Raw genomic sequence first — 72,089 nt, forward strand, 5'->3', positions numbered from 1 at the left:
AATGTTTTGGGACAGAGATGTTAGCTTGCAAGTTGTTATTTTTTTTTCCTGAGACTATATCCTTGTTTTGAATCCCTGTGTAAGAAGTTGCAACTAAATTTAGTACATAAACAAACCCCAAGCTAACTTTGGAGTATGCTTTTTCTAACAGTCAAGTCTCTGCCAATCACAAGTATACAAATTGCAACTAATCACTTGTAAGCTTTAATGCCAACTAAGACAAAGACTGGATAATCCAATCAAAGTCTTCCTGTCTTATTTGTGGTTTCTTTGGTCTATCTGAATTATAAAACACAGTCAGATGATCTGAAGTTCTAAATGCTTTAAGGTTGATAGATAAATCAATTTTTTTTCAAATAAATTCTGCTAAATCAAAATTGCCAAATTCTTTTAAACAGACATCACTCTTAATTTCCTAGAATTTTGAAAACTTTGCAAAATAAACCTGTATATTAGGAGCACTCTTTCTTTCTTATATAAGGTAAAGAATGGGAATAAAGTTAGGGAATAGAGTACCTACTTAGCATGTAGGAGAACCGAGGTCCTAGACTCCATTCCAAATTCTAAATAATGACAAAACTAAAACCTTCCCAAGTATCTGCATTTCTGTAACAAAAGTTAAGAATGTCTCTAACCCATGTTCACATTTGTGGAAAGCCAGTACGTGCTGCGAGCAATCGTGTGTGCCGCCAGTAATCTCTGAGGAGAGCCGTGTGTGCCGCGAGCAATCGCCATTATAAGATGGCGCGGGCCTCCGCTGTGCCTAACTAGTAAACAAGCCTTGCACGCAGGTGCAAGAGTGAATTCACTCCTAGTCACTCCCATTCTCCGGGTGTAATAGTGGGGTGATGGACAAGCAACGAATCGGGAGCTGTCACGCCATATCAGGTGCTGAAACGTCACGCTGCGGGTTATAAAAGCAGCGCCATTTTCCCTGTTCAGGATCTTCCTGAGAAGCAAGCAATAAAGCTTTTGCCGCGGAAGATTCTGGTTTGTTGCGTCTTTCTTGCCGGTCGAGCGGGACACAATACACATTGAAGGTTCTTTTTAGAATTGCCATGCTTTTCCTGGTTAATTATGCTGTGTTGATATACAAAACCTGGAGCCTCAGGCAGGGGTGAATTTCTCAGAAAAAAATAAATGCAATGAAAATATCCCTGCAGCTTGTGTTTGATGGTGGGAGGAAAGGGATCCTGTGATCACTGCATTCCAAGCTTGGGGTTCTAAAAGGAGGTGTATGTTGCTCAGGGCATTAGTATTTTTAAAGCCCAACATAGCAAGGAAAGATAAGGAGGCATGCAGAGATTAATGCTCAAGTTCTTGTTAAAATGCAAGCATAGTTGTTCTTAGAAAAGAAGAAGAAAATGTCTCTTGTCTAGTAGTCAGCTGGTTTCATTTTCAGACTTACCAGGAGTCTGGCACACATGTGGCAGGAACAAGTAGCCAATGAATTTAAAGAATTCCTTTGCCTCTGCATGGGTCTCAGTTCATCTTCTGCGGCTTATTTGGAACTGATTGCTGTAAGGATTTTGAGATTAACTTGATGAATCAAAAGAACCAATTAAGCAAAAGCTGTTATAAAATATTTAGAAATGAGCTCATTTACTGACATTCATGTTGTTTTTGAGACATTAGCTATGAATTAAAAACAAAACAAAAAGCAACAAAAACCCAAAACAAACAAAAACAAAACAAACAACAACAACAACAAACAAGCAATAAGTAAGAATGGGTGTGGATATCTTCCTGAGTGCTGAATAGATGGTGCATGTCCAAGAGAGTTTTGTATTTTTTGTATCATTTTAAAACAGAGAACAACAGCAACCAGTATTGATAAATTCATTACTTGTTTCAGCTTATATGTCCCTGATTGGGAGTGGGGATTTTGAGAGTGTTGATAATGGATATCTTTTACCCATTAGTAACTAAATGATAGAGTGAGGAACGAAGGAAATTAGGGGGAAAATAATGCAGGAATGAAAGGAAAAAATTGGTGATAGGAGTGAATAAGAAATGAAAGAAGGTAAGTGTGCCAAAAAAATCAAAAAACAAAAAAATCCAAAACAAACAAACAAACAAAAAAAACCTGAGAACAAGATAAAGGAGAACAATGGAATCTGAGAAATGACTGTATTTCATTAAGAAATAGTACTTTATTTGGAGATAACCAAGCAGCACAAAGGGCAGTATTGTACAATTACTAAGCAGAAACAGAAGGATGCTACATTGGTAGAGATTTCACCAGAAACCAAAAGGTTCCCCAGAAGAGACATATAGAAGATACCCGTTTCCCTTTGCTGTCAGTAGATTCTAGAAAAGATAACTTGAGAACTTGAAGTACGTGTAACCTCCTCTCCATTTAATTGGAAAGTTGGAGGTCATCTGCTCTAAATTTAGAAACAGAAGAGAGTTAAGACAAATCATTGAAGCATAATTAATGGCAGTTGTTAAGGAAATATGCAGAACATATTTGGATGAATTATGTGACTAAGAGAATGGATTTCTGATCTTTCTAGATCTTACTGGGGATTTTGCTGAGACTCAAAGCCTTGAATGGGTTTTATTGTCTTATCTTCCTGATGAGTATATTGCACAGCACTGCTTTCCTTAACACTTCCCTGGTAAGAGAGAAGCAGATTCAGGTCATTTAAACATATGTTCTTGGAAAGTTTTTCCCAGTCATTATGTGGTAGTACACAAGTGAAATTCAATGTAATAGCTTCTATTCTGTTTCCATGATAAGGCATCATGATTAAGGGAACTTAGAGCAGAATATGTTAACTTTTGTTTATGATTACACTAGGAGAACAGAAGAGAAGAGAAGAGAAGAGAAGAGGAGAGGAGAGGAGAGGAGAGGAGAGGAGAGGAGAGGAGAGGAGAGGAGAGGAGAGGAGAGGAGAGGACAGGGGAGGGGAGGGGAGGGGAGGGGAGGGGAGGGGAGGGGAGGGGAGGGGGGAGGGGAGGGGAGGGGGGAGGGGAGGGGAGGGGGGAGGGGAGGGGAGGGGAGGGGGGAAGGGGAGGGGAGGGGAGGGGAGGGGGGAAGGGGAGGGGAGAAGAGGCATGTCAGGAGGCAGCAGTTATGGCCCAGTAGGAGCAAAAGACATTCACCCCTGGAGTTGCCAGCATGGAGCAGAGAGAGTGAACTGGAAGTGGTAGGAGAATTTTCACCTCAGATGCCCCCTATCATGTACTTTCTCTAGCAAAGTCATACCTAACTGTTGGGGATTTGATTTGTGTCCACTGCGGGTCCCTGCAAACAGTTGGATTTTTTTAACTAGTTATTAAGAGTCAGAGGTCAATAGCTGGGCAGGAGGACAGAGGGGAGACTTTGAGGATTCCCAGAGAGGAAATGCAGGACTGGGAGAAGGAGAATCACCTGGGCAAAAGGAAGGAAAAATGCTCTGGGAGAGAAGTCGAGCTTCTAAATTAAATCAATCTATACCTGTAATGATTTTGGATTACTAGACCAAGGGCATGCTATTTTGGGAAATACGCTCTGTATTTGTGTTAACAAGAAAGGGAAAGATGTTTTGGACCCTTTACAGAGTGCTATGGTTCAAATATGTCAGGGGGAGACCCCCTAAAGATCTTGGCTACAGAAAAGAAAAATTTGAGAGAAATCAAACAGGACAGGGAACTGGATCTGCTTATTCTTTGAAATGATAATAGCCCTATAACTGGCTTAGAAATGATAATGTCTCTAGCCAAAACTTCAGCTAAAAGTAGACAATAAATCTTGTTGGTTGTGAATCCTTAAGATTCTTCCTGGCATCCTTCTCATGGAATGAATGATTTTATTACAAATGGTTATTGATCAAATTAACTCATAAAAAGATAGTAGCCTTTCACCTGCTTAAATAAAGAGCAAAAATTCATCCTTATCTGATGTGTGAACCTGACACAATCCATACAAATATCTTTATAATGTTAAAATTTTGGCTGTGAGATTCATATATTACAGAATTTACCTCTGAAAAACTCATCCTTGGGATGCAGACATGACCTGCAGTTTCTACCTCCTGAAGCTATTTCCAGATAATCGCATCCAAAACAGCTTTAGAAATATCTGGTGATTCCAAATGGCCTTGCTTCATCCAACTTTTCATATAAATCAAGTCAAAACGTTAGTCAAATTATACAGAGAATTGATAACAGATACTAAAGCTGGCTCTCTTAAGTTGAATCAATTTTTCTAATTTTCCTACCACTCCACACCCCTTTTAAGAATGTTCACCATGCCTATTATGCTGGAAGAAGTTATGAAGAGTTGTCACTGCAATCCCTTAGGTTTGGATGTCTAGTTATGGTTATTTTATAAATTACAGATAAGTTGTCATTCTAAGGGATAATTTGGAAAAGGTCATAACTTTTGAACAGGGAGGAAATAGATGGGATGGATTACTAAAGTTATTTTTGAACAAAACATGGTATAGCCATAACCTTCCATTGGTAAAAATCTTTATAATTGATGCAGAATTAATGTTATAACTTCTTACATTGGTGAAAAAGTCATATATTGATACAGATTATGTTTTCCATTGGAATAAACTTTATATGTTGTTAAAAATTTTGAAATTACTATTGTTACTTTTAGATAGGCATTGTGCCTATAAAACATTTAAAAATACAAGGCTTTTGAAAACTCAGTTCTTCTATAGCCACTATTACAAACTGTTTAGGATGATTAAGTAATGCAAGTTAAAGGTCAAATAGTATACTCATTGTTATACTAGATTCTGTTTAATTATAATAAAGTATTTTCAATATTATTCAAATAGAAATAGCTAACAGTAGTCAAGGTTTAACAGTTCATATACACCTTATCTAGATATATAATCTTCAAAAACATCAGAAATCCATAGAATATGACACTTAATATTAATTCATTACTAATGATATTTGACTAGAGACATGTCTGCTCCTGACAATACTCCTCTCATGGTTTAAAGAAGATCCTGAAAATCTTAACTTCCATATGGAGCTACTCCAGTTATGGCAAGATAGGCACAGGGAAAAAGTTGTCCTAATTCATCTACAGACAAAAATTACTGTCCAAGAAGGACATATAATACAAGATAGTCGGCAGCTTAGTTCTGCCAAGACAGAACTATGAACTAGTCATTCATAGTTCCTGCTTCATTTAAAGTCTGTCAGGTGATCCTGGGCCAGAAATCTAAAGACAAATACTCCAATGTTTTCAGGAATAGGGGACTGTCCAGGTAGTGAGCTGTCTCTACAATTTGGTTAAGTTTTGGAAGTTATGTTTTTTGCTTCCTATATACTCGAGTACCATTTAAATCATTCTTGAATTTCTGACAGGCTTGAAGACTGTTTATAGTCTCGTAATCAACCTTCCTTAAGTTGTTTAGCATTGAGGAAGATGATATTTACTTGGAAGGATGGTTTCAGATGGTAATACAAGTTAAAATAAAAGCATAGTACAAGTATAGAACTGTAAGCTCTTTAAGTTAGGATAGATGTTAAAATAATGTATAAACGTTGACAAAATTGATAAACTGAACAGTATTAGTACATAACATGCCTTATAATCTACATAAATGTTGACTATTTTCAATGTATATATGAGATAAAAGGCCTTTTTAGTGAACACAAAGGGTGAGGTGTTGGGGATTCGATTTGTGCTTAGATGGGAATTTGCACATCCATTGAGGGTTCCTGCCCACAGTTGGTTTTTTTGAATGGTCAATGAAGAGCTAGTGGCCAATGGCTGGACAGATTAACCAAGGTGAGATTTTCAGAATTTCAGGAGAGGAAACACGGGGCAGGGAGAATAAGAATCACCAGGGCAGAAAGAAGAAAGAGGACACAAATAGGAGAATTATAGAAGACAGAGAACGAACCATGTAAGAAGCAAAGAAAAGTGGTTACAAGGGCCACTCCCCCAAATGGGTCTGAGGTAGCAGAGATAAAGTATAGATTTTTAGAAAACAATAACTCAAGAATATTGGAATGGAGTGGGTTAGTCATGTAGAGGTTCAGTAGGGGCCTAACAGTTAAGCTAGCTAAGGCATATTAAAATATAAAGACAACATGTATATGTTTTTCTGTTTGATATCCAGAGCATCTGGAGTGAGCAAGAAGTGCAAAGAGGGGAAGAAGAAAGGTCCACAATGAGGAGGTATGGAATGAATTATACTATCAAGGAGCTAGAAGGTAAGATGGCTGAAATGTATGTGCAAGGGGAAAGCAATGCCATGGGAGATCTTCCCAGAAGGAAAGAGGGCAGCAAAGATAAAGTACAGATTTAGAAAGTGTTAACCAGGAATACCAGAGGGAAGTGTGTGCTAGCAGCAAGATTTGGAAGTACCCAGCCATTTAGTTGAATAAGGCATGTTAAAATATAAAAGTTGCATATGTATTTCTTTCATTCATGAATCCAGAGCTCTTGGGCATGTAGAGAGCTATGTGCATACTCATTGGGAGCATAGAGTGGACTTTAACAATTTTCTGCTATACCTAAACTTTTCCAATGAATGCCACCAACTAGGGACCAAGAATTCAAATCCATGAGTTTATAGGGTACTTTCTCATTCAAACTACCATTCATTCTCCATCATTTAGCTAGACCATAATTTCAGAATAATTTGAGATTTCTCTGAGTTAGAGATGAACTTTATTAAAAAGAGCCATCTTCTGATAGTGGTGATAATTTATATATTGTGTATCTCAAGTGGCTGGGAGACCTTTCATATAATTGAGATTTTATTCCCCTTAATACTGGGGTTTTGCCATTCCACAGCATCTATAATGCTTTCAGTGCCTACCTTAATGTGTGAGCACAGGGAATAGACTCAGTAATGAAGAGGAATGATATGTATTTACAAGCTAGTATGAGGGAAAAATGAAAAGGTTGGTGATTCCTATTCACCAATTTTTCTCCTAATCTGTAGACAGTGTTCTCTGGAGTGAGTGAAATCCTTAATATTCATATTTCTCAGCTGATCCTGATTCTTAATGAGAATGTTCAAACTAATAGATCAGATCAATCTAGAGATAAGAAACATCAAAATGAGATGCTTATACCTATATTGAACTCCAGTTACATAAAGAAAAGCTCTCAAACATTCTGCCATCATAGCCAGTATACAGAGAACATTCAGTTCAGCAATTGAGCCTTATTGCCAGACAAAGGATCTACCAAGCCTTAAATTCAATGTCATTTCAGATTCATTCTTCACTCTGAAGAAGGATACTTCTTATTAAAGTGCCGTATGATGTTTCTTAAGGACAGACATCATGTCCCTTTAAGCCTGTTCCCTTGGTTATTGCTCACAACATTAGACTGAGGTTTCAAAATAGCTTAATTAAAAAGAAGATTAAATAGATAAAATCACATCTAGAAAATCATTAGCTTATTTAAGGAGCTGACTTACAAATGAATAGACTATTGCTAGAAAACCATATATCCACTAGAAGACTGAAGTGAAAGATTCTTATATTTGATGATTAATATGCTCTCCATATTAATCTCCAACATTAGCTTGGCACCTCTTCCATTCAGGGGAGTTGAAGAAGCCACTGTATTTACCACAGATCAAACAATGTTTTTAAAATTTTGACTCGGTTCCCTGTACTCTACTAGGCCATATAATAAAATATGAATGTAATATCGATGTTTGTTACAAGCTTTTATATAGTACATGCAAATGTAGCATTACTTATTTTTTTATTTATTATGTATTTTCCTCAATAACATTTCCAATGCTATCCCAAAAGTCCCCCATACCCTCCCCCCCCCCCACTTCCCTACCCACCCATTCCCATTTTTTTGGCCCTGGCGTTCCCCTGTACTGGGGCATATAAAGTTTGTGTGTCCAATGGGCCTCTCTTTCCAGTGATGGCCTACTAGGCTATCTTTTGATACATATGTAGCTAGCGTCAAGAGCTCTGGGGTACTGGTTAGTTCATAATGTTGTTCCACCTATAGGGTTGCAGATCCCTTTAGCTCCTTGGGTACTTTCTCTAGCTCCTCCATTGGGAGCCCTGTGATCCATCCAATAGCTGACTGTGAGCATCCACTTCTGTGTTTGCTAAGCCCCGGCATAGTCTCACAAGAGACAGCTATATCTGGGTCCTTTCAGCAAAATCTTGCTAGTGTATGCAATGGTGTCAGCGTTTGGAAGCTGATTATGGGGTGAATCCCTGGATATGGCAGTCTCTAGATGGTCCATCCTTTTGTCACAGCTCCAAACTTTGTCTCTGTAACTCCTTCCATGGGTGTTTTGTTCCCAATTCTAAGAAGGGGCACAGTGTCCACAGTTTGGTCTTCATTCTTCTAGAGTTTCATGCGTTTAGCAAATTGTATCTTATATCTTGGGTATCCTAAGTTTTGGGCTAATATCCACTTATCAGTGAGTACATATTGTGTGAGTTCCTTTGTGATTGGGTTACCTCACTCAGGATGATGCCCTCCAGGTTCATCCATTTGCCTAGGAATTTCATAAATTCATTCTTTTTAATAGCTGAGTAGTACTCCATTGTGTAAATGTACCACATTTTCTGTATCCATTCCTCTGTTGAGGGGCATCTGGGTTCTTTCCAACTTCTGGCTATTATAAATAAGGCTGCTATGAACATAGTGGAGCATGTGTCCTTCATCATACCGGTTGGGACATCTTCTTGATATATGCCCAGGAGAGGTATTGCTGGATCCTCCGGTAGTACTATGTCCAATTTTCTAAGGAACTGCCAGACTGATTTCCAGAGTGGTTGTACAAGCTTGCAATCCCACCAACAATGGAGGAGAACATTACTTATTTAATGAATACCTATTGCATGCAGATTCTATGATATTATAAATATGATGGTAGAAGTAACAACCATAACTATAAGCTTAAAAATGATTGGGATGCAGGCAGTTAACATATCATGTCCTATATGATAACCTTCTACAAAATTGCAAAAATGGGGTTAGTCCCTGGATCCAATAAATGATGCTTTGCCACTATGATCATTTTTATCTTGCTTCATAATATCATGGTTTAGACCAAAACTGCTGAAAAGATGAAAGAACTCATTCTGACCGCACAGTTCTTCCAACTTGCTCCAGTCAAACACAACATTAATATTTTGTATTTTCAGCTGGGCGTGGTGGCACACGCCTTTAATCCCAGCACTAGGGAGGCAGAGGCAGGAAGATTTCTGATTTTGAGGCCAGCCTGGTGTACAAAGTGAGTTCCAGGACAGCCAGGGCTATACAGAGAAACCCTGTCTCAAACCTTTCCCCCCGCAAAAAAAATAAATAAATAAATAAAATGTGTTTTCTATGTGATTGTTAATTTGTGGTATCAGTGAGCATAGTATTTCTTAATCTTGGAGCAATCCAATGACTACTTAATGACAAGAGCAATCAGGAGTCAGATCAAAATAACAGTAATTCTAACCAATCTATGTTATATGCTAGGAAATAAAGAAGCATGCTTATTGTAGGGATGGCTATATTTGCCTGATAATGCATCATGACTGGCATACTGAAAGATGCTGGTGAGAAGAAATTCTCTTTATTGCTCATTTGGCAAGCTCATCTGAACTATTTTTCTTTCTTGGGAGCTGTTGCATTTATGAAGTTGAAGTACATGTGTTAGCAGAAGAAAAGAACAGGGAAACTGTGGGTGGTGGGTGATAGAATTTGCACACATCCACCACCATGCACTATGGTGTTAAAGGGAAAGCTTTCCAGAGGGACTTGTAATGCTCATAAAGTGCCTGTAAGTTCCCCCAGCAAAGAGAGAGGAAGGGACTGTTGCCTTCCTTGAGTTTTAGAAGCTAAGCAGCTAAGCAGAAAAGACAAAGCTGGGATCTTATGTCGTGGCTTATCACACTGTCATTTTAGTATCAATCTACAGTGTCTATCAAAATTGAGAGCCTCATTGACTATGTAGGAGCCTTCAGGAGGCACAAAAATGTTGTTTGGAGTCCTGTAGTTTGGAGAACTAAAAGACATTAACAGACATGTCTCCATGACGCAGAGCAGAACCCCTCTAAGATACAGGTTCTGGGGAAGGATGAACTGACTGTTCTAATATTTTATGGCTTGTTCTGGGACAGAGGGATTTCAGGTTGTATGACCTTCTTTGAGGAAGAGGTATAGATATTTGTTTCTTCAGAGTAAAAGAAAGGATAAGGATAGATGGCAAGAGATAGGCAAATAGACCTGAGGATATTTATGAGTCCTTCAATTCATCTTCAGCTTGATGGACTCAACACCCTAAACAGCACACACTGCAATTCCATGTTGAGCTGCAATAGAAACTGTGACATCCTTTAAAAGTTCTGACATTTACTCTGAAAAGTAAAGGCACTTTTTAGAGTTCCATTTCCTTCCTTCCTTCCTTCCTTCCTTCCTTCCTTCCTTCCTTCCTTCCTTCCTTCCTTCCTTCTTTCTTTCTTTCTTTTTCTATTTTTTATTAAATATTTTCTTTATTTAAATTTCAAATGTTATCCCCTTTCCTGGTTTCCCCTCTGAAAATCCCCTGTCCCCTCCCACCTCTCCTTGCTCACCAACCCACCCACTCCCAATTCCTGGCCCTAGCATTCCTCTATACTGGGGCATAAAACGTTCACAGAAACAAGGGCCTCTCCTCCCACTCATCACTGAATAGACCATCCTCTGCTTCATATGCAGTTGGAGCCATGAGTTCTACCCTGTGTTTTCTTATGTTGGTGGTTTAGTCCCTGGGTGCTATTGGTTAGTTCATATTGTTGTTCCTATTATGTGGCTGAAAACCTCTTCACCTCCATGGCTCCTTTCTCTAGCTCCTACATTGGGGACCCTGTGCTCAATCCAATGGATGGCTGTGAGCATCCACTTCAATATTTGTCAGACACAGGCAGACCCTCTCAGGAGACAGCTATATCAGGCTCCTGTCACCAAACACTTGTTGGCATCCACAATAGTGTCTAGGTTTGGTGGTTGTATATGGGATGGATCCCCAGATGGGCAGTCTCTGGATGGTCATTCCTTCAGTCTCTGCTCCACACTTTCTCTCTGTAACTCCTTCCATGGGTATTTAGTTCCCTCTTCTAAGAAGGATCAAAGTATCCACACTTTGATATTCCTTCTTCTTGAGTTTCATATGTTTTGTGAATTGTATCTTGGGTATTCTGAGCTTCTGGGCTAATATCCGGTTATCAGTGAGTGCACATCATGTGTGTTCTTTTGTAATTGGGTTACCTCACTGTGATGTTTGTATACTCTTGCACCAGGGAGTGGCACCATTTGGAGGTGTGGCCTTGTTGGAATAGATGTGACCTGGTTGGAGTATGTGTGTCACTGTGGGGGTGGGCTTAATACTCTCACCCTAGGTGCTTGGAAGTCAGTCTTCCACTAGCAGCCTTTGGATGCAGACTTAGAATTCTCAGCTCCTCCTGCACCATTCCTGGCTGGATGCTGCCATGCTCCCACCTTGATGGTAATGTATTGAACCTCTGAACCTGTAAGCCAGCCCCAATTAAATGTTGTTTTTTATAATACTTGCCTTGGTCATGGTGTCTGTTCACAGCAGTAAAACCCTAACTAAGACACTCACTTAGGATGATATCCTCCAGATCCATCAATTTGCCTAAGATTTTCATAAATTTATTTTTAATAGCTACATAATACTCCATTGTGTAAATGTACTACAGTTTTTGTATCCATTCCTCTATTAAGGGACTTCTGGGTTCTTCTCAGCTTCTGGCTATTATAAATAAGGCTACTGTGAACATAGTGGAGCATGTGTCCTTATTAAATATTGGATTATCTTCTGGGTATATGGTATATTGCTGGGTCCTCTGGTAGTACTATGTCCAATTTTCTGAAGAACCACTAAACTGATTTCCAGAGTGGTTATACTAGCTTACAATACCACCAGCGATGGAGCAGTGTTCCTCTTTTTCCTCAACCTTGCCAGCATCTGCTGTCACCTGAGTTTTTGATCTTAGCCATTCTGACAGGTGTGAGAATCTCAGGGTTGTTTTGATTTGCATTTCCCTGATGACTAAGGATATTGAACATTTTTAAAGTGCTTCTCAGCCATTCAGTATCACTCAGTTGAGAATTCTTTGTTTAGCTCTGTACCCCATTTTTAATAGGGTTATATGGTTCTCTGGAGTCTCAATTCTTGAATTCTTTGTATATATTAGATATTAGCTCTCTATTGGATTTAGGATTGGTAATCTTTCAACAAACCTAAAAGAAGATAGCCACATAAACAGAATCCCAACTCCAACAACAAAAATAACAGGAAGCAACAATTACTTTTCCTTAATATCTTTTAATATCAATGGACTCAATTTCCCAACAAAATGACATAGACTACAGACTGGTTACATAAACAGGACCCAACATTTTTATGCATAAAGGAAACCTACGTCAGTGACAAAGATAGACACTTCCTCTGTCTGGAAAACAGTTTTCCAAGCAAATGGTGCCAAGAAACATGCTGGGACTTCTATTTTCAACTGTCCAAATTTTCTAAAATACCTTTGATCCTTTTCCTTTCTTGATTGATTAGCAACACTACAGTGGCTCCTTCTTCATTGAGACTTGGTCTCCAGCAGATAGTACCATCCCAGTTTCCTATGTTGTTTACTGTCTTTATTTTCCTTGGAGATGAATTTCTTTTGTCTAGTGTTGGATCAGCCTATCATGCCATTAACCATCCCTTGTCTCTCTCTCTCTTCTCTCTCTCTCTCTCTCTCTCTCTCTCTCTCTCTCTCTCTCTCTCTCTTTGTTTGTTTGGTTTTTCAAGACAGGGTTTCTCTAGCGCCCTGGCTGTCCTGGAACTCACTTTGTAGACCAGGCTGGCCTCAAACTCAGAAATCCACCTGCCTCTGCCTCCCAAGTGCTGGGATTAAAGGCATGTGCCACCACGCCCAGCTCCCTTGTCTCTTTATTCTCTCTTCTATTGGTGATCCAATCTCAATAAGCTTGGTTCATTTTTAGTGGTTTTATCATGAATATTTAGGATGATATTATGGAGTTACAACTTGACTTTATAGGGTTCATATTGGGTAGTTAAAACTCAGTGTTGTAAAGCAGAATGACATATCTGTCCTCTTACATAGTTTGTGTGTAACTGTCTATGTTAGAGTCCCTACTGAAGTACATATGATATGATACTTGTAGTCTTCTTGTTAACTTAGTACTTCTAGATTCTTTTCTATTCACATCTCTGAAGTTATAGATCTTTTGAATCATTTTCCTGCCCCAGCTCATAGTAACTACTTTCATTGTCTTATTTCACTAATGTTCTATATGTGGAGCCATAAATTGTTATTTCTAAGCCAAATCCAGCTGTTTCCTTTATTTTTTTCCATTAGATTATTTGAAGCTAAACTCCCAATCTTCCCCCACCTGAATTTATTCTACCTTTGGTCTTCTGTAATTTTTTGGTGGCATCTACATCTTTACCTGTGTTTGGCCCCAAGATGTGATATTATCTTTAATTCATTTTCTTTAATTCTGTAGTCTTAAAAAGTCATAATATTCAAAGTATCAAGGGTCTAGCCATTGTCTACCATCTGTAGACCTTCTGACCATGACTGAGGAACTATAATTTTTAGGGACTTGTTATGGTCAAAGTCTGAGCCCTAATAGCCCTAACAAGCAAGGCTGGACCCTCTGTCCTCTATAGATCAACCATGGAACAGAAATTGAAGGTTCAGTAAGTTGGTCATATTGATGATAGGAACAAAGTCTTAGGAACATAGGAACATGATATCTTCCAGCCCTTCCTTGGCTTTCTTATCTGAGATTTAGGTTTAAATAGAAAGCAAGGGGATAGCTAAGCAATCACAGGTAGGTTGTAGTTGACCCATCATCTTCTTAAATAATATATTTTCCCTTAAGGCAGTCTAGGAAGTTGTAAGATTGTGTAAAATCTTTCTTTGGGAGGCAAGTTCCTCATCTTCCTGTTACATAAGCTTCAGCCTTTTTCTTCTTCCGCTGTGGCTGATTGGATAAGGCATGTCACCCATGGCTTTTGAATATTTTCTTCCCAATTAATAATGCTGTTTGGGGAGGAGATGCCACTCTACTGGAAGAAGTACATTACTAGAGATGATTTTGAGAATTCATAGCACTGCTCTGCCTCCAGTTCACTCTCTCCTGTTTTTGTATTTGGAGATATGATGTCTTAGCTTATGTACAGGCACTCTACTACCATGCCTCTCATGCCATTATGGACTCTCCGTGTGGAACTAGAAGACAAAATAAAGTTTTCTATAAGTTGCTGGTTTTATCACAGAGATCACAGCGACAGAAAAGACACTAATACAGAACTTGGTATCAGCAAGTGGGCTGTGTGTGTGTGTGTGTGTGTGTGTGTGTGTGTGTAAAAAAAACTCAGCATTTTGTTTTATGGAGGATTATGGAATGCTTTGAAACTTGGTACAAGAAAAGTGATTAAATGTAAACAAAACTCCATGGGCCATTTCAGTAGGTTTATGAAAAAGAATAGTGAAGAGAAAAATGTGGAAGATGAAAAACTGGCACAAGAGGTTTCAAAGGGTATCAAGGAATTTAACATTAAGCTAGAGGTCGTCCATGTGATATTTGGGCAAATAACCTGGCTGATTTCTATCCGTGTGTTAAGAACTTGGTTGATGTTAAATTAAAAAGTAAAGGACTGAAATATTTGGCAATGGAAATTTCAAGAGAACATGATAGTGAATATGCAGCATAATTAGTAGTAGTAATACATATGTGTACGTTGCTGTCAATGAAAAGAGGAAGCAAAGCAGAAAAATGCAAAATGAAGTATTGAGAGGAAAAAGCACTAGGAAGATTTATTCTACAGCCAGGGCACTAGCTGAAACAGAGGCTATTGCTAAGGATGTTAGCAATATTAAAGAGAGGCTGGCTGTGCATTGGAATGATAATTACTTAGATCTGACACAGGCACACTTCTAATTTGTATAAGAGAAACTTGGGGGGGGGCAGTATTATTTTTAAAAAGAAATTGCTTCAACACAAAAGGTAATGGTAATGTGGTGGAAGGGAGGAAGAGATTTCATCCCAAGCTATGGCAGCAGAATTTGCCAATGCCATCCACATGATATTTACTTTAAATGAAAAGTGCAAGAATGAGGAATTATGGATTATACCTCCACCTTATGGATTAATGTTGAGCCCAGGCAATGTGAGGCAAGGTAGTTCCTGAGGGAAGAATGTCCTGAGAGAACAAGAGGCCCTGAGCAGCCCTTGTGTGGAAGTGTAAAACTGAAGTCTGTTGGGATGGAGAGTATCAACCAGTAGATGCTAGATCCAAGAGATTTTGATAATGAGAGCTTTGTACATGGAATAGAATGAGTCCAATATCTATCTAAAAATACAATTCAAGAAGTAAAAACATTTGTATATGAATAAATACACTTAAGGCAATCTCTCAAACATTTTGTTTAAAAATTTTGTTTCATCAATTCTTCATATCCAGATATCCCCAATTATTTGCATACACATTGTTTTCTAAATAGTATAATAAAAGCAATCAGTTGCTCACATCTGCATACCAACAAAAAACTGCTATATTTTGTTCTGATTGACTGAATCATGATAGAACTCTGAAATATTTACAAAGGAAAGGTAAAATCAATACAGTTTTTAAATGTGCACTTCAGCCTTCAGAGATTTATCTCATCCCAATTTAATGAATTACAAAAAATAAAAATGGTGAAAAAATTAATTTGATTTCTCCCTTATTGAATATTTAAAAACCATCGAAATAGGATTTGTTAGTAACTAAGCAATGACTACTTATTTCCTCCACTCTCATGTGATAGCTTTGTGACAAGAAGCAGATCTTAGCTACTGAAAAGAATCAAGTATGAGGTTCAGTAAAGAAATTCTGTATCATTTAATTTATGTTGATTATTAGAAACATCTTATATTTAATTTGTCTTCACTTCATATCTCTAGGTACATACATGTGCAAAGATGTGGAATACAGAAAGAAGATAACCTCTGGTGCTATCTTCAGAAAGGCCATCGACCTCCTTTAAGACAGAATCTTTCATTGCTCTGAAGTTGCTAACTAGATATGGTTGACTTGCCAGTGAACCCCAGGGATCTATTTGTTGGGCATTCCCAGTGCTGGAATTACAAGAACAGGCTCTTATGCCTAGTATTATTACATAAGTTCTAAATAGTGAATTCAGGTCCAAATGTTTGTGAATCAACCATTTTATCAACTGTGCTATATCCTCAGTCTCTTAACTTTTACAGTAGAAAATTATAACTGATTATAATGACATAAAATTATAAACAATAAATTTGTAGTATTTGTATCATATTATATATAGTTTATATTGTGTGTCTTATATATAATATTTTGATTATATATTTTAATGTCTTATACTTGCATATCTCCTAAGTATACATTTTTACTTAAAATGTTTTTATTATAATTTCAAATATGCTCCCCAAATTTATTTTTAGAAATAGCCAATCTCACAGGATTTTTTTTCTAACGATGAAAACTTTTAGGAGGTTGTGTAAGGATATGGGAAACAAAAATGCTTTATATGTACCTTTTAAATAATTTAATTAAGTAATAATATTATTCCTCATCTGTACTAAGCTAAGATTCTCCAGAAATCAAAACACTGGATAAAACTCAAGACATAGCTGTATTCTTGTTTGTGTGATTTTAGGAGTAAAGAGACCCTAAGTCTGCAAATATACTTTCTGTTAACACCTACCTAAAAACAGGTTTAAAAAGAAAGGTTTGGTTCTTTGCCTGTTTTTTTCTTATTCTCCTATCAAGTCCATCTAGCTTGCTATGGAGAGATTATATTTCTATTGGGACTACAATATAGATGATAGATCATTTGAGTTATCCAGCCTTGTGGATTGAATGACTACCAGATTCTTAACCTTTCTATTGAATAACAGACACTACTTGATTAGCCAGATTGTAGCCTATAAGCCAACTAAAATTTTTCATATATATATTATATAAATATATAATCATATCATATATCATATATTACAATGTATTCTAAAATGCATATATATTATGACATGTTATATATTATATTATGCATAATATAATATAACATAATCATAATATGGCCATATGATTACAACTTTCTTTATTACTTAGCTGTCTCTAGATGAGATTGGATATGTGTGTGTGAGTATAAAACATATATTAATAATTAATATGTGTATTTGATTTTTCCTCTATGGATAAAGAGAGCTCTTGAGGCCAGGAGTGTGTCAAGGGATTTTCTCTATATAGTCCTGAGAGGACATTATGGGAAACTATGAAAGAAAAGCTTGGAATGTTCTGGTGACCCGAAGATGTTGAAGATACCAAATTCATGAGATATATGCTAAGGATATGCACAGAAAGGGAGTAAAACCAGCCCAAGGGAGAAAAAATGTGTTGAAGGCAGCAAACTCAAAAGGGTGCAGTGATCTAAGACCTGTGGCACGAAGTATGAGCTACAGGATTTGAAGCTTGTTTTACTGTTTTCAGCTTACTCGGGCTCAGTATTTTCTCCCTGTATTTCCATTCCTCACTTTCAGAATGGTAATATATATTCTGTGTCACTGAATGCTGAAATTTTGTAATTTTTGCTTTTGATTTCACAGGCTTTTAAAATTAAGAGCCTGTTTTGGAATTTCAAACAGAATTGAAACTATACAAGACTATGAGGACTCTTTAAGTTGGACTATTCTAATTTTCATTATAATATGGCCATAAGTCTATAGAGCTAGAGAGCAGAATGTGTGGTATAAATGAGAATGTTCCCTACAGAATCATATGTTGGATACTTGATCCCTAGTTGTTGGAATTATTTGGGAAGGATTATGTACTATGGCCTTGTTAGAAGAGGTATGTTACCTGAGGAGGTCTTTGAGGTTTCAAAAGACTCACATCATTGCCAGTGTCTCTCTCTGACTTCTACTTGCAGATCAAGATGTGAACTATTTTTGCCAACCAAGCCCTTGTCTTGCCATTATTGAGTCTACACCTCTAGCTCTGAACACTAAAGTTAGATGCTTTTTTTTTCTATATGATGCCTTGGTCATGCTCTTTTAATACAGCAATAGAAAATTAAACACACACACACACACACACACACACACACACACACACACACACACACACACACACACACCAGCACACACAGGGGAAGAAAGGGATAGAAAAGGGACTGCTATGACAGGAGTCATTAGGAACCTTCCAGTAAATGCAGTGGCTATCTTGACCTCGACCCTCCCCTGAGAAGTTGTTTCAGCTGTATCTCAGTACCATATTCTGAGTATACAAAAAAAAGAAGAGCTTGCTCCTGGATCCACTACAGGCATTATCTTTTGCTGGCTTCAGCATCTTGTCCTCCATTCCTTAGGTGAATATTAAAACCCTACAAATAAGGTGAAAAAGGCCATAAGAGGTGACACTCTGTCATGTCACATCTTCATGGAGCTATAACCCTCTCAACAGTGAAACAACTAAGATTCTTGACAGCAGTAAGGGTGCTGAGAAACTCACTAAACACAGTCACTATGCTAATGGTTGCTTGTTCTCCCAAATATCTTTGGTCCCATACTGCTAAATGAGATCATTTAGCCATATCTTAAAGTATGGCTCAATATTCTAATCCTCCTTCCATATTTAGGAATTAGGAACCAGGAATCACAATGAACTAGATTTCTACATCAGAAATGATGGACGAAAAGTGAAATCCCATGATCACTATTCCTGTTTCATTATTTCATCAATTCTCAACCTCCAGTGCTCTGGTGGGAAAAAATCTTAAGTTTCTGATGTTTTCCTTTTGTGCATGATAGAAATTACTTAAGACCCTTAAACTAAGACTTGGGAATTGTTGATGACTTTTAAATTGCTTTGCCTGTAACATAAGAAAGTCAAGAGAAAGATTCTAAAGATCACCATGTCAGCCTCTCTTTCAAAACCATTTTTTTTTTCTTTTAACAGTGCTGGCTTATCGCTTTGGTATCTCTGTAGACTATTTTGTCGGTTAATGTTGTGAGGCGAAGGAGTCTCCCTTCATTACCTGATTCATTCTGCTTGGTTGGATTTTGTAGTTACAAACAAGCTAGAAAAAAAAGAAAGAAAGAAAGAAAGAAAGAAAGAAAGAAAGAAAGAAAGAAAGAAAGGAATTGAAATTAGTAAAACAATTATGTAAGGAAAAGGGACATGGAAGTTCTCATTTTAGGATTTTAAGACTTTTGAGTTTTAGTGCTTAAAACATTGTGGTCTTCATGAAAGGATGAACATAGAGGAATGGAAGAGAATAGAAAACACATTCGATCAACACAAACTTATTGTCAGTCCTATTTCTGTAGTAAAATATAAGATGTAGTCTACTTAAAAGCAACAAACATTTATTCGGTTATCAATAGTCTTATCTAGTAACAGACTTGTACGCTACAGTACAACTTCATAGGCAAGATATCCTCATTGGTACAGTGGTGAAATGATGATTGTAGGGGACAAACAACTATTATGTAAATAAAGCCCAGAGACCACTCAGCACAATGACCAAAGTTCAAATGGAGGGCCTAATTTAAGCAGTCCAAGGACTTCCTGAAAAGAAGCACTTTTCATAGAGCACCCCTGATCCCTACCCACCCACCTACCCAGACGCCCTACATCACCTTTCTCTGGGGCATCAAGTCTCTACAGGATTAGGCGTATCCTTTCCCACTGAGGCCCGACAAGGAATTCCTTTTTTTGTTTTTTTTTTGTTTGTTTGTTTGTTTTTGTTTTGTTTTGTTTTGTTTTGTTTTGTTTTAGTTTTTCAAGACAAGGTTTCTCTGTAAAGCCCTGGTTGTCCCGGAACTCACTTTGTAGACCAGGCTGGACTTGAACTCAGAAATCTGCCTGCCTCTGCCTCCCCAGGGCTGGGATTAAAGGCGTGCCTGGCTCCGACAAGGAATTCCTAAAGAAAGAAAACTAAAAGCTGAAAGGTAAAAAGGCCAACCAACTAACATATAAAGGCAAGCCTATCAGAATTACACCAGACTTCTCAAGGGATTTGATAAAAGCTAGAAGATCTTGGACAGATGTCATGCAGACCATAAGAGACCACAGGTGCCAGCCTAGGCTACTATACCCAGCCAAATTCTATCACTATAGATTACAGGGGATTTTTTTAAAGACAAAGAACACAGAAAAAAAAAAAAAAAACAGCCCTGAATCCTCATTGGTAGCTGCAGTGGGAAGCAAATGAGCAATTTAAAAAGAGCCAAGAAAATGCAGTTAGAACATTTTTGACCCTGACTTTATAAAATAGGATTGGGTGATTTCCCATAGGATGTTTTTGTGGCAGCATGTAGAAACCAAAGATGGCTTCAGGTGAGAAAAGATGGAGAAACCTTTATTCTGTAACACCAACTACTAAGTGATTGGTTTGAGGCCTGTCCCACAGGAAAGAAGTCATGACAGACACTGTAAACCTGGTCAAAAGCTCATGACTGCAGAAGTCCAGAACCCAAGGACATACCTATTACTGTTGTTTTGCTAAATGGATATGATGTCAAACTGCCTTTGAAGCATTTGTGTTGATATACATAGATTAGGGCAGCTCTCACCCTTGGTCAGGGAAGCTTCCTGTGCAGTGGGTAGCAGCCAATGCAAAGATGGGTCAAAGATCTAAGAACAAGCAATTACTAAATATGCAGTTGCAAGGTCAGAAGATAGCAGAAGAGGGATTTGAAAGAAGGTAGGAGTCACAGAGTTTAGAAGAAGGCTGTGATAACTGCTCTTCTGTGCGTGGATTTTGCTCTCAGGAACTCATAGTTGTTTTTGCCCCCACAAGGCCCACACATGATCACTTCTGTCAAAAATTCCAACATGAACTGGGGAGGGGCTCATGAGGCTCTACTCCTAGCTGAGGAACTGTTAACAATTAATGGTGGTTACTGGAGGGACGCTTACTCTTCTTCAAGATTTTGCCCATGACCTAATAAATAACCCTTGACTATGAACCCATAAGGAGCCTGTATTAAACCCAGTGACTGGTGATGGGGAGTATGGGGGACTTTTGGGATAGCATTTGAAATGTAAATGAAGAAAATACCTAATTAAAAAAAAGACTTGAAACTCTTTGCAGAGTTTGATCAGCCATACTCACATTGGTTATAAGGACAACTTAGAACACTGTTCAGAATCACAATTCACTGTGTCACCTTTAAACAGAAATCACTCCCTACCTATGCACAACAGCTACGCATGACCACCCAGTATGAGATATAGGATAAGTTCATGGTGCATAACACATTAGATAGGAATGGCATTTTGGATGCAAAAACAGTAGCATTTTTAAAACCTGAGAACTAGAAGTGAGAGATTTTAAATTTCATTGGCAATTTCTTGAGACAGCAGTCTCCCTGCAGTGAAGTCCAGAAAAAGGTAAGCATCTGTTGTTAATATATAATTTTAATGTTCCAACCAGATGACTGAAATCTAGAAGCAGGGAATACTAATCAAGTGTCCTTTCAAAAAGAAATAAACTCCTGAGTCTTTTACCAAAATTTAATAACTAGCTTCATAATTTCTAATTTTCTTTGGTGATTATGTTTTTTGCTACCATTTTCAGGTAGAGAAGAAAATTTCTGAAATCTCTGATATACATCAGCTTTAATTTTATATTATTTCAGTTAATATACTGAGTTTAGTGGCAACCACTAGAAATGCTGCCAGCCATTGCCCTGGATATGTAAGTAACTGTGGTCAAAGGGGTTCCTCCAGTCTAAGGGGTATCTGTCATCTGTCTAAAGCTGCAGAGAGTTGTGACTTTTTCTCCATAAAGAGAACCCAGCATTTATTCACAGAAGCTTCAGCACTGTATTTCCCAAACCTTAGCCTAGTTCTCTTTATTTTTCAAGCTCCAAGTTCTTTTGTTTATTTGTTTCTTTCTTTCTTTTTTGTTTCTTTTTGGTTTATATTTAGTATAGAGTTTATTCAGGGCATGAGGAGGGAAGTTGAGAGGGTAGTAGAGACAGAGACAAGCAGAGAGAGAGTAGAGAAGTAGACACTAGTCATGAGCACTCAGAGAGATGGAGGGGAGGGGAATGGGGAGAAAGAGGATAAGGGACAAGAGGACAGAGCAGAAGCAAGAAGGCAAGAGAGCCTCCATGTTTCCACACTTCCCTTCCCTGTGGAGTTTATTGAAAGGGAACATAATCTTTGCTATTATCCACTGACTTGGGCTCCTCTTCCTAGACTGAAATGTAAATATAATCTTAGATCTGACAGACATTATCACATCCAATCTGGGCAGATTACATCTCTGTTCATCATCTGTAGAAAATTTTAATTGACTTTGTCCTCAAATTTCTTTATACGAATCATATGAAAATATTTTCTGGATGAAGACACAGTAAGCAGTCAGTTCTTCAAGCTTTCTTTTATTAAGATACAAGAGTCAACATGTATGGGGCAGGTGGGAACAGAGTCTCACATTCTGCTTCCTGATTTAGGATGCTGTCTGTTCTCCAGTGTGACACAGTGTTCTGACCTCATAAAGTCTTTTAGAGACTGTTCCACAAGTTCTTTCAATTCTAAATTTTAAGCTTTAGTAAATTTGTTTCTTGTATTTCTAGAGCACACAATCAGATAACTTGTATCATGTGAACTTTACACATGGATTGTACTTGAACTTGTTCCAGATACTTAGAATATAGGGTCTATTAGTAAGTATCTTCTCCTATAATACCTGGTATTAAAGGGAAGAGAAACATGGAACAGGAGCTGGTAACCATTGTGGGATGGTAAACTGTGTGGGGAAACTTGGTAGGTAGAGCAAGTCTAAGTACCCAGAAACTCAGGGTATACATCTAAACAGTAGGAGACTCCCTGCTCCCTGCTAGATTTCTGGCCTGGAACACTTGCCACACTTCCCACATAAAGAAATGTGATCTGTTGTCATATAGGGCCAGAACAGAGTTCTCTATGTTAATGAAGTACATAGAGGTCCTGAGGGTTTAGCCAATAAGCCACCCTTTCTAGATATTTCTCTCTTCAAAAGGTATGTAATCTTGGGTCTACTCTGAGAAGTCTGTATGTATCCACTTTCCACAATGAACAACGAATAAATAGTTTGGAATCAAGGATTGTCTCATTTATCTACCACCATCATGGGGAACATGGAGAAGGTCTTCGACTATAGAGCTGGATCTTAATTCTCCCATAGAAGTCCTCTCTGTACTCCCAGCTATAACCACTGCCAAGCTAAAGGCAATCACTGTTGAGCTAAGCTGGAGCTCCCTGTTTCCCCCAGCCCCAGGCTAGATGCCTTCCTTAGCCTGCAGGCCTCCAATTCTCCTCCCAACTCCTCAGTGATAACTAGATGTCCAGGAGTTTGGAAGTGCCCCATCCCGACCTTGTTGTAGGCCTGTGGACACCCCTACCCCCAATCCCCGCTTTATCACTGTCTCCTCTGTGAGGCATCATAGGAATGACTGGAATCTGCCCAGGGTTCTGAAAAACCCAACTTCTGCTTCCTGCATCTTAGGCTACATTTTCCCAAGCACAGAAGAGTGTCTTGTTGCTTCCCTGAAAACCAGCACCCAACTATGACAACAAATAAGCACAGTCAACCTCCCCATGTTTCTGCTCCCCCAACATCAGAGTGAAACATAGACCCACAAAGCATGGCCAGATACTTTATGGCAAAGAGAGGCAAAACCCATGAGAATGATTGACTTTCTAGTAAGTTTGTCTCCAGTAAGTCGAGTGACAAACATGTGATGGCTCCTGAGTCTGAGATTTATTACCTTTGCTGCAAATCTCTATTAATGGAGGACAGTTCAAACTCAAAAGGTCAAGGGCAATCTGAGAAATCTAATAAGGAGTTACATCATCATTATCATCATCATCATCATCATCAACAACAACAAAGATAGAAAATCCAAATTTTCAGGCTGACCCCCATACGTCAGGATTGACTCTCAGACAAAATATAAAAGGAATACATCAGTATACCGTAGAGAACTTGACACTAGGTAAGGAAAATAAATGGAGGACATTTTAAAACAAATGTTCTCAACCCACAAAGCACTTCCATTTAGTCCATCCATATTAGTTGATTGGTTCATAACAGAACGTGTTTACACTGAAGTCATTAATGCCTGGGTGGACATATTGTCAATAAAGACAAAAGAAAATTAAGTTCGAATCCTGAGGAAGACTATTAGCCATGCTGCCCTTCAGGAGCCCAATCTGAACAGGGCTGCCTGTTGTTCTAGTCAGTTAGTTATGCAGATATTGACTTAGTGTCAAGCAGAGTTAGAAACACTTTACATACATTATGTTTCTTTTGCGCTGAGAGTTATACACATTTCTACATTTTAACAACTTCTGTAATTGAAGAATCCTGCATGGGCAATGACATCTGATAATTTAAGCAGCCGTGTCTTTCTTGTGTTAGTGTGCAAAATCAAGCTGTGCCTTTTAAATGATGTTGGTTTTGGATTGATAAAATGCTTTAGGATGCACAGCACACCTATGCAAAATCTACATTTTAGAGAAGTGGAGGCAATTGCTGTGTGAGCATAAGCAGAGAGTGAGAGATGGGGATGTGAGGCACACACAACACACACGCACACTCACAGAGGTATGCAAACTTTCTCTCTCTCTCTCTCTCTCTCTCTCTCTCTCTCTCTCTCTCTCTCTCTCTCTCTCGCTCTCGCTCTCTCTCACACACACACACACACACACACACACACACACACACACATTAAGCTTTAGAATTAACATTTATTCACATGGAATGTGGATTCTAATTTTTTCCACCTGAACTCTGTCTGCAATTTCTTTCCAATTACACTGAAGTGGGGGAAAGGCAGCAATAGCATTGCAGGTTATAAATGAGCCTTCTTATTGCCTGCAAGCCCACTTACCTCTTACTGAAAGAAACTCCAAGCACCTTGTTCCTGCTCCTTTGTGTTCATTGATGGAAACAACCCAAGGCCCCTTTTTGGTAGGTGACCTCTGCCACTGAGCTTCATCAACAGCCAGCCCTTTTGGTTCTGCTCTTTATTTTTTTCTTTGTTTCCCAGGCTGACCTTGAACTTGCTCTATCTCCCAAGCAGATCATGAACATGCAATCCCCCTGCCTTACCTCCCTGTGTAGTTGAGATCACAGGCCCTTATTATCACACTCAGTGGTGTTTGTGTCAATTTTTAATACAAAACATATCTAATTGTTGTCCATAGAGAAAGCAATGTTTTGCTATATGATGATGAAGATGGCCACAAAAGAAACTTCTAAGCAATAACTCAGACTATATGCTTTCTAGAAGTTATAGAACATTTCTATAAGTTTCTAACCTAGTTTCCATATCAGAAGATGTGGGCACCCAGCACAAAGCACCCAGTGGACATGTTGTCCAAGAGAAATTCTAGAAGTGATGAAAGTTGTGGGTTTCCCTCATCTGTGCACCTGAAACTCTGTGGGAAAATTTCCATCATAGGTGCTGTCCTTTGTTCCTACCTCTGCCTGGAGTAATTATGTATCCTCACCAAATAATAAGCAAAATTGTCTCTAGATATTACCAAATGTGCTCTAAGAGATAAAAAATTGCCTGCAGCTGCAAACCTCTGATTGAAAGTCTCTTCTTTCATTTGAACTACTCTACAGCACATAGAAGACAGCTAGGGTGTGCATCCTTCATTAATGAGAAATGGGCAGGATATGAATGCACTTGGCATTAATGATAGGAGGACAGGATAGAGTAATGAATATAAGGAAGATTCTCTCACCCTGAGGGAAGAAAAGAGGAAATTAAGGAGAAGGGGAACATTCATCCATGCTATTGGGATTACAAACTTGTATAGCCACTATGGAAATCAGGACAGCCATTCCTCAGGAAGGTAGAAGTCTATCTAACTCATGTTTATCTATACCATTCTTGGAAATACTGTCAAAAGATATTTCAACCTACTGTAGAGACACTTTTAAAAATATGCTCATTGATACTCTGTTCATAATAGCCAGAACCCTATGGAATAGGAGGCAGAAAGACGTGTAAGGGCACATGGAAAAGAAGGAAACAAGGCCTTCAAGCACAGAAGAAGTGTTGCACATATGACTTTACAGACTGCTGCAGCATGTACAGCACCAGCCTGGGTCTGTCAAGATGTGGTCCCAGCACTGGGAAGGGAAGTAGGTACAAGCCTCTATCCCTAATGAGAAGCTATCTCCAATTAATAACAATTCGCAAATTAAAAAAAAATAGTTTTCTCTAGTAGAGTCTAACTGGGAATACAAACCACTCTTAAGGTAAGGCTTCATGGCCAGAAATAGATGGCTGTTACTGCTCTAGAGGCAGCGTGACCTGAGAGAGTGGGGCTGATAAAAGAGGTAGACAAAAGTTTCAAGCAATCACCAACTTTTTTCAGAGTCCGAGACAATTTATACTTTGGGGTTTGAAAGGGACACCAGAGTGAAGTTCTCATGAGTTCAAACTGTCTACAAACACAAGTACAAGCCACATATGGATAAAAAATATATTTTTCCCAAGAGGCATATAAAGGATAGTGTATTCATGTAATTGAATGCAACATCAAGTAATAGTGATTAATCTGAAGTAAACTAACTCCCATCAACTACACCTGGGTGGATCATAAAAACACACCGTTTTGACAAAACTGAGATCACAAACCTGCTGTCTTGTTTTCTTTGCACGTTCTCAGTTCTCACAAGTATTCAGAATTTTCTCCACAGGACTCCATTTCTGGATGGTGTTCCAACAGATTCACAACACAAAAAGAATTCAATGACTTGTTTGCAGGTTCTTTGTCTCAGTGTTTGCAACATGAAATGAGTTTTCTTTTTTGTAGTTTATTTTTCATCTTTTTCTAATTTTCTTTTTTTGAAAGTATATTATTTCATACATTAAATTCTGATTACAATTTTCCCTCCCTAAACTCCTCTGAGATCCTCTGTAATGAAAAACTCACTGCATGCAGTAAACTTATGTTGGCAAACTTTAATATGTTTGTTGTAGAAAATATTTAAATGAAATATCAAGCATAGGAATAAAAACTAATGATTCTCTATGAGTGCAATACTTGTAGATCTGACTTCCTTATTTACATTAAGAGTTTATGTAAAGAACTAATAAACAGTATAATTGAAAGATATGTGCTAATTTTATTGAAATAAAACCACAGTTGAGTTAAGAAACAACCCTGTAAATGATGAGACTAAAGCTCAGGTAGGTCTTGCATGAGCCAAGGAACAGAACTTCTCAGCAGTCACATACCATCACTGTGGTGCCTATTGGTGTTAGCATTCTATTTTCTATTGTGTCAATGAGATATTAATATACTTCCTATATTGTCTGTTCTTATGGAAAATTTTAAATGTATTGAAATGAACAGATCTTTGCTAACAGCATAAACAATCATGTTTCAAATGTTTCTACCCACTCTATAAATGTTTATTCAACACCAAACTAAAAATTCTGGCAAATTATTTTTCTTTTTAAATATATCCATAGAAATAAAAAATCTAGGAATAGCTTAAACTACTTAAACCAATTAACATATTTTAATGCCATTTTTATATTCCTGTTATCAATAGTCCTAAGAGATGGAATATGAAATAAAGATTTAATCTATTTTCACAAGTATTATGATATCTATGTCTCAAGATGCTTCATCCTTAGTTATCATAAAGCTCAGAACATGAGGTCCTATTGTAGAGACCACCTATTCTATCTACCTGCCTCTGTTTCCTGATCCTTAAAACTACTATAAGAGATAAGGCACATTTTTATCATTGTTATTATTTGTTATTTTTTTCTATATTAAAGATCAACAAATAGCAATCTAAAAGAGATTAAATAACCAAACCTGGAAATATTACATGTTTACCTAATAAGAAAAAATAAGATTTTTATCCAAGCAGTGAGCTCCAGGATAGCTTGGGTGATAGAGCCATTTAGGGCATTCTGGGCTACAGAATGAGAATCTATATAAAAAGTTACTATATCAATATTTTAGTTTTTGAAAATGAATGATTTCATTAGATCATAATCCTTGGGTTCAAGGAAATTCTTTATAATTCAGATAAATTAAGAATAATTAGAAGATTCTTGAGGGAAAAATCTATTTTGAAATGTAAGGGAAAAGCAGAACTATACCAACTGTGTGAATTTGCTCCAAGTTTCCTTGCCACGGGGCCTTCCATAAAGCTATATTTATTCTCAGCAGTCTAACTTGAATTAGAGACCATCATATTTCCTTTCTTTTGTTATTGTAATGAAACATATTTTCAAATATTTACCTTTTTTTAGTATTGATTTTATGTCAAACTCATTTAAAGTATTATTGTAAAGATGTTAATATGTTTCTTTTCTATATGTTAGAATTTCTTAGCCTAGGGAGAAGCAATATTTAATCAGTGTAGGTATGAGTCCAAACTCATAATGCATTATGGTAATGAGAATGGAGTTTCTTCAGGAAACTGAGGGTTGATCCTCCATAAGATTTAGAGATACTACAAATATCTCTATAGTAAGATATAATAAGATCTTTACAACTTACTGTGGAGATATTTCCTCCGCCTTGTTCACTACTGCTATGTTCCTAATCGACAGAAACTGAAAACAGTCTAGATAACCATCAACTGATGAGTGGATAAAGAAAATATCATATATTTACACCTTGGAATATTATACGGCTGTTAAGAAAAATGAAATTTGTGGGAATAAACGAAGTTAGAAAAAAATCATCCTGCGTTAATGTAACTCAGACCCAAAGATATTGTGTTTCCTATTATATATGGATGCTAGCTTTTAAGCTTTTAATATGAGTGCTATAATTTGAATAACCACAAATGCCAGTTAACATAATAAGGGCCAAGAGGGGAGGAGAGGCTCACCCAAGGAAAGGCAAACAAAATAAGTAATATGAAGTGATAAAAGGGAAACTAGGAGTATGAGATAGGGAGGAGGATAAAAGTGTGGGGTAAATGTAGGAATATAGAAATGTGGGAAGTACAACCAACCCTGTAGGACTTTTGAAAAACCATATGGCATCCTGTGGCATGAAATAAAATTCAAAGCCAGGAAGTGGTTGAATCTTGCTGAATGATTTATTGGCCAGAGGGGTTGTGTGGAACCTTTCAAATAACACAGGCTATTTCCAAGGCTATGCTCATTCCTGCAACATGATGGCAAGGCTCTAATGCTGAAGAAAAGACTGATATGTCATGGAGCACAAAGGGAATAAAACTGGTGCCTAACTAGAGACTGCTAGTCCTCCTATAGGATCTCCTGCCTCCTCCGCTGCTTCCAGCTTTCTCCTAATTCAAGCACAGGGGTCAGCAGCTTCTCTCCATTGGTTCAGTGCAATTATCTAAATCTGACTCTTTAAGCTGCCTGTTGGATCTTTCAGAGAGCAGTCATGCTAGGTTCCTTTTTGTGAGCACTCCATAGCCTCAGTAATAGTGTCAGGTCTTAGGGTCTCCTCTTGAGCTGAATCCCGCTTAGGATCTTTCCAGCTTCATGAGGTCCCATTTATCAATTTTTTAAAAAAAATTATTAGACATTTTCTTCATTTACATTTCAAATGCTATCCCGAAAGTCCCCTATACCCTCCCCCCACCCTGCTCCCCAGCCCACCCACTCCTGCTTCCTGGCCCTGGCATTCCCCTGTACCTGGGTATATAATCTTCAAAAGACCAAGGGCCTCTCCTCCCAGTGATGCCTGAGTAGGCCATCTTCTCCTACATATGCAGCTAGAGACACGAGCTCTGGGGGTACTGGTTAGTTCATATTGTTCTTACAGCCTGAGCCACTGGAGTTCTGCTTAGAAAACTTCCCCTGTGCTAATGAGTTCAAGGGTCTTTCCCACTTTCTCTTCTATTAGATTTAGTGTATCTGATTTAATGTTGAGGTCCTTGATCATCCTGGCCTTGAGCTTTGTGCAAGCTGACAAATATGGGTCTATTTTCATTTTTCTACATACAGACAGCCAGTTAGACCAGCACAAGATTTTGAAGATGCTTTCTTTTTCTATTGTATATATTGGCTTCTTTGTCAAAGTTCAAGTGCTCATAAGTGTGTGATTTTATTTCTGTGTCTTCAAATCTATTCCATTGATCAATGTGTCTGCCTGTGTACCAATGAAATGCAGTTTTTATCACTATTGCCCTGTAGTAAAGCTTGAGGTAAAGGATGGTGATTTCCCCCAGTCGTTCTTTAACTGTTAAGTAGTGTTTTCGCTATTCTTGTTTTTTTAAATTTGTTTTGTTTTGTTTTGTTTTGTCTTCTTTTCTTTTCCTTTGTTTTCTTTTCTTTTCTTTTCTTTTCTTTTCTTTTCTTTTCTTTTCTTTACTTTACTTTACTTTTCCTTTGCTTTTCCAGATGAATTTGAGGATTGCTGTTTCCATGTCTCTGAAGAATTGTGTTGGAATTTGGTTGGGGATTACATTGAATCTATAGATTGCATTTGGTATAATGGACATTTTTACTATGTTAATTCTGCCAATCTATGAGCATGGGAGATCTCTCCATTTTTCTGAGATATTCTTCGATTTCTTTCTTAAGAGACTTGAAGTTATTTTTGTACAGATCTTTCACTTGTTTGGTTAGAGTTATCCCAAGATATTTTATATTATTTGTGGCTATTGTAGTTGTTTCCTTAATTTCTTACTCAGTCTATTTACAACCTGTAAAAGGAAGGCTGCTGATTTATTTGAGATAATTTTGTATCCAGCAACTTTGCTGAAGTTGTTTATCAGCTGGAAAAGTTCTCTGGTAGAGTTTTTGAGGTTGCTTATGTATACTATCATAGCATCTGCAAATAGAGATACCTTTATTTCTTCTTTGCCAATTTGTATCTCCTGGCTATCTTTTTGTTGTCTTACTGTTCTAGCAAGCACTTTGAGTACTATATTGAATAGATATCTGGAAAATGAGCATCCTTGTCTGGTCCCCAATTTTAGTGGGATTGATTCAAGTAAGTATCTCTCCATTTAATTTAATTTTGGCTGTTTGTTTGCTGTATAATGTCTTTACTGTGTTTAGGTACAGGCCTTGAATTCATGATCTCTCCAATACTTTTAACGTGAAGAGATATTGTAATTTGTGAAGTATTTTTTCTGCATCTAAGAAGATTATCATGTGATTTTTTTTCTTTGAGTTCATTTATATAGTGGGTTACATTAATGGATTTTTGTGTACTGAACTGACCTTGCATCCCTGGGATGAAGACTACTTGATCAAAGTGAATGCTGGCTTTGATGTGTTCTTGGATTCATTTTGCAAGAATTTTATTGTGTATTTCTGCACTGATATTCATAAGCAAGATTGGTCTGAAGTTCTCTTTTTTGGTTGGGTCATTGTGTGGTTTAGGTATCAGAGTAATTGTAGCTTCATAGAATAAATTAGGTAGTATTCTTTCAGTTTCTATTTCATGGACTAGTTTGAGGTATATTGGTATCAGGTCTTCTTTGAAGGTCTGGTAGAATTCTGCAGTAAATCCATCTGGCCCTGTACTTTTTGTTTTTTTGGTTGGGAGGTTTGTAATGACTTCTTCTATTCCCTTGTGTGATATGGGCCTGTTTAGATAGTTTACCTGCTCTTGATTTAACTTTGGTATGTGGCATCTGTCTAGAAAACTATCCATGTCATCTAAATTTTTCAGTTTTGTTAAATATAGACTTTAATAGTAGGATCTGATGATTTTTTTTTAATTTCCTCCATTTCTGTTGTTATGTCTCCCTTTTCATTTCTGTTTTTGTTACTTTGGATACTTCCTCTTGGCCCTTTAGTTTGTTTGCTAGGGTTTTACCTATCTTGTTGATTCTCTCAAAGACCCATGTTTTGGTTTCTCTGACTTTTTGTATTGTTTTCTTTGTTTCTATATGGTTGATCTTGGCCCTGAGTTTGACTATTTCCTGCCTTCCACTCTTCTTGGGTGAGTTTGCTTTTTTTTTCTCTAGAGTTCTCAGGTGTGCTGTTAAATAGCTAGTGTAAGATCTCTTCAGTTTCTTTACTGAGGCACTTAGTGCTATGAGTTTTCCTCATAGCACTGATTTCATTGTGTCCCATAAGTTTGGGTGTGATATGTCAACATTTTCATTAAATTTCAGGAAGTCTTTAATTTCTTTCCTTATTTCTTCCCTGACCAAGTTATCATTGATTAGAGAGTCGTTCAGTTTCCACATGTATCTGGGCTTTCTTTTGTTTTTGCTGTTATTGAAGACCAGCCTTTGGCCATGGTCATCTGATAGAATGCATGGAATTATTTCTATTTTCTTATATAGTCTGAGGGTTGATCTGTGACCAGTGACATAGTTAATTTTGGAAAGGGTACCATGAGGTGCTGAGAAAAAGGTGGTATTCTTTTGTGTTAGGTGAAATGTTTCTGTCGATATCTGTTAAATTCATTTGGTTTATGATCTCTATTAGTTTTACTATGTCTCTGTTTAGTTTCTGTTTCAGTGTTGTGTCCATTGGTGAGAGTCGGGTGTTGAAGTCTCCCACTATTATTGTGTGGGGTTCAATGTATGTTTTTAGAATTAGTAAAGTTCCTTTTATGAATGTGGGATTTGGGGCAGAGATGTTCATAATTGAGACTTTCTCCTGGTAGATTTTCCCTTTCATGAATATGAAGTATCCTTCGTCATCATGCTTGATACATTTTGGTTGAAATTCTATTTTATTGGATATTATGATGACAACTCCAGCTTGTTCCATGGGAATATTTGCTTGGAAGACCTTTTTCCATCATTTTACTCTGAGATAATGACTGTCATTGTTATTGAGGTATGTTTCTTGTATACAGCAAAATGCTGGATATATATATATATAATCATATCCAGTCTGTTAGTTTATGTCTTTTTATGGGTGAGTTAAGTTCATTAATATGAGAAATATTAAAGACAGATGACTGTTGGTTCCTGATATGTTTGTTTTTGTAGTTAGCTTTATGTGCTTGTGGTTCTCTCTTTTTGACTTTGTTGTGAGATGCTTAATATCTTGTCTTTTCTTTGGTGAGGGTATCTTCCTTATGTTGGAGTTTTCCTTCTAGGATCCTCTGTATGGCTAGTTTGATAGATAGATACTGCTTGAATTTGGTTTTGTCCTGGAATTATTTTGTTTTCTCCATCTAAGCTGATTGAGAGTTTTGCTAGGTATAGTAGCCTGAGCTGGCATTTGTATTCTCTTAGAGTTTGCATGACCTCTGATCAGGCTCTTCTGGGTTTGATAATCTCTGTTGAGAAGTCTGGTGTAATTCTGATAGGTCTACCTTTGTATGTTACTTGGGTTTTTTCCCTTTCAGCTTTTAATATTCTTTCTTTCTTCTGAGTGTTTAGTGTTTGGTTTCTATGTGACTAGAGAATTTACTTTTCTAGTTCCATTTATTTTGTGTTCCATAGACTTCTTGTACCTTGATGGCCATCTCTTTCTTTATGTTGGGGAAGTTTTCTTCTATGATTTTGTTGAAGACATTTTCAGGTCCTTTGAGTTGGACATCTTTATTCTATTCTATTCTCATTATTCCTAGATTTGGTCTTCTTATTGTGTCCTGAATTTTCTGGATGCTTTGGGTTAGCAATTTTTTATGTTTTGAATTTTCTTTGATAGTTATGTCAATCTCTTCTAGGGTATCACCTGTGATTCTCTTTTCTATCTCTTATATTCTGTGGTGATACTTGCATCTGTAATTTCTGACCTCTTTCCTAGGTTTTCCATTTCCAGATTTGTGTTTTCTTTATTGATTCTACTTCCACTTCTAGTTCTTGGATCGCTTTATTCAATTCCTTCATAAGATTACCTTTGTTTTCTTGAGTTTCTTTAAGGGATTTATTTGTTTCTTTTTAAGGGCTTCTGCCTGTTTACCTGTGTTTTCCTGTATTTCTTTCAGTGAGTTATTTATATTCTCCTAAAAGAACTCTATTATCTTCATGAGATAGGATTTTATGTCAGCTTCCTGATTTCCAGATGTGTTGGTGTATTCAGGTTTTCTGTGGTTGGAGAACTGGGTTCTGATGATGCCCATGTATATTGACTTCTGTTGATTTTTGTCTTGTGCTTGCCTCTTGCCATCTGGTTGTCCCTGGTGTTTGTTGCTCTGGTAGGCTCTGTCTGGAGTCTGCTTCTTTTGTCTTTGGGTTGTTTCAGGTCTCCTTGTAGGCCTTTGGCCCTGGCTGTACCAGACCAACTATGGGGCCTTCCAACTGGGGGCTCTTCAGAGGGGCAGAGAAGCTGCTAATCTGTTTGCCTGGCTGTAGTAGATCTCCTGGGGAGCCTTCAGACTGTTGAGTCTTCAGAGGAGCTGTCAACCTCTTTTCTTGTGTGAAGATGTTCTCCAAGGGGCATCTACAGACTATGGTTTCTGTTTCCCTGTGTGCAACAGAATTCCAGAGAGGCTTTTAGCTTGTTGGATTAGTTGCCCTGCATGCCACAGAGCCTGAAAGAGGTCTTCAGACTGTGGTGTCTGTTGCCCTATTGCCCTGTGTACAGAGGAGCTCCTGGGATGCTTTCAAGCTGTGGTGTCTTTAGGGGATCAGTCAAGGTGGTGATCAGTTGCTCAGTTGCCTTGTGTGTAGCAGGTGTCATTGGACCTCAGTTGCTCTGTGTGCAGCAGATAGATCTCCTTCAATGCCTCAGGCTTTGGTATAAATTTTCCAAATGCCGTAAGTGCAGCAGATCTGAGCTGGCTTAGGATATGGTATCTCCAGAGGAGCAGACTAGATAGCAGTCTGTCCAGCAGAAAGGACCAAGCAGAGGGGGAGGGATATTCAGAGGGGGGCAGGGTTTGGGTTGGTAATAGGTCCTGAGTCCACTGGGCTCCCAGCAGCAGCTATGGGACTATCAGAGGGTTCTTACCAAATGCTCTAAGTACAGCAGGTATTCTGGACTGGCTTAGGATGGGGTGTCTCCCGGGGAGCAGATTAGCTAGCATTGTGCCCCAGCAGAAAGGGCCGGGCAGAAAGCTACAAACAGATTTTAAACAATATACATATACTCCAATTAAATAGTGACCATGTAGTATAGAGGGAAGAGAGAAAAGTGAAGAAGGTATTTCTTTATAGACCTTAAAGAATTTGAAGAAACTTCAGAGGAGAGTTAAGTTCAGGATCAAATCAACAAAACCATGCAAGTACAAAAGGAAAAGGACAGCAAGAATGGTGCACAGACATTCTAGTAGAAAACTGTATAGCCTTGGAAACATTAGCTCTCAAAAGTCAAGAGTTGAGTGTGAAGCTAAGACAGAGACATACGGTAAAGGAGCTGTGGTTTGAACATCTAAATCAAGTATCTGAGTCATTTCCTTCTAATAGAAGTGATCGTAGTGCTTTAGAATACAAATTTCCTCATAATACAAACCGGACACTATTAAAATATGTTTATTCTTAACTACCAATAAACAAGTGTGTGTGTGTGTGTGTGTGTGTACATAGTTTAAATATACTTCACTTATATAAATTGTTTCAATTGGCAGAATAAAAGTAGTAATTTTCTTTTCTAGGGCCCACTTATTATCTAGGCTCAGGTATTTGGACTCATTAACATTTCTGGGTATGAATTGCACCACATAGAGTGGGCCATTAAGTTCAATTATAAATAGGGATTGGTTAGTTCCATAACAATTTGGTCTCTATTCAACCATTGGGTCCATCCTTTAGGTGTATCACTATTATAACTCATAGAGTTCATAGCTGAATGAGATTGATGGTTCCTTTTATCCCCTGGTAATAAGTAGAACATAATCAATCATTATGAATGGTAGTGAGTAAAAGTGAAGCTTCCAGTTGATCACCAGTTTGATTTCTTCGTATTTGATGACTAAAGTATGTGGTTTCTTAGGCAATGGAGTCCTACCATCTGGTCGTGCACGGTAATCAATAGCATTGTTACCAGCCTCTTATCCCTGTAGGGTCTATAGAACTATTCAACCAACAATGCAAAAAAGATGTAATCCATTTCTGGAACTAGGGAGGTTAGATGATAGCATATGATGTCCAGTGGGGGTATTGCTCTTTTTATTTTATGTTACTTCTATTTATACTATACATATATACATATATGTGTATGTGTGTGTATGTATGTGTATATGTATAAGTTGTATACATATACACATGATACTATTATATATATATATATATATATGTATACATGGCATCCTAAATATATATAACTATTCCTAGAAATGATCAAAGAAGCATCTTCTTATGATAAATGTGAATTAACACAGAAAGAAATAGATAATGCACAAAGTTTGAGACATTTTGAAGTACTTAGTCCAAATTGGGAAGTCTTCATAAATCCCAATTTTGAGGTTCAGAGATCTATGTAGAAGAGGAGGTAGAAAGATTGTAGGAATTAGAAGTGGTAGATGTTTCCCCAAGGAAACAATGTCATCCTTGTATACAACAGTATTGATTTGGATATGAACAGAATCTATGACAACATGCACAAGAGTTGTCCTAAAACCAGACAAAATCCAAATGGGAAAGGAGAAGTGGGCATAAATTCCATCAAAAAGCCATTCTCAACTGGGTAGCTGTACAAGCAGAAAAAAAAAATCATTTTTCTCCAAATCAATGTCATTGACTATAACAAGCAAACTCTATGGCAGGCCCCTTGCTCAGGAAGAGTTGACCAACACAAAGTGGACACCATGTTTTTTATGATGTTTCTAGTATTTTGTTTGTTTAAGAGAGAGAAAAAAACATGAAGCTTGATGAGTAGGAAAGTAGAGAAGGACCTGCAAAAATTTAGAAAAATGAAAGAATATGATCAATATATGCTTTATTTGTGAAATTCACACACACACACACACACACACACACACACACACACACACACACAAACCAAAAATAAATAAATAAATACATACATACATACATACATACATACATACATACATAAATTAAAAATAAAAAAAAAATAAAAAAAACACAAAATTCAAACTGTTCCTATATACCTGGGCTATGGCAGCTTGCTGTTTGTCCAAAAGTATCTGCCGATGAGACTGACTTCAATCCATTGACTTGGACTCAGTAAATTGCATTAAACATTATGAGTGATTCTTACACATCCTGTTGGTTCTGTTGGTTTTGTTTCTCCAGAGATTTATACATCCCATTAGGCTTCTACAAGCCTCACTTTGTAATCTAATAAAATTCAATGGCAGTCACATTCTTCAGACTTATATTAGATTATAAGAAGTTCTGCAACTTCTATATGAGTTCTCAGGATCCTCTGTTTTGGAATCTTTACCCTTTAAACTGCATTCAGTTCCTGTAGTTAAAAAGCATATGGCTTTTCCCCACTTTCTCCTCTATAAGTTTCAGTGTCTCTGGTTTTTCCATTTATAATAATGCGGAGCACAACTACATGCCATATATAACACTTTGGTGAGGTTTGTCCCTCACCAAATTAAGCCCTACTATGCAGCCCTACTATGTCTAGAACTTTTATTGTGAAGACATTGGGTTTTGTCAAAGAAATTTTCTACACCAAATAGATTATTACGTTAGTTCTCAGTCCCTTTGTATGATTTATCATAAAACCAAATTACATATGTTGAATGATCACATCATGCCTTCTCTTAGATAAAGCCAACATGACAATAGATTTCCTTTTTTGATATATACTTATTCATCCAGATGTTAGCCTGTTCTCTCTCTCTCTCTCTCTCTCTCTCTCTCCTTCTCTCTCTCTTTCTCTCTTTCTCTTTCTCTGTCTCTCTCTCTCTCTCTCTCTCTCTCTCTCTCTCTCTCTCTCTCTCTCTCTCTCTCGTGTGTGTGTGTGTGTGTGTGTGTGTGTGTGTGTGTGTGAATCTGTCTGGATATGTCTGTGTCTATCTGCTTTAGCTATTAGAGTAAGCATTGATTTTGTAGAATAAGTTTGTAATTGTGCTTTCTTTTTTTTTTCTTTTAATTTATTAATAAGTTAAAAAATGTTGGTTGTAGATCTTTAAAATCTTGCTGTAAACTTCTACTGGATTTTTTTTTATTTTGAAGAATTTTTATTATGTTTCCAGTATTCTTACTTGAGATGGGTATTTTTAAATTGCTGATCTCTTTTTAATTTAATTTGATGGTTTGGATCAATGTAGAAATTCATTTCTTCTAGATTTTCTAACTTAGTGTGGTATAGGTCTTCATAGTTTTCCATTTTTTTTTTTTTGGTGTCTGCCATATTGTTTACCTGTTCATCTTTGATTATTTGAATGTAAGACATTTCTTCCATTCTTTGACTATTGGAGTAAAGAATCCACTGATCTTGTTTCCAGTGATTTGTCATTCTTTATATTTTTGTCCCTCCTTCTGTTTCTTTAATTTCTTCTCTGAATTTGATTCTTTTCCTCCCAGTTACTTGTCTTGCGTTTGGTGTGTTTTTCTTTTCATAAATTCTTGAGTTGAGTCATTAAGACAGATCTTTGTGTTCCATTTGTCTGTTTTTTTTAGAAATAGGTGTTTAGAATCTTGTAAGAATGCTTTTCATCAAGATGTTGCAGACTTTTTGTTGTGTTATATCTTGTGTTACATTTTATTTTCCAGTTATCTTCAGATATTTTAAAAATTGATTTCTTGTTTGGACCATTCATTATTCAGGAATGTATTGTTTAATTCTATGAGTTTGGGTAATTACTAGCTGTCTATCTCCAGTTGAAATTAAGCTTGATATCACTGTGATCACATGAAAAATACATCAGTATTTCTAATTCTTTTAGAATCATTTTTTGTGTTCAAGTATATAATTCTATTTTAGAAAAGAATCTATAGTTATTTAATATATATTCTTTGGTGATTTGGGCAGAATATTTTATAGATATCTCTTAAATATGATTGATGTATGATGCCATTTAATTTTGATGATAACTTATTTATTTTCTCTTCAGATGACCCATGTGATGAAGGAAGTGAGTTATTGAAATCATGTGTTGCTAAGGTCTGCCCCCTGGCATAACTATAGCCATTTTATTCCATGCCCACCATATTGTTTCTGTAATATGCCTGGCAGTCATTGACACAGGAAAATAGCTTGACTTAGAACAAGGTCATATGAATTACATATCCTGTTATGTTCCATATGTTCTGAGGTTTTTAATCTTAAGGAATTCCAAAAAGCTTTACATAGAACCCATCAAATTAATTTCAATAAGAACTGTTATGTCTAAAATGGCTTGAATCAGAGCTGACCACCAGACAGCACTTCCAGCACATGCATATGAGCTCACTATGTTTTGTGTGTATGTGTGTGTGTTTGTGTGTTCCTTTACAAGCCAGAAAAATGATTTTTGTCATAGCTTTAGCTCTGAAAATCTGAACTCTATTCCTGGTATGATCGGTATTAGGGTGTGTGCTCAATAAACCATCCCTGCTTGACTGAGACTGGTGGCTGTGTGCTTTGTGGGACAACTCATGGACATCAAGAGTACTTTTGTTGAGTTTCAGTAACTCTGCATCTTGAATTACAGCTGTGTGTTTTTCATTGAATTTTTTAGGACAAAATTTGGTCCATACATTCTTGGGGCTGAAATGGTTTCTTCATTATTATTCCTCCTATAAGAATGAACTCTACTTCTCTTTCTTTGTCTTGAGTATCATGTGTTTTGCAAATTGTATCTTGGATCGTTTTTGGCTAATATCTGCTTATCAGTGAGTGCATAACATTTGTGTGCTTTTGGCATTGGGTCACCTAACTCAGGTAGATATCCTCCAGATCCATCCATTGGCCTAAGAATTTCATAAATTCATTGTTTTTAATTACTGAGTAGTACTCCATTGTGTATATGTACCACATTTTCTGTATCCATTCCTCTGTTGAGGGGCATCTGGGTTCTTTCCAGCTTCTGGCTATTATAAATAAGGCTGCTATGAACAGAGTGGAGCATGTGTCCTTATTATAGGTTGGAACATCTTCTGGGTATATGCTCAGGAAAGGTATTGCTGGATCTACCAGTAGAACTATGTCCAATTTTCTGAGGAACCACAAGACTGATTTCCAGAGTGCTTGTACCAGCTTGCAATCCCACCACAATGGAGGAGTGTTCCTCTTTCTCCACATCCTCGCCAGCATCTGATGTCACCTGAATATTTGATCTTAGCCATTCTGACTGGTGTGAGGTAGAATCTCATGGTTGTTTTGAATTGCATTTCCCTGATGATTAAGGATGTTGAATATTTTTTCAGGTGCTTCTCAGCCATTCCATATTCCTCAGTTGAGAATTCTTTGTTTAGCTGTACTCCATTTTTTAATGGGGTTATTTGATTTTCTGTAGTCCAGCTTCTTGAGTTCTTTATATATACTGGATATTAGTCCCCTTTCTGATTTAGGATTGGTAAAGATCCTTTCCCAAATTGGTGGTCTTTTTGTCTTATTGACGGTGTCTTTTGCCTTACTGAAAATTGCTTTGCAATTTTATGTGATCCCATTCGTCAATTCTTGATCTTATAGCACAAGCCATCGCTATTCTGTTCAGGAATATTTTCCCCTGTGCCCATATCTTCGAGGCTTTTCCCCACTTTCTCCTCTCTAAGTTTCAGTTTCTCTGGTTTTATGCGGAGTTCCTTGATTCACATAGACTTGAACTTAGTACAAGGAGATAAGAATGGATCAATTTACATTCTTCTACATGATAACCGCCAGTTGTGCCAGCACCATTTGTTGAAAATGCTGTCTTTTTTCCACTGGGTGGTTTTAGTTCCATTGTCAAAGAAAAGTGACCATAGGTATGTGGGTGTCACGTGCTCTGGTCAAGTCAGCTTGACAAGCCAAGAGGCTTAGAATGAATGAGGCTTCAATGAGGCAAAATAGTTTGACAGAAACTCGCTCTTGGAGTCTGGAATTTTCTCTAACCCATACATTAATTTTTCATTCTCGTGTTAGTCTAGTGCATGGATCAACGTGCTCTCTTTTAGTATTATCCTATTATGAGTGCCTTTTAAGATTAAATTCTGACATAGCTAAAGCCTTTCGCCAGTGTTCCAACAGTTCTAGAACATCCTTGAGCAAGACCATGGGCTTGAAATTCAGTAAGAATGTAAAAGCTAAGTCACTCCCTTACACAGGAATTTACCATCACTAAGGAAGAAGGAAGTTTCAGACCGAAGGAGAAACCAGAATAGATACTTAGAACTATAGCAGAGTTACACCCATACACACATATTTACAATGGCCTAAGGGGAAGGTGGACTATGCAATAGTCTAAAATAGGAACTATGGTAAGGGCATGAAGCCCTTGACCCTGGCTTCTAAGATTAAGCGAATCTTAGGTGGAGCCTTTGTTGATCCCAGTTGTTAACAATGAATTCTATCCCAGGCGGTTCCCATTAGACCTTCTGTGTTTGCATTCCTCTGTTTTATGTAAGTTCCGATTACCTCATTTGTAACTTGTGGGTATGTCACCCAACTTCCTTATTGTCTTCTGCATAAAAAGGCTGATGCTCGACTTGACAAAACACATTCAGACAACACAACCTCTCCTGTGTGGATCTGTCTGTCAAATTCATCCGATGCTTTGCCCACCGGCGACTAGAAACCTGTTCCATGCAGACAAAGGAACCCAAAGGGTCTGCAGCATGTGGGTTCATTTCTGTGTCTTCAAATCTATTCCATTGGTCTACTTGTCTGTTGCTTTACCAGTACCATGCAGTTTTTATCACAATTGCTCTGCAGTACAGCTTGAGGTCAGGCATGGTGATTCCTCCAGAGGTTCTTTTATTGTTGAGAATAGTTTTTGCTATGCTAGGTTTTTTTGTTATTCCAGATGAATTTGTAAATTGACCTTTTAACTTTGTGAAGAATTGAGTTGTAATATTGATGGGGATTGCATTGAATCTGTAGATTGCTTTTGGTAGGATAGCCATTTTTCCTATATTACTCTTGCCAATCCATGAGCATGGGAGATATTTCCATCTTCTAAGATCTTCTTAGATTTCTTTCTTCGGAGACTTTAAGTTCTTATCATAAAGATATTTCACTTCCTTAGTTAGAGTCACACCAAGGTATTTTATATTATTTGTGACTATTGTGAATGATATTGTTTCCCTAATTTCTTTCTCAACCCATTTATCCTTTGTATAGAGAAGGGCCATTGACTTGTTTGAGTTAATTTTATATCCAGCTACTGCACTGAACCTGTTTATCAGGTTTAGGAGTTTTCTGGTGGAACTTTTATGGTCACTTATATATACTATCATATCATCTGCAAATAGTTATATTTTGACCACTTCCTTACCAATTTGTATCCCCTTGATCTCCTTTTGTGATTGAATTGCTCTGGCTAGACTTCAAGTACTGTATTGAATAGATATGGAAAAACTGGGCAGCCTTGTCTACTCCCTGATTTTAGTGGAATTGCTTCGAGTTTCTCTCCATTTAGTTTGATGTTGGATACTAGTTGCTATATATTGATTTTATTATATTTAGTTATGGGCCTTGAGTTCCTTAACTTTCCAAGACTTATCATGAAGGAGTGTTGGACTTTGTCAAATGCTTTCTCAGTATCTAACAAGATTATCATGTAGTTTTTGTCTTTGAGTTTGTTTATATAGTGGATTATATTGATGGATTTCCATATATAAAACCATCCCTGCATCCCTGGGATGAAGTCTACTTGATCATGATGGATGATTGTTTTGATGTGTTCTTGAATTTGGTTTGTGAGGAATTTATTGAGTATTTTTGCATCAATGTTCATAAGGGAAATTGGTCTGATGTTCTTTCTTTGTTGGATCTTTGTGTGGTTTAGGTATCAGAGTAATTGTGGCTTCACAGAATGAGTTGGGTAGAGTACCTTCTGTTTCTATTTTCTGGAATAGTTTGAAGAGAACTGGAATTAGGTCTTCTTTGAAGGTCTGATAGAATTCTGCACTACACCCACCTGGTCCTGGGCTTTTTTTTTGGTTGGGAGACTATTGATTACTGCTTCTATTTCTTTATGGGATATGAGGCTGTTTAGGTCATTAATCTGATCCTGATTCAACTTTGGTACCTGGTATCTGTCCAGAAATTTGTCCATTTCGTCCAGGTTTTCCAGTCTTGTTGAGTATAGCCTTTTCTTGTCAGATCTGATGGTGTTTTGGATTTCTTCAGGATCTGTTGTTATGTCTCCCTTTTCATTTCTGATTTTGTTAATTAGGATACTGCCCCTGTGCCCTCTAGTGAGTCTGGCTAAGAGATTATCTATCTCATTGATTTTCTCAAAGAACCAGCTCCTGGTTTGGTTGATTCTTTGAATAATTCTTTTTGTTTCCACTTGGTTGATATCAGCCCTAAGTTTGATAATTTTCTGCCATCTACTCCTCTTGAGTGAATTTGCTTCCTTTTGTTCTAGAGCTTTTAGGTGTGCTGTCAAGCTGCTAGTGTGTGCTCTCTCTAGTTTCTTTTTGGAGGCACTCACAGGTATGAGTTTTCCTCTTAGAAATGCTTTCATTGTGTCCCATAAGTTTGGGTATGTTGTGGCTTCTTTTTCATTAAATTCTAAAATGTCTTTAATTTCTTTCTTTCTTTCTTCCTTGTCCAAGGAATCATTGAGTAGCGTGTTCTGCAGCTTCCATGTGAATGTTGGCTTTCACTTATTTATTTTGTTACTGAAGATCATCAGCCTTGATCAATGGTGATCTGATAGGATGCATGAGATAGTTTCAATATTTTTGTAGCTGTTGAGGCCTGTTTGTGAACAACTATATGGTCAATTTTGAAGAAGGTGTCATGAGGTGCTGAGAAGAAGTTATATCCTCTTGTTTTAGGATAAAATGTTCTGTAGATATCTCTTAAATCCATTTCTTTCATAACTTCTGTTAGTTTCACTGTGTCTCTGTTTATTTTCTGTTTCCAGCATTTGTCCATTGATGAGAGTAGGGTATTGAAGTCTTCCACGATTATTGTATATGGTACAGTATGTGCTTTGAGCTTTACTATAGTTTCTTTAATGAATGTGGATGCCCTTGCATTTGGAGCATAGATTTGAGAGTCCATCTTGGAAGATTTTACCTTTGATGAGTATTGAGTGCCCTTCCTTGTCTTTTCTGATAACTTTGGTTTGGAAGTCGATGTTATTCGATATTAGAATGGCTACTCCAGCTTTTTTCTTTGGACAATTTGCTTGGAAAATTGTTTTCCAGCATTTTACCATGAGGTGGTGTCTGTCATTTTCCCTGAAGTGGGTTTCCTGTAAACAGCAAAAAGTTGGGTCCTGTTTATGTAGCCAGTCTGTTACTCTATGTCTTTTTATTGGGGAATTGAGTCCATTGATATTAAGAGATATTAAGGAAAAGCAATTGTTGCTTCCTGATATTTTTGTTGTTAGAGTTTGGATTCTGTACCTGCAGTTGTCTTCTTCTAGTTTTGTTGAAAGATTACTTTCTCACTTTTTCTAAGGCATAGTTTCCATCTTTGTTTTGTTGTTTTCCCATTATTATCCTATGAAGGTCTGGATTCCTGTAAAGATCTTGAGTGAATTTGGTTTTGTCATGGAATTCTTTGGTTTCCCCTTCTAGGGTAATTGAGAGTTTTGCTGAGGATAGTGGCCTGGGCTGGCATTTGTGTTCTCTTAGTGTCTATGTAACATCTGTCCAGGATCTTCTGGCTTTCATATTCTCTGGTGAGAAATCTTGTGTTATTCTAATAGGTCTGCCATTATATGTTACTTGACCTTTTTCCCTTACTGCTTTTAATATTCTATCTTTATTTAGTGCATTTGTTGTTCTGATTATTATGTGTCAGGAAGAATTTCTTTTCTGGTCCATTCTATTTGGAGTTCTGTAGGATTCTTGTATGTTCATGGTGATCTCTTTCTTTAGGTTTGGGAAGTTTTCTTCTATAATTTTGATAAAGATATTTGCTGGCCCTTTAAGTTGAAAATCTTCATTCTCATCTTTACATATTATCAGTAGGTTTGGTCTTCTCATTGTGTCTTGTATTTTCTGGATGTTTTGAGTTAGGATCTTTTTTGATTTTGCATTTTCTTTGATTGTTTTTTCTATGTTTTTTATGGAATCTTCTGCACCTGAGATTCTCTCTTCCATCTCTTGTATTCTGTTTCTGATGCTCACATCTATGGTTCCTGATTTCTATATCCAGAGTTGTCTCCCTTTGTGATTTCTTTATTGTTTCTACTTCCATTTTTAGATCTTGGATTGATTTGTTGAATTCTATTACCTCTTTGATTGTATTTTCCTGTAATTCTTTGAGGGATTTTTGTGTATCTTCTTTAAGGACTTCTACCTGTTTAGCAGTGTTTTCCTGTAATTCTTTAAGAACTTCTACCTGTTTAGCAGTGTTCTCCTGAATTTCTTTAAGTGAGTTATTAATGCCCTTCTTCAAATCTTCTGCCACCATCATGAGATTCAATTTTAAATCTGAGTTTTGCTTTTTGGATGTGTTGGGGTATCCATGACTTGCTCTGGAGTACTAGGTTCTGATGATGCCCAGTTGTCTTGGTTTCTGATGGTAAGATTCTTTCGTTTGCCTTTTGCCAACTGGTAATCTCAGGTGTTAGATGTTCTAGCTGTCTCTGTCTGGAGCTTGATCTTCCTGTGATTCTGTAGCCTCTGTCATCACTCCTGGAAGACCAACTCTCTCCTGTGTTCAGTGGTCAAAACACTCTCTGCAGACAAGCTCTCCTCTTGCAGGAAAGGTGCACAGAGGTCTCTAGCTTAGATCCCCTCCTGATTCCTGGGATCAGTGCCCTTCCTGGTGGCCAACTCTCCTCTGTCAGGGAAGGTGTCCAGGAGTCTAGGTCTCAGCTGTGTCTCCTGGCAGTGATCTCAAGATCCCTGGTGTACTAGGGTGCCAGTGATCTCTTGGTCTGGCAGCGTGGAGATTCCTCTGGGACCCTCCACTGAGATAGCACTGGGGCGGCGCCTACCCCAATGAACCCCAGCTGATGGTCAGGCAGGTGTCCTTTGTCCCTGTTCCTGCAGTGATCTCCTGGTCCTTGGTGAGAATATAGTATGTTGTGTGTTTCACACATCATTTCTTTTCTTAAGAGAGAAACACAAAACTTTAACATGAACTATGTTTAGCAGATACTTTAGAAATTGCGATGATTTCACAGCGGTATTTTATGATCTCCAATTGTATGTAATCCCTCTGTCTTTATGAGAATCTTGACTTTGTTTATTAAAGAGTTAAAGCTGGTCAAGTATATTCTCCTGACTTGTCATTGCTTTGGGTTAGCTTTGCAGTTTTGTTTCAGAATTGTCTAATTTCATCTAAACACTGACAAACACACATATACACACAAACACTACAGAAAAGAGAGCCATTCTTAATCAAGATAGTCAATATTCTCTTAAGATTTTCATGACTTATTTGGCTTAAATGCCCTTCGTATGTTTAAAACCATGTAATAGACCTTAATAAACCAAAATAAGAAGACAGTTATTTCCTCTACAATAATCTATGAAATGGGTGTAATTTTTTATTTACAACCACAGTTAGTTAGAGCAACTTTCCTCAATTTAGAGCCTTGTAGAAAGGAACTAACCAGTACCCCGGAGCTCTTGACTCTAACTGCATATGTATCAAAAGATGGCCTAATCGGCCATCACTGGAAAGAGAGGCCCATTGGACATGTAAACTTTATATGCCCCAGTACAGGGGAACGCCAGGGCCAAAAAGTGGCAATGGGTGGGTAGGGGAGTGGGGGGGTATATGGGGGAATTTTGGGATAGCGTTGGAAATGTAATTGAGGAAAATACGTAATAAAAATATAAAAAAAAAAAAAAAGAAAGAAAAGGACATAGCCACTTAGCCCTCAGCATGGTATGTGCTAGGCACTTCTGCTATACCCCTCTCACCATGGCCAGAATTCGTTCTAAGTGAGATAAAGGACAAACAAACTTTGTAAACATTTTCCATAGTCTGCATCCTCGAATAAGAGCACATCTTTTGGCTGACCACATTTGTTATTTATAAAAGGACTTTTCAATACATTATTTTTCCTCATGTGTTTGGCCCTGTATAAAGGCCCAATAGGTATCTCTTCATCTATAGTGAGGAATCCAGGCAGTACTTGTCATAGTTCTGTCAAAATCAGGACGTTTCCTAGACCACATTTTTCACAAAATCAAGAATATGACTAATCTCTAACAATGGTAAATGTTTATGGCCCAGACCAATACTGTGTCAATGGTACTCAGTTATAATTCCAGTACTTGTAAGAGAGAGATAGAGGACACATATTACATGCAAATTGAGGCTCTACAGGGCAAGTTCCAGGCCAGCCAATGCTACAGTCTCAAACATAAATAAATAAATAAATCTCAAACAAACAATCAAACAAAAATAAAAACAAAATGAGAAAGAGTGAAAGAGATAGAGAAGTGGGAGAGCTGGCTATTATGAGCTGTGTATTCAGTTATTCAGTTATTCTTATTGTTCCCTAAGCATTTAATCTCACTCAAAGAGTAGCTGGCCCCAGGGATAGCTTGGCCTGATTGTGTTTAGGACATTTTGCACTCCTTAGCCACTAAGTTTAATATTTCCTATTTTATGACTCCAGGCCCAGTCCCACTTCATTGCTGAATTCCATTGTCCAGAAAAAATATTTGTATGTACCCAGGGACTCAAGTAATGGGCCCATAAAAAATTCAATAAAGAAATGTTTTAATCAAAATACATGGTCTGATGTCACAGAGGCACTAGAATTCTCATTTACAACTGGAAAGCAGTGCCCAGAAATGTTGATAGCAATTGTACCCTTCCATGTTTCTGAGTGCATCCTGTTTGTGCTGTGCTGTAGTTGGATCTGGCTACTGATGTGTGTCCTTAGAAGAGACTTTTGTATAATGAAAAAAGGATTTCAAAAACACAAAAAGACCTGCCATGGATGGAAGAAACAAAACAAAACAAAACAAAACAAAACAAAACAAAACAAGCAGCTGTCCCAGTCTGCTTGTCTGCTTTCATGGGTGTAATGATCAAGTGAGCATCATAAAAACCGTCGAATATATTTATGGGAGAAGAACTGTCCTTTATTCCTCCTGAGCAACTTCATGGACAAGTCCTAAAACACCTTCACAATTCAAGTTGTAGGTCTCTTCCCAAGGTAAGTAAATCCATTCCACAAATGCCTGTGAGAAGAGACATCCATGATGCTTCCCTTGGGCACTTGCTGAGCTGGCCAACGTGGGCATGCGTGCTATCCATCATGAAAGAGCTACAGGGAAGCGCATGTTGCTGTAGGAATTAATCACTGCTTAACAGAATGTGCTCCTGTTTTTATGAAGTCATTTGGAATATCCACATGCAGCCCCTGGCTTGGCAAGTGGAGGGTATGCAGGTAATGAACCATGGCCCTGTGTTATGGTTGAGTTAGGGAATGCTCCAATTGGCAATTATTATGTTAGCAGTAAAATATATTTCTGTTAAGAAGAGTTGGAATAATAGTTTGAAACGTTTTACAAACCACAGAGATGTATTTATATCATATTTTCCAAAGTTGATGTTCAAAAAGGACTCCAAGGTTGGGCTAGAGTGGTATTAAAGGAAAACCACGCTAGCAGTGTAAGGCAAGTAATTATTTACAGGCATAGCTCATACAGTCTTATATTTGTGCTTTTTTCCAGAGACCCTTCAAAAAACTAACTGAAGAATGTATATTAAATTTTATTTTTAAGTGTTTGTCAAGAATAAAATAGAAAGGCACAACACACTTTACCTACCTGAAAAAAAAAGTTTTACCAGAAAGAGAAAAGAGAGATGAAGTGGAAGAAAAAGAGATAGACATAACCAAACTTACACTTTACATAACACAGTGATAGACGAGGAAGGTACTGAAGAGTAAGACTTGTAAGGGAGAAGGCTATTCCAGGCTTCTCAGACATTGCTGACTTTTCCACTTATGAATATTTATCTTCTTTGTAAGATTCGTTTGATGTATTCAAGCATCAATTAGCCTCCCGATAAAAGACAAGACGTGGAAATGTGAGCATTTACATATGGCTTCCAGGCTGTATGCTGCTGTTAGCTCACTTCTAGTTCAAGTTGTTTATGATTATTGTACCTCATTTTCAAAATGTTGACAAAGTATTTAAAGAGGTTCTTTTAGAGTTTATATATAACAAGGACCCCCCGGGAGTTTTTCCATTTATAATAGGATTATGGCTTAAGCATTACACAAATCAGTGAGAATTTTATACATGTCGGCCAATGTGGATTACGTCCATTTCTTGTTTTAGCTCTCTACCAAGAAAGGTAAAGGGCTGAGGAGAGAGCTGGGTTGGAAAAAGATCTGCAAGCATGAGGATCTGGGTTTGAATTAGATTCTATTATGGTCACTGAATGCAATTACCTTCCTTCAAACACACCATAGCACATGCTATGGACACACACATGCACACACAGACACATGCACACACACACACACACACACACACACACACACACACACTCACCCACACACATGGCAACAAATATATTAGAAATAATTCATTTTCCTTTCTCTACTTTGAATTTCATGAATGATCACATTCCTAAATAATAAAGATATATTCCATTTTGGTACTATTTTATGGAAGTATACATACAAAACTATATGAAATTCCCTACCATTTTTAGTTCAACTCGTTTTCAGCCATCCATACTAAATTAAAGAAACTCAAGACCACCAGGAAGTTATGCTATATGGACCTACTAATACACTGACTTCTCATGGAGTACTTTAATAACCATAAATATCTGTCTGCCAATCATTAAAGAAACTTCTGTTTGTACTAGAATCGTGATTAACACCAACATTCCCAACAAACCAAGGTACATAGAATAAGAGACTGCAGTGCTTAGCTATAAATGCAACGTCTATATCATGACACTCCTTTCCCGCAAGGTTCAAGGGCCATTGTAGAAGTGGGAAATGGATGCATGTAAAGGGAAAAGATGATAGATGAATATAAGAAAACAGTGCCTTTCAGACATAACAGGGAATGTGCATGTAGGAACTGATAGCACGTGTTACTGCATGCAGAAAACCTATAGAAGCCTACGCTGGACCATCTTAGTGTTTCTATCATTGTAATAAAACACCAGGAAAGAAAAGCAATGTCAGAAGTAAACAGTTGATTTACCCTTACAGCTTGTATTCCATATTCAAAGAAGTTAGAGCAAGAACTCAAGGCAGGAAACTTGAGGCAGGAAGTGAGACAAACACAATGAAAGAAGCTTTCTTACTGACCTGCTGTTCATGGCTTGCACAGACTTCTTTAGTATACATTTCTGGACCTAACGCCCAGGGTTGGCACTGCCCATAATGAGATGCACCCGCTCACCTCACTCACCAATTAAGAAAATACCCTGTACCTAGAAAGCAATATTATGCAGGACTTTTCTCAATTAAGATTCATTCTCCTCTGATATGTATAGGTCTGTGTCAAGTTTACAAAAATCAACTGTCTCACACACACCATGGTAGTCTGATGAGAATGGTCAACGGAGGCTCATATATTTGAAGATTTGCAGATATGGACTTTGTTGGAGGAAGTGTGTTGCTGGGTGTAAGTGTTGAGATGTCAAAAGCCCATGCCATTTGCCATTTCAGTTAATTGGATCTATTTGTCTCTAACTTGCAGATAAAATATAAATTCTCAGCTATTGCTCAGAACCATGTCTGCTTGCATGCTGCTGTGATGGTCATATATTCACTCTCTAAAATTCTAATCAAGTTTCCAATGAACATGTTTTAAAAATAAATTTTCTTTGTCATAGTGTGTCTTCATATACTATGAAGAAATAGGGAAGTAACGCACACAGAAAGCAGATCCCAGCATAGAAAGGGGAAGTACACTTGAAATCACACACCTAACTGATCCACTTTTGGCAACTGATAGTTGCCAGGTGAGCTGGTTTTCCTTGAAGCATAGACAGTGGTAAGTAGATCGCATTGAAGTAGAAAACATATCTAGGAATATATAGATGCCATAAATTTGACTTGATGGATGACAGAAACAGGAGGATATAAAGATGGATCTATGGAGAAGTTAAGGGAGGGTGTTAATTAGGTCAAAATATGTTATACAAAATTCTTAAAGAACTAATAATTTTTTTAAATTACCAGTAACTGTAATGTTATGTTCCACTTACCAAGTTTTCCCGATCAAGATTTTTTCAGTTGATAAACTCTCCAAGAAGGTTTGCTGTTTCTAAAATATTAGAATCTGAACATATTCATTCATATTTTTATACATTGACTATTCTACCACGTTAGCATATGCTAGCTAAATTCTAAATAATGAGGTTAGTATAGGAGAGACAAATGAAAAACTAGTGTGAATACGTTTTTATAAAAGGGATACCTAATTAGAGTTATAATTCTTTAACTGTTGAATAAATGAAAGGACAGAAACAGAGAAAGTAAAAAGAGATGAGAGGAGAAGAGAGGAGAGGAGAGGAGAAGAGAGGAGAGGGGAAGGGAGGGGAAGGGAGGGGAGGGGAGATCACCTAATGCCCATGTCCATGAAAAGATTTAGAAGATATGAATGATGTGTCCCTTTATATCTGTATGCCTTTATATCTGTATGCCTCAATTCATAGACTCCCTTGAAAATGTTTGTATTACCATGAGCTTCAAAATACTATCTTCACTCCTTTTCAATTAAATTATCATTTGCATCTTGTTTTATCTACAGTTGCTCAATGCTGGCCGTGCTAGCCAGAGATCCTTGAAACCCTCTTTTGAATGAAAGGTAGAAGGAAATGATTTCCACCTTTCTTTGAGTGACCTTTTGCCAAGAACTCCTGCTGCAAATCAAGGAAGCAACTTCCTATGTGATCATTTCATGCTTCAGTTCTGCTGAATTCTCTGTACCCTTTGAACTCTAATTTAGCATTGAAATTCTTTCTGCTTGTGTGAGTATTGGAGAAGACTTTCTGTATGTACACTTGTGTTTAAATCTGTCACATGGCCCAAGACTTCAGTTGAGCTTATTAAAGTCAATTTGAATGGCCTGGGTGCCATAGCTCAAAGCAGACTCACTTTCACTCCTCACCTTCCAAGCTTAACTTGCTCTAATGTAATCATGTCTGCTTGAAGGATGAGGTGTGACCATTGTGCCATGATCTGAATTTGAACTTTAAACTCCTCTGGCCTAAGTCTGATTATGCTGCTTATGGAATTGAGTCCAGGCTTCTCTACCTCAGAATTCTGCAGCTGTTCAGCCCACATCTGGAACACTATAGCAATCTTTCCTGATGCTACTGAATTCCCATCCTTCTGCAATGAGGGGATAAATAAAAGTTACATCCCTTTCAGAAAGTCAAGAAGCTCAGAGTAAATATAAGCTCTCTCATCAGCCTTAATTGTCACTTCTGTGGATGTCAAACTGACAGAGGAGCAGAATCTAATTTCCTTGTTTGATTCACCATGAAATTAAACTGAACTGACGATTTTTATTTTCACCTGGCAAATTCATCCAACACTATTTAAATCTAGCTAATCAAGTAAAGTTATCTGCCAGGCACACTCGACTCTCCCACCACACCTCTGATTTTCAGCATCTGACTTCCTGGACTCCTCTGACAGCCATGTGTTGGATTGCATTTACAGTTTTAGAAGGCATAAAGCAATGCATGGGCATAGTTAGCTGGGGTGCCAGCAAATGCATCAAGCAACAAAATTACTGAAAAATGGAAAAGAAAAAGCAAAAGAAATAAAAAACCTGAATCTGAATAAAAACAAAACAAAAAAAAAGGACCATCCACGTAGATGGCTTAGAGATTGTTCTTGGGAGAATAGAAAAAGCAATTCTGAAGGAAATTGACTTTTATGGGAAAAAAACCAAAACAAAACATGTTTACCCCCTATAAAAAATAACCATCACAGTTCAGATAGAGTCAGTAGGGTAGTAGGAAGTACTGTATGCATATGTATTTGATAAAATGAGCCCCATCTGGCAGTATCAGAACAACGACGGGGAAGGAACAGTCATCTGAGCTTTCACAAAAGAAATGAGGCTCACTGCTTACCCATTGGCAATCACTAGATTCAAGGACCAACCAGGAAGGAGCAAGCCACCCTTGTTAATCACAGATTAACTAAATGTGATTCTTGATGCTTGAGGACAGCTATGGAATATAACAGGTGAAACCAAACTAGCAGCTTCATCACATCTGTACCCTGTACATCCCTTCCCCAGAAGGCAGGTTCCAAGTTTCCACCCTAATTTACCACATAGGCATTTCGGGACTTCCTCATCTTTAAAGTCCCATGTATTTTCTATCAGCTCAAAGACATTAGCCAAGGTGCAGAGATTCTGAGTGGTTGCCACACTTAAGATAGAAGCTAGGGGAGGCGGCCTCAGCCTCAGCAGCAGCGGTCGCCATCTTGGTTCCAGGACTCAGCAGAACTTAGGAAATTAGTCTGAACAGGTTAGAGGGTGCTCCAGAGAACCGGACAGCTTCTGGGACGGGCGGAAGCACAGAGCCGTTGAGGCAGCACCCTTGGCGGGCCGCAGACAGCCGGCCACCATCCGGACCAGAGGACAGGTGTCCGCCTGGCTTGGGAGGCAGCCTCAGCAACAGCGGTCGCCATCTGGGTTCTGGGACTCCGCGGGACCTAGGAAATTAGTCTGAACAGGTTAGAGGGTGCGCCAGAGAACCGGACAGCTTCTGGGACAGGCAGAAGCACAGAGCCGCTGAGGCAGCACCCTTGGCAGGCCACAGACAGCCGGCCACCGTCCGGACCAGAGGACAGGTGTCCGCCTGGCTTGGGAGGCAGACTCAGCCTCAGCAGCAGCGGTCTCCATCTCGGTTCCAGGACTCCCTGGAACTTAGGAATTTAGTCTGCACAGGTGAGAGTCTGCACCACAGAAGCTGACAGCTTCTGGGAACTGCCAAAGCAACACAGCTTCTGAGAGAGGCCCTGTTTTGGGCCTTCTTCTTCGACCAGGAGGAGGTCCAAAAACAAGATATCTGCGCACCTTCCCTGTAAGAGAGCTTGCCAGCAGAGAGTGCTCTGAGCACTGAAACTCAGAGGAGAGAATCTGTCTCCCAGGTCTGCTGAGAGACGGTAACAGAATCACCAGAAGAACAATCTCTAAACAGAGTCAACTATAACTACTAACTCCAGAGATTACCAGATGGTGAAAGGTAAACGTAGGAATCCTACTAACAGGAACCAAGACCACTCACCATCATCAGAACCCAGCACTCCCACTTCGCCCAGTCCAGGGCACCCCAACACACCCGAAAACCTAGACCTAGATTTAAAAGCATATCTCATGATGATGGTAGAGGACATCCAGAAGGACTTTAATAAATCACTTAAAGAAATACAGGAGAACACTGCTAAAGAGTTACAAGTCCTTAAAGAAAAACAGGAAAACACAATCAAACAGGTAGAAGTCCTTACAGAAAAAGAGGAAAAAACATACAAACAGGTGATGGAAATGAACAAAACAATACTAGACCTAAAAAGGGAAGTAGACACAATAAAGAAAACTCAAAGTGAGGCAACACTGAAGATAGAAACCCTAGGAAAGAAATCTGGAACCATAGATTTGAGCATCAGCAACAGAATACAAGAGATGGAAGAGAGAACCTCAGGTGCAGAAGATTCCATAGAGAACATCGGCACAACAATCAAAGAAAATGGAAAATGCAAAAAGATCCTAACTCAAAATATCCAGGAAATCCAGGACACAATGAGAAGACCAAACCTACAGATAATAGGAGTGGATGAGAATGAAGATTTTCAACTCAAAGGACCAGCAAACATCTTCAACAAAATTATTGAAGAAAACTTCCCAAATATAAAGAAAGAGATACCTATAAACATACAAGAAGCCTACAGAACTCCAAATAGACTGGACCAGAAAAGAAATTCCTCCCGACACATAATAATCAGAACAACAAATGCACTAAATAAAGATAGAATACTAAAAGCAGTAAGGGAAAAAGGTCAAGTAACATAAAAAGGCAAGCCTATCAGAATTACACCAGATTTTTCACCAGAGACTATGAAAGCCAGAAGAGCCTGGACAGATGTTATACAGACACTAAGAGAACACAAATTCCAGCCCAGGCTACTATACCCAGCCAAACTCTCAATTAGCATAGATGGAGAAACCAAAGTATTCCACGACAAAACCAAATTCACACATTATCTCTCCACGAATCCAGCCCTTCAAAGGTTAATAACAGAAAAAAACCAATACAAGAACAGGAACAATGCCCTAGAAAAAACAAGAAGGTAATCCCTCAACAAACCTAAAATAAGACAGCCACAAGAACAGAATGCCAACTTTAACAACAAAAATAACAGGAAGCAACAATTACTTTTCCTTAATATCTCTTAACATCAATGGTCTCAACTCCCCAATAAAAAGACATAGACTAACAAACTGGCTACACAAACAAGACCCAACATTTTGCTGTTTACAGGAGACACATCTCAGAGAAAAAGATAGACACTACCTCAGAATAAAAGGCTGGAAAATAATTTTCCAAGCAAATGGTATGAAGAAACAAGCTGGAGTAGCCATCCTAATATCTGATAAGATTGACTTCCAACCCAAAGTCATCAAAAAAGACAAGGAGGGGCACTTCATTCTCATCAAAGGTAAAATCCTCCAAGAGGAACTCTCAATTCTGAATATCTATGCTCCAAATACAAGGGCAGCCACATTCATTAAAGAAACTTTAGTAAAGCTCAAAGCACACATTGCACCTCACACAATAATAGTGGGAGACTTCAACACACCACTTTCACCAATGGACAGATCATGGAAACAGAAACTAAACAGGGACACACTGAAACTAACAGAAGTGATGAAACAAATGGATCTGACAGATATCTACAGAACATTTTATCCTAAAACAAAAGGATATACCTTCTTCTCAGCACCTCATGGTACCTTCTCCAAAATTGACCACATAATAGGTCACAAAACAGGCCTCAACAGATTCAAAAATATTGAAATTGTCCCATGTATCCTATCAGATCACCATGCACTAAGGCTGATCTTCAATAACAAAAAAAAAATAACAGAAAGCCAACACTCACGTGGAAACTGAACAACACTCTTCTCAATGATACCTTGGTCAAGGAAGGAATAAAGAAAGAAATTAAAGACTTTTTAGAGTTTAATGAAAATGAAGCCACAACGTACCCAAACCTTTGGGACACAATGAAAGCATTTCTAAGAGGGAAACTCATATCTCTGAGTGCCTCCAAGAAGAAACGGGAGAGAGCACATACTAGCAGCTTGACAACACATCTAAAAGCTCTAGAAAAAAAGGAAGCAAATTCACCCAAGAGGAGTAGATGGCAGGAAATAATCAAACTCAGGGGTGAAATCAACCAAGTGGAAACAAGAAGAACTATTCAAAGAATTAACCAAACGAGGAGTTGGTTCTTTGAGAAAATCAACAAGATAGATAAACCCTTAGCTAGACTCACTAGAGGGCACAGAGACAAAATCCTAATTAACAAAATCAGAACTGAAAAGGGAGACATAACAACAGATCCTGAAGAAATCCAAAACACCATCAGATCCTTCTACAAAAGGCTATACTCAACAAAACTGGAAAACCTGGACGAAATGGACAAATTTCTGGACAGATACCAGGTACCAAAGTTGAATCAGGATCAAGTTGACCTTCTAAACAGTCCCATATCCCCTAAAGAAATAGAAGCAGTTATAAATAGTCTCCCAGCCAAAAAAAGCCCAGGACCAGACGGGTTTAGTGCAGAGTTCTACCAGACTTTCAAAGAAGATCTAATTCCAGTTCTGCACAAACTTTTTCACAAGATAGAAGTAGAAGGTACTCTACCCAACTCATTTTATGAAGCCACTATTACTCTGATACCTAAACCACAGAAAGATCCAACAAAGATAGAGAACTTCAGACCAATTTCTCTTATGAATATCGATGCAAAAATCCTCAATAAAATTCTCGCTAACCGAATCCAAGAACACATTAAAGCAATCATCCATCCTGACCAAGTAGGTTTTATTCCAGGGATGCAGGGATGGTTTAATATACGAAAATCCATCAATGTAATCCACTATATAAACAAACTCAAAGACAAAAACCACATGATCATCTCGTTAGATGCATAAAAAGCATTTGACAAGATCCAACACCCATTCATGATAAAAGTTTTGGAAAGATCAGGAATTCAAGGCCCATACCTAAACATGATAAAAGCAATCTACAGCAAACCAGTAGCCAACATCAAAGTAAATGGAGAGAAGCTGGAAGCAATCCCACTAAAATCAGGGACAAGACAAGGCTGCCCACTTTCTCCCTACCTTTTCAACATAGTACTTGAAGTATTAGCCAGAGCAATTCGAAAACAAAAGGAGATCAAGGGGATACAAATTGGAAAGGAGGAAGTCAAAATATCACTTTTTGCAGATGATATGATAGTATATATAAGTGACCCTAAAAATTCCACCAGAGAACTCCTAAACCTGATAAACAGCTTCGGTGAAGTAGCTGGATATAAAATTAACTCAAACAAGTCAATGGCCTTTCTCTACACAAAGAATAAATAGGCTGAGAAAGAAATTAGGGAAACAACACCCTTCTCAATAGTCACAAATAATATAAAATATCTCGGCGTGACTCTAACTAAGGAAGTGAAAGATCTGTATGATAAAAACTTCAAGTCTCTGAAGAAAGAAATTAAAGAAGATCTCAGAAGATGGAAAGATCTCACATGCTCATGGATTGGCAGGATCAACATTGTAAAAATGGCTATCTTGCCAAAAGCAATCTACAGATTCAATGCAATCCCCAACAAAATTCCAACTCAATTCTTCAACGAATTAGAAGGAGCAATTTGCAAATTCATCTGGAATAACAAAAAACCTAGGATAGCAAAAACTCTTCTCAAGGATATAAGAACCTCTGGTGGAATCACCATGCCTGACCTAAAGCTTTACTACAGAGCAATTGTGGTAAAAACTGCATGGTACTGGTATAGAGACAGACAAGTAGACCAATGGAATAGAATTGAAGACCCAGAAATGAACCCACACACCTATGGTCACTTGATCTTCAAGAAGGGAGCTAAAACCACCCAGTGGAAGAAAGACAGCATTTTCAACAATTGGTGCTGGCACAACTGGTTGTTATCATGTAGAAGAATGCGAATCGATCCATACTTATCTCCTTGTACTAAGGTCAAATCCAAATGGATCAAAGAACTTCACATAAAACCAGAGACACTGAAACTTATAGAGGAGAAAGTGGGGAAAAGCCTTGAAGATATGGGCACAGGGGAAAAATTCCTGAACAGAACAGCAATGGCTTGTGCTGTAAGATCGAGAATTGACAAATGGGACCTAATGAAACTCCAAAGTTTCTGCAAGGCAAAAGACACTGTCAATAAGACAATAAGACCACCAACAGATTGGGAAAGGATCTTTACCTATCCTAAATCAGATAGGGGACTAATATCCAACATATATAAAGAACTCAAGAAGGTGGACTTCAGAAAATCAAATAACCCCATTAAAAAATGGGGCTCAGAACTGAACAAAGAATTCTCACCTGAGGAATACCGAATGGCGAGAAGCACCTGAAAAAATGTTCAACATCCTTAATCATCAGGGAAATGCAAATCAAAACAACCCTGAGATTCCACCTCACACCAGTCAGAATGTCTAAGATCAAAAATTCAGGTGACAGCAGATGCTGGCGAGGATGTGGAGAAAGAGGAACACTCCTCCATTGTTGGTGGGAGTGCAGGCTTGTACAACCACTCTGGAAATCCGTCTGGCGGTTCCTCAGAAAATTGGACATAGTACTACCGGAGGATCCAGCAATACCTCTCCTGGGCATATATCCAGAAGATGCCCCAACTGGTAAGAAGGACACATGCTCCACTATGTTCATAGCAGCCTTATTTATAATAGCCAGAAGCTGGAAAGAACCCAGATGCCCCTCAACAGAGAAATGTATACAGAAAATGTGGTACATCTACACAATGGAGTACTACTCAGCTATTAAAAAGAATGAATTTATGAAATTCCTAGCCAAATGGATGGACCTGGAGGGCATCATCCTGAGTGAGGTAACACATTCACAAAGGAACTCACAAAATATGTACTCACTGATAAGTGGATATTAGCCCAAAACCTAGGATACCCAAGATATAAGATACAATTTCCTAAACACATGAAACTCAAGAAAAATGAAGACTGAAGTGTGGACACTATGCCCCTCCTTAGAAGTGGGAACAAAACACCCTTGGAAGGAGTTACAGAGACAAAGTTTGGAGCTGAGATGAAAGGATGGACCATGTAGAGACTGCCATATCCAGGGATCTACCCCATAATCAGCATCCAAACGCTGACACCATTGCATACACTAGCAAGATTTTATCGAAAGGACCCAGATGTAGCTGTCTCTTGTGAGACTATGCCGGGGCCTAGCAAACACAGAAGTGGATGCTCACAGTCAGCTAATGGATAGATCACAGGGCTCCCAATGGAGGAGCTAGAGAAAGTACCCAAGGAGCTAAAGGGATCTGCAACCCTATAGGTGGATCAACATTATGAACTAACCAGTACCCCGGAGCTCTTGACTCTAGCTGCATATATATCAAAAGATGGCCTAGTCGGCCATCACTGGAGAGGCCCATTGGACATACAAACTTTATATGCCCCAGAACAGGGGAACGCCAGGGCCAAAAAGGGGGAGTGGGCGGGTAGGGGAGTGGGGGTGGGTGGGTATGGGGGACTTTTGGTATAGCATTGGAAATGTAAATGAGCTAAATACCTAATAAAAAATGGAAAGAAAAAAAAAAGATAGAAGCTAAATTACAACTGTTTTTTTAATGGTGAAGAATAATATAAAACTCTAATTGAGTATAACTCCCAGTTGTTAGAAAAATGCATCTAATGTGGGCCAGTTTGACCATGTGTACTCTCTATCTCTGAGAATTCCCCCAGCCACTGCTTGCCTGCAACAGTGAGTTACATAAGTTATACGATTGTCTCTTTGAATGTTCTGTGTACAAATTCTGGCATTGTGTGTGGAACTGGGTATAAGGACATCTATACAACTCAGATTTCAGTACAGATAGGTCTCCAGCCTTTGGCCACTGCTGTGAGCACATACAACCATGAAAATTATGTCCCCTCCTATGGAGAGCAACACACACTGCAGGGTTTGGGTGGGAAGGAACTGTGTTCCCATCAAGTACGTCCATGGATAGTTTTCAATCAAGTCCTTATTTTCTTTCAGTTTCTTATATAACTATCATGTTTGCTTTAATATCAGTTGAAAGTGAAAATCAGTTTTAAGTACTGACCAGAATATCAAAAAGAAAGGAGTACAGGGGTTATGAAATGAAATGTAGGGATGCAATTACCATAGCAAGTCTCAAACTTCTTACCCCAGGTTCACTGGTGAGTGGGTGGTATGTTAGACAGACTTATGGTCTTGACAGTTTTCTGAGGATGTTATAAAGTGCTCTCTCTCCTAGGTCAGCCAATGTTATCTTAAAACAATACAGAACAACATTGAGAAAATTCAGAATGTAATCTGGCATGGTGATAAATGCCTGTAATTCTAGTATCTGGAAGGTAGAGGCAATCTGAGTTCAAGGTCATCCTCAGATACACTAATCTGACTTTCCAGACTGTGCCTCCAAGTGCAAACGGCTTTGGGCAATCTAGATATCTGAAGTTGTTTGTGTCTCTCCCGTCTTCTTTGAAATAAATTGCTTATCTTTTGATTCAGTCACACGATATTGTGACTTTTTCTACCTTTGAAACATTTCTTTTCCATTCATTTTGTTCTCCACTTTGGTCAAAAATTCCCCCACTTACCCAGTCTTTGTAAAATCCCCCTTCGTTCGCATTAAGCAGGAGCACAAGCTAAAGGTGACCATTCTGGATGAGGTGTCTCCTAAGTGAAATAGTTCTGTAGGGGTTGCATGGTGGGATTTATTTCACTCCTCTCCCTTTACAGAGAGCGCCCCACCCTGCTCTCATTCTTCGCTCATTAACAGCATAAATCATGAAAATGTTAAACGTCACTGCCGCAATGGTATTTGATAGAGAATTTAAATTAGACCTCGGAGAAAAACAGTCATGCAGTTCTGATGCTGTGATTAATTTCCTGGTGTGAAGTCAGGAGTAGGAGCTGCAGTGTGGTGGTGAACACAGTTGCCTCTGACCCTTGTCCTACTGCAAAAATAGGCACACCAAGGTTGTCCAAAAATCAGAAGGGCTGGGGACAGAAAATCTTCAGGACTTAGCTCCACATCGATTCACACACACACACACACACTCACACACACAGGCACGCACATGTAGGACTTGAATTGCCTTCCTTTTCCATGTCTTTGCTGTTTTCTCTCCCCATCTCCGTACTTTTCATGTTCTTGTTCTCCTTCAACCTCATGATGTCTCCCTCTCTCTTCCTGACTGATTTCCTTAGCCATATTATCTGCTATGTGAATATCTCTCTTCCTCTTTTCTTTCTTTCTCTCCCTCACCCCCTACACACACACACACACACACACACACACACACAGAGAGAGAGATTTGTTATTTAGATATGTTCGTTCCTTTTTTCTTTTTCTTTCTTTCTCTCTCTTTCTTCCTTCCTTCCTTCCTTCCTTCCCTTCTTCTTCTTCTTCTTCTTCTTCTTCTTCTTCTTCTTCTTCTTCTTCTTCTTCTTCTTCTTCTTCTTCTTCTTCTTCTTCTTTCTTTTTTTTTTTTGTAGAGAACTGATGTTTTTAGAAGTCACAGGGTCATCTCCAGAGGTTAAGGCATGGAGGTGTGCTCTCTTTCCTCTTTTCTTCTCTTTAAGATGGCATAAGTATTTTGGAAATCATCCAGCCTAGACTGTTCTTCCCTACACCTTCTGCAAACATTCACTCTGGGAAAGTGTGTGCCTCTTTCAGACTTACACAGCCTAGCTCAGCTCAGTGTGAAACTTCCCAAAAGGGCTTTGTTTTCTTCACAGTCCATTTTCCACAAGTTTTAGCTGAAACATTTCTGACTTTTCTTTCACCTTTCTGGGTTTTGACTTCTGAGTTACTTAACATCAATCTCATCACAGCAGTGCAAAATATGATTCTGTTGTAAGCCTCATGACAGAGCACAAAAGATGTCCTCTATAGCGTATCAGGCTTGCAGAAGATGCTGGGAAGAGGATGTCCTGTCAGGTGGTGTAAGAATCTTGAAATGGGAAAGAGGAAGCAAGGGTCAAAAACCAAGGAATTGTGTACACTCGTTCTGAAATTGAGTATTTTACAGTATATGTACAATTATTAGTTAAGAAAAATAAACAGCATCATTATCACATTACCATATAATTACTATTGTTTCCTAAGAAGTTACTATGCAGTTACTACATTATTACAGGAAAATAAAACATGTTATTTCATGGTAACTATGCAATTAGTTCATGTCACCATAAAATGTACTTATCAAACAACAAAGAAGTCAAATGTTCCATTTTTCCCTCTTTCCTCATGAGTCACAATATTGTCCCTCTTAGAAATGACATAATGAGTCAATTTAATAGTGGAGAAAATATTCAGATTATTCTTTTTCCTAATCTTTTTTCCCTCTGGCGAGCAAATGAATACCTTGAAAATTATAGCTGCAAACAGCACATCAGAGGCAAGAGTAAGCAGATTCCACCCACCAAACAGGCTGTGTTTAATGAGAGAAGGAATCTTTTAGGCTGTGGTAAGAAAGCACCTTAGCGAAGCACCCTTAGTAATGAGGTGGAATGAGAAAAGGCTAAACATGTCCTTTTTTAAATCTTGTATTCAGCCTGAAACATAGAAAACAGGAACTGTCAGTGTGTTGTAATTGTCAGGTTCAGCACCCCAAGTTCACAGAAAAGCTTCTCTCCTGATTGCACTTACTTGGAAGAAGAAAATCTAGTGTTCTAGCATGGAAGTTGTCCTGGAAGCAACAGGCCAGTGGTTAAAATTGTGAGCATACTATTAGAACTTGATGAAGACTGAGGAAGAGGAGTACACTGTACTGTTTGTCAATGCCAGTATGTCTTTGCAGGCAAAGACATGAGCACAGTCATCTCTTTATACAGTTAATTGCTAGCTGCTGAAAATAATGAGAACAGGTCTATTTACTGTAACTAATTGATTTCCAATATTTCAAAGTTAATTGAGTAGAACCAGTCATTCCAAGCTTTCTTTGAGGCATGTTTTAATGGGCTCTGAATTTAAGAAATTAATGGACAGATTAGCATAATTTATTTTCACATTTGTTATTTTTCTAGAAATAGTTTTAAAATTCTCCTGAGGGGGGGAAAAAGCCCTATCCTTATTCTAGTTTTCAACTGATTTATGTATCTACATAGTACTCAGCCACCTCCTGCCATTACATTCAGGGAACAGTTCCTCTCCCTCAGTGTTCTGAGTAAAGCATCCCACTGATCTGCATTTACTAAAGTGTCTGCATTCCAGTACCCACGCTCTTCTGCCAATCAAATACAGAGCAGAGATTATGATTGTTTTCTCATATATTGTGTGTTTGTATTTGCATGCACAGTCCATAATGCATAACTATGTGACTTTTGGAGAGTATAGACTGAATGGGATCTAGGTTCCAATCTTCCTACTGTTACATACTTTGAAAGGTTATTTAAAAAAATAAAATGGGCTATGAATGTAGCTAAGCACTGAAGCCATCGCAAGGCTTTGCATTCCACAAAAAAGGGAAGAACGCAACTAATTTTTTTTTCAGTGATGAAGTTTCAAATGGTTTGATTTCAATGACTGTCAAAATGAATACACACATAATCTATAAGTATATGTACTATATAATATTACATGTAGAAAATATACATTATAAATTAGTATCATATTGTTTTGAGTTTTTGTTTGTTTCAAAACAAGAACTCACTGTGTAGCTCTGGCTTTCCTGGAATTCATTATGCAGATCAGGCTAGCCTTGAACTTATAGAGATCTGCCTGCAACTCCCTCCCAAGTGCTGAGATGGAAGTGTGTATGACTATGCCTAGCTTCATGTAATATTTTAAAAGCACAAGATAATAAGGTACTTGCAATTTTTATGCCAGCAACATGAGATTCAGATTTCTTAGGGGCAGATGCAAATAGAACCAATTTAGGATCAATCAGTGGTGATTAGAGTGGGTCTGCTGTGCTTTTCCTCTTATCACACTCAACTAAGCTCCCACCCTTTCTTATTTTCAGCCTTTTAGATATTTTGTTATACATACAACAAAGTTGACTACCACATTGGGGCTGGGGACAGTAGAAGCAGGAAGAAGGCACATACCTTCAAAACTATTAGCTTCACTACAGTTGCAGAGGTCCCTGTGCCAGAGCAAACCCTGTCCGATTCTTGTGACTATACCTAAAGTGCATTTTATCAGAAACTAAAGTAAAGTGAGTCTCTCCATGGGCCAGACAAAGAAAGGGAGCAAAGGCTTTAGCTAGGTATCAGTCTATATCAGTCTACATTACACTTGTGAAACTTACAAAAGAAACAAGATTTCTGCTCACATAGATGCTAGGTTAACAGGGAGAGGCACCCTGACTCTACACAGCTGAAGATGAAAGCCGGTACAGGCAGACATGAGGACCACATGACAGTTCTCACTGAATGGCACTTCAAAGGAAGAAATCACAGCTACCTCATGAAGTTAATACTGTGTGTAGATTGAAATTTAAAAGTACAATTAAAATGCCTAACTGGTGAGCCAAATTATTAGTCTTAAAATTCTCAAATATAGTTGGTACCTGAGTGATATGGTACTGTCAGTTGTTATCAGGCTATAGTTTATTGAATAGATGAAGGTGAAGTCTTATGATCTCTTGTGACCTATTTTTATTTTTCATATAAATATCTGATTCTTTTTATAAGTAATGTGTGTTATTATTTTGCTTCAAAGTCAAATTACCTAAGTCTTTGTTGACTTGTTGGGTATTGAATACAGGCCCTTGCTCATGCTAAGTCAGCTATCTCTCACTGGGATACATTCTCTATGTTTTATACGTCTTGATACAGTGTCTTAATATGTCACTCCAGCTGCCAGCAAACTTGTGATCCTTCTGTCTCAGACTTCTAGATGCTGGGATTACAGGTTTGAAGCATCATGCCTGATTTCTTTTCATTTTCTTGTTGGTGACTTTGAATATATACAATCCTTATATATAATTTTTATTACTTATTGATTATGTTTAAGTGGGGGCACAGCATATGTGGAGGTTAGAGGACAACATGAGCAGTTAGTATTCTCCTTCTGCTATGTGATTCCCTAGGAATTTGCCTCTGTTCTCAGTCTTAGGAGCAAGAAATTTAATAACCTAATGGTGGCATTTGAAGTACAAACGTTTTTCATTGTGATGATGTCTAAGTCATCTGCTTCTTATGCCTCTTGAATTATTGGTGTCATAACTTAAGAAATCATTGCCTAAGAAATCAGGAAGATATACAGCCACATTTTCTTTTAACAATGTTATAATTTTAATTCTCACAGTTGTCCATGATCCATCGTTGTATTTTAAGATGGTATGAAGTAGGGACTAGTACTATTCTTTACCTGAGATACCCACTTGTCCCAGCATACTTGTGAAAAGACGATTCTTTTACTAGTGGGTTTTCTTGGCACCTTTATCAAAAAACAATTGAGCATATTTTTGGCTTTCAGTTCTGTTCCTTTGATGAATATGTATATCCTTATGCTATCTGCACACTGTCTTGATTACACTAGTTTGTAAGTAAGCTTTGAAATAGGGAAATGAGAGCCCTCCAACTTTGTTCTATTTCAAGTTGTTTTGGCTATTTTGAGTTCTTTGCTTTTCTATATGTATGTTAGAATTAAACTTGAAGAATTTTTCCAAAATTATATCTGCAATTCTAAGGTGTGTTAACTCCATAGTACAACGTGCAGAATATTGTTGTCTCACCAGTTTGAGTTTCCCTATTCATGAATATGTAAAATTTTGTATACTTACTTTTTAAGATTAATTTAGTCACAAGTGTTCAAGTCTTATATATTTTAAATTTATTCCTGATGTTTTAGAGCCTTTTCTGCTGCTTTTTACCATTAGTCATTTTTATTTCACACATCTCTAACCATGACTAAGGCAGCTTTTTTTTTTAATTGGATATTTTATTGGTTTACATTTGAAATATTATCTCCTTTTCCAGTTTCCCCTCTGCAAATCCCCTTTCCAGCCCCCCTTACCCTGCTTCTATGAGGGTGCTCCCCTACCCACCAATCCACTTCTATTTCACAGGCCTAGCATTCCTCTACACTGGGGCACCAAGCCTTCACAGAAACAAAGGCCTCCTCTCCCATTGATGCCAGATGAGGCCCCATCAGCTTCTTCAGTCCTTCCCCCGACTCCTCCATTGGGATCCCTGTGCTCAGTTTGATGGTTGACTGAGAGCATCTGTATCTGTATTGGTCAAGATCTGGCAAAGCCTTTCTGGAGACAGCTATATCAAGCTCTTGTCAATAAGCACTTCTTGGTATCAGCAATAGTGTCTGGGTCTGGTGTCTGCATGTGGCATGAATCCCCAGGTAGGGCAGTCTCTGGATGGCCTTTCCTTCAGTCTCTGTTCTACTCTTTGTCCCCGTATTTCCTTTTGACAGGAGCAATTCTGAGTTAAAATTTTGGAGACGGGTGGGTGGCTCCATCCCTCAACCAGGAAGCCACGCCTAAGCTCTGGATATGGTCTCCATAGGTTCTTGCTCCCCTTTGTTGGTATTTCAGCTAATGTCATCCCCGTTGAGTCTTGGCATCTTGCTTTCCTGGCATCTGGGACTTTCTGGTTGCTATCCCCAGTTCCCCATTCCCAATTGCTACACATTTCTGTTCGATTTCCTGACCCTTTGTACATCTCCTCCCATACCTGATTCTGTCCCTCTTTTTCTCCCCCCTTCTCTTCTCTTCCTCCCAAATCCCTCCCACCCTCTACTTTTCATGCTTATATTGTTCCACCTTCTAAATAGGACTAAAGCATCCACTCTTTGGTCTTCCTTTCTCTTGAGTGTTATATGGTCCATGAGCTGTATTGTGGGTATCCCATGCTCTCTGTCTAATATCTATTTATCAGTGTGTTCTTTTGTAACTCAGTTACCTCACTCAGAATGATATTTTCTAGATACACCTATATGCCTGTGAATTTTGTGAAATCATTGTTAATCAAGGCAAGGTTCTATTCCCCAGTTCTATTCCCCAGAATGCCAGGGCCAGGAAGTGGGAGTAGGTGGGTGGCTGAGCAGAGCGAGTGGGGGGAGGGGATAGGGGATTTTCAGAGGGGAAACTAGGAAAAGGGATAACATTTGAAAGGTAAATAAAGAAAATATCTAATAAAAATAAAAAAATAAAAGAAAGTGTTCAGTCCCTGGGAGCTCTGGGAGTACTGGTTGGTGCATATTGTTGTTCCTCAAGGAGGGACTCAAGGCTTCAGCCACATATGTAGCAAAGGATGTCCTTGTGGGACAATAGTGAGAGGAGAGGCCCTTGGTATTGTAAAGGCTAGATGTCCCAGTGTAAGGGAATGTCAGGACAGGGAAGTGGAAATAGGTGGGTTAGTATGCAGGGCAAGGGGGCATGGGATGGGTGGATTTTGGAAGGGAAGTGAGAAAAGGGGATAAAATGTGAAATATAAATAAAGAGAATATCAAAGAAGAAGAAGAAGAAGAAGAAGAAGAAGAAGAAGAAGAAGAAGAAGAAGAAGAAGAAGAAGAAGAAGAAGAAGAAGAAAAGAAAGTGTTCAAATTGATTATGGTTTTAGACAAAGTCCAGGATGTGAAGGAATAGCTGAGAACTCACATCTTGATAAACAACAACAAGACAGAGAAAGAGACAGCAAACTTTGCTGGTCCTTTGAAATCTGGAAGTCTATTCCTCAGTGACATACCTTCCCAACAAAGCCATACCTTTTAATCATTCTAAATGAGTTCTACTAACTGTGGATAAAGTAATCACAGTTCTTTCTGAGACTCAGGGTAATCTCTTCATTGTAACTCCTGATAAATGAAAAAGAAAATTACATATACCCAATGTGCAATGGCACAGAATATACATTACCACTCCAAAAGAAAGGAACAGGGGCATACTGGGGAAAGAATGGCATACAGCAGAGAAAACTTCATATACCTCCATTCTTCACTGGTAGCTGTCAGGAACAGGCTTCTCTCTCTTCGGCTGGTTCTAGTTCCTTTATGTAACTCTTTGGCAGATGTCTCATGACTCTGGAATTCCCATCAACTTAGTCTCCAATACAATTCAGGCTTCACTTTCCCAGCTTCACAAAAGGACCAATAAAGTCCTTGTAGGTACTTCCCTGTCACACACCAGCCCTCCACATTACTTTTTAACTGTGGAGAAAGCTTCTACAATTCTTTTTAATCTTGTATCCTTCAGGACTCTAAAGTCATTACCCAGTGGATGCACTTTCTAATTCAGCTGAATGATAAAGGTTAAGCTTAGACCCCTACATTTGTAAAAGTTTTAATTTGTTATTTTCAGGAACAGGATGTTCCCTAAGGCATTTCTTTTCACTAGTCAGAGGCTTAGGGGAAGTGAGATCCTTCCCTGAGGACAGCCCTCCTTTTATTCTTATGCATACCAGGCCTTGACTTGATCTTATCTCTTTAGGCACAAGGCTTGGCTCCAACATTCAATTTTCTGGTGGATACTGAATAGAAATATGCAGCAGCAGGGCAGTGGGTGGTTGTGGGGGAAACCTCTAGAAAATTCCAGAGACCTGGAGTGTGAGAGGCTCCTAGGACTCAAGGGGGATGACCTTAGCCGAAATGCCCAACAGTAGGAAGATGGAACCTGAAGAGACCACCAAAGAATAGATAGCCATGGCACACAATTAAGGCATGAAGACACCCGCCAATCTTCAAAATTTTTGATCCAGAATTGTTCCTGCCTACAAGAAAATGCAGGGTCAGAAATGGAGTGGAGACTGAAGGAAAGACCATCCAGTGCCTGGCCCCACTTGGGATCCATCCCATGGGCAAGCACCACACCCTGACACTATTACAGATGCCATGTTATACCAGCAGTCAGGAGCCTAGCATGGCTATCCTCTGAGAGGTTCTACCAGCAGCTGACTGAGGCAGCTGCGATATTTACAGCCAATCATTGGACTGAGGTCAAGGACCCCTATGAAGAGTTAATGGAAAGATTGAAGGAGCTGAAGGAGCTTGCAACCCCATAGGAAGAACAACAGTATCAACTAACCCAGATCCCCCAGAGCTCCCAGAGTGTAAGCCAACAACCAAAGAGCATACATGAACTGGCCCATGGTGCTGGGAAACATCTGTGGGAGTGGATTTGCCTAATCCTGTAGAAACTTGGTGCCCCAGGGAAGGGGGATGCTTCTAGGGTGAGGTGGAGTTGGGTGGATGGGTGGGTGTGGGGATACCTTCTCAGAAGCAAAGGGGTGGGGGTGAGGAGAGACATGGAAGGGCTAAACATTTGCTATGTAAGTAAATAATATATAAATGTACTTTTTTATATTTCTTTTGCTCTTCTTTCTTTTTTATTGTAGACCTGGATAAAAGTGATTGCTGATAATCACATTACAGAATCAATATTAGACTAGCATCTTGATATCTCCCCTAAAGAGATCAGTGCATTAATTTTCAATTTAGCCTCAGGAATATTGTTTGACAAGGATAGAAAATAGTCACATTTTTCCCCCAGAATATCACAGTAATTATCATTACCTCAGTTGCTAATATTGATCCCCTCTAATATGTCTTGCTGCTTCCCCATGGTTCATAATTCTCAGCATTGTCTTCTGAGATTCTCCTAAAATGGCCCATTAAGCTATGTTTAAAGAGTTAACTACACTGCTAGTACAGAGTCACAAAGTCTTCCACATTCCTCCAAAGTAATCAGGGCTGTCAGAGCAATAGCCTTGTCCTTTATACCAACTTCTGTCTTAGTTTTCTACTGCTATGATAAAACACCTGACCAAGGCAACTTCTAGAAGAAACTGTTTAACTGGTTCATGATTTCAGAGAGGTAGAATCCATTATAATAGAGCAAAGGAATAGCTAAGAACACACATCTTGTTCTACAACCACAAAACAAAACACCATGAATCTTTTGAAATCTCAAAGCTCACATCCAGTGACATACCTCCTCCAATAAGACCATACCTCCTAAACTATCCCAAATAGTTCCATTAACTGGAGATCAGGTATTAAAATATAAGCTTACGGAATCCATTCTCATTCAAACCACCACATCTGTCTTGCATTCTTCTATCATGCTGCTAAGCAGAATTGTTTTCTTGATTTGATTTTCTAATTGCTCATTGCTAGATAAGACCATTCATTGTTAGAGCAGAATGATTGGTATATTAAAAAACAACACACCTACATTAAAGGCATTTTCCAAAGCTTGGTCAATGATTATATTAAACAAGAAAGAAATTGTGTATCCTTCTATTTCTGATTTATAGAAAAAAGTAACTCCTGATTTTCAAACTATAGCTATACTTTCTTTTTTCCCCAATTTTTTATTAGGTATTTACTTCATTTACTTTTCAAATGCTATCCTGAAAATCCCCTATACCCTCCTGCCCCCCACCTGCTCCCCTATCCACCCACTCCCACTTCTTGGCTCTGGTGTTTCCCCTGTACTGGGGCATATAAAGTTTGCAAGACCAAGGGGCCTCTCTTCCCAATGATGGCCAACTAGGCCATCTTCTGCTACATATGCAGCTATTTGACCCCAAATTTGAAGGAGGAAAAATAATTATTAAGGATCTGTAATCTTAGAGCAAAAAGTATCACAGCCTATTGTGAGTATTTCACAATGAGAAGAAAGAAAGAAAGAAAGAAAGAAAGAAAGAAAGAAAGAAAGAAAGAAAGAAAGAAAGAAAGAAAGACCCTTCCTCAACAAGGAGGAAGTCAAGAATGCATTCCCTAAAACAGTTTTCTGACACCATTTGTCTTTGCCTTCACTCACACATATGTGGACAAATAAATAAATTAACTCTTAAAATATGTTTTAGCATGTAAAGCAGATGGTCTCTGACTGCTAAAATTTACATATTTCTTTTTTTATTTTCTATTGATTCTTTATGAATTTCACATCATACATCCATTAATGCTCATCTCCCCATTCCCTTGTATATGCTCTTTACCTTTGCAGTCTCTCCTCAAATAAAATGCACACACAGACAAACAAACAAACCAGAACAACAAAGACAAAGCATAGAAAACATCTTATCTCATTTTAGAAGCTGTAATATGAGTATGTCATACTGTGTATATCCCTCTGTCCACACATCTTCACTTGCAAATATTCATTGAAGTGAGTCATTTGTCTGGTTCAAGATCTCTGGCTTCTGTGACACCATCAATATTGGATCCTCATCGGGACTCTTTCCTGCTATCCTTTTGTTGTCCTATTTTGTGCAGATTCTACAGTTTCAGAACAGCAGGACTTGCCTTTTCACACGTCTCAACTTTTCAGGGATCGTGTAAATTTTGGGGTGAGTCAATTCAGAGCCCTGGAACTGGGCCTGGATGGTAGCTGAACTGGTCAGTCCACCTGCTCTTCCTTATCCATATGACCAGAAATTGCTCTGCCAGCTAAGTCCTCCAGCCTGGTTTAATTGCACCCATGCCTCCAGCTCCAGCTCCACTGTGCTGTCCAGTCAAGGTGCAGGGCCTACCCTCATAAGTGCTACAGATTGTGTGGGACTGGACCAGCTCTCCGACTCTTACAATGACAGGACTGGCTCACCCATCCTTTGACTTCAGAGCCAACCCTGTGTTGCCCAGGTGAGGTCCAGGGCCTGCTCTCCTGAGTGCTATAGTCAATGGTCAATGAAGATGCAGGGATAGCTCTCCAGCTCTTATGAACCCAGGGGATCTCTCTCAGCTGCTGATGCTGGTTAGAGGGAGAGAAGGGGGGCATCATCCCTGCATATTTGTACGACTTTATGCCAGACAGGTGGCAGGTTGAGTGCTCCTGTGCTCTTGCCTTCAGGGCTAGCACGGTCAGCTCACCTGCACACTCTCCCCCAGAGCTAGTTCTACTGTGCTGGCCAAATAATGTACCTGCCTCCCTCCTGGGTGCTGCAGCCAACGAGGTTGCCTGAGAAGGCCAGCTTACCTGCTTTCAGGACTTCAAGACCAGTTCTCTTGCAACTGCCTTAGGCAGTGAAGGGTTGGGTT

At 38.4% G+C, this 72,089-nt stretch overlaps 1 long non-coding RNA gene across 2 annotated transcripts; it reads left to right on the top strand.

Annotated features, from left to right (window-relative positions):
• The first annotated feature begins 958 nt into the window (after positions 1-958).
• Positions 959-16,225, top strand: Gm42298. 2 transcript variants are annotated; one of them, XR_881368.1, is made up of 3 exons: positions 959-990; positions 6,081-6,174; positions 15,920-16,225. It is a non-coding gene; the product is annotated as a predicted gene, 42298 (long non-coding RNA). The 2 variants fall into 2 exon arrangements; XR_881367.1 differs by lacking the exon at positions 959-990 and adding an exon at positions 1,018-1,040.
• The last annotated feature ends 55,864 nt before the right edge of the window (positions 16,226-72,089 follow it).

Source organism: Mus musculus, chromosome 4 (genome assembly GCF_000001635.26).
Source record: "Mus musculus strain C57BL/6J chromosome 4, GRCm38.p6 C57BL/6J".
Lineage (NCBI taxonomy): Eukaryota > Metazoa > Chordata > Mammalia > Rodentia > Muridae > Mus > Mus musculus.